The sequence below is a fragment of the Lolium rigidum genome, chromosome 1, assembly GCF_022539505.1.
Source record: "Lolium rigidum isolate FL_2022 chromosome 1, APGP_CSIRO_Lrig_0.1, whole genome shotgun sequence".
Lineage (NCBI taxonomy): Eukaryota > Viridiplantae > Streptophyta > Magnoliopsida > Poales > Poaceae > Lolium > Lolium rigidum.
The window spans coordinates 34,844,398-34,907,104 of record NC_061508.1 but is presented as its reverse complement, the minus strand read 5'-3'; the positions used below and the strand labels follow the sequence as shown (position 1 = coordinate 34,907,104).

The 62,707-nt window shown below is 45.3% G+C and overlaps 2 protein-coding genes and 1 pseudogene across 3 annotated transcripts; all 3 read right to left on the bottom strand.

Moving 5' to 3' along the window:
• Nucleotides 1–2,040: 2,040 nt before the first annotated feature.
• LOC124706611 lies at nucleotides 2,041–17,490 on the bottom strand (annotated as a pseudogene).
• A 34,144-nt stretch (nucleotides 17,491–51,634) lies between these two features.
• LOC124685197 (20 kDa chaperonin, chloroplastic-like) lies at nucleotides 51,635–55,228 on the bottom strand. The gene is made up of 6 exons (XM_047219529.1): nucleotides 55,101–55,228; nucleotides 54,495–54,678; nucleotides 54,223–54,402; nucleotides 52,296–52,451; nucleotides 52,127–52,204; nucleotides 51,635–52,051 (listed from the first exon to the last, which is right to left on the bottom strand). The coding sequence occupies exons 2-6, from the start codon at nucleotides 54,651–54,653 to the stop codon at nucleotides 51,878–51,880; spliced, it is 747 nt and encodes a 248-aa protein (XP_047075485.1). The 5' UTR covers nucleotides 54,654–54,678; nucleotides 55,101–55,228; the 3' UTR covers nucleotides 51,635–51,877.
• A 721-nt stretch (nucleotides 55,229–55,949) lies between these two features.
• On the bottom strand, nucleotides 55,950–62,656 carry LOC124685195 (auxin response factor 16). 2 transcript variants are annotated; one of them, XM_047219527.1, is made up of 13 exons: nucleotides 62,412–62,656; nucleotides 62,079–62,191; nucleotides 61,880–61,975; nucleotides 61,710–61,766; nucleotides 61,476–61,631; nucleotides 61,291–61,375; nucleotides 60,484–60,574; nucleotides 60,235–60,399; nucleotides 59,953–60,148; nucleotides 59,571–59,709; nucleotides 57,402–59,167; nucleotides 56,646–56,836; nucleotides 55,950–56,538 (listed from the first exon to the last, which is right to left on the bottom strand). In XM_047219527.1, the coding sequence occupies exons 1-13, from the start codon at nucleotides 62,455–62,457 to the stop codon at nucleotides 56,394–56,396; spliced, it is 3,246 nt and encodes a 1,081-aa protein (XP_047075483.1). In that variant the 5' UTR covers nucleotides 62,458–62,656; the 3' UTR covers nucleotides 55,950–56,393. The 2 variants fall into 2 exon arrangements, with proteins under 2 accessions (XP_047075483.1, XP_047075481.1); XM_047219525.1 differs by having other exon boundaries at nucleotides 61,476–61,766.
• Nucleotides 62,657–62,707: the final 51 nt, after the last annotated feature.

Here is a 62,707-nt window from a genome sequence, read left to right as displayed (position 1 = left end):
GGCTACCGGCCGTTCCAGCACTTGTGCGTGTTTCAAACTAGAGGAGGGGAAAACTGAGGAAAAACTAAGGGACTGGGGAAAACTGAGTACAACTAACGAACCAGGGGCACGAAACTAGAAATCCCTATAAAAAATAGATGTTTACTTAGCAAGTGGCTATTTAAACTTCTTCCCAAGGAAGGAGTGTGGCATGAATTGTTACACAACAAGTACCTACGTTGAAAAACTCTCTCGCAAGTGCAAGACAAACCAACCGATTCTCCCTTATGGAAGGGGCTTATGGGGGTTAAATATTATTTCTTTTAGCGAGAATCGTTTGTTGTGGGCAATGACATGAAAACTGGTTCTTTAGAAGATACTTGGCTTGGTGATTCATCATTATCATCTCAATATCCCGCCCTCTATAATATCATTAGACATAAAGACATCTTAGTTGGAGCTGTCTTAAGTAACATGCCGTTGAATATAGGATTCACACATGTTCTAACAGATGATAAATGGAAAACATGGATAGACCTCGTACGAAGATTAATGGGAGTACCTCTTACAGATGAACTAGATAGTGTTAGTGGCGCTTGACTACAACTGGTGTTTTTTCGGTCAAGTCCATGTATGCTGATTATATGAATGGGCATAGTCTTTCTTAAAAAAATACCTGTGGAGAATTAAGGTTCCGCTGAAAGTAAAGATTTTTATGTGGTTCCTCATTATAAAAGTGCTTCTTATTAAATATAATCTTGCAAAATAATGTTGAAATGGGTGTACTAAATGTGTGTTTTGTGGTTCTTAGGAAACTATTGACCTCCTATTTATTTTATGCATTGCCCATCTAGTTTCTGAGAGTAGTTCACTTTACTTATAATATCCCTCCCCCAGCTAATGTAACAAATATGTTTGGGAATTAGCTTAATGTGGTTGATAAGAAAACGAAGGCTCAAATTCGCCTGGAAGTTATGCTTTAGTTTGAGCAATATGGAATTATCAAAACGATGTTGTGTTTAACAAAGTGCAAACCTAAATTTCTTACGGGGCAGCTTCATCAATCCACACGTAGTCTTACCTCCTTCATGTGGATCAGCGGGAACTTATGGATACTGGTTGCAATGGACAGATGGGCGGTCATTCATGCTATCTTCAACCATGGTGGTTGGCAACATTCCAAGCGCATACAAGATGCATAGAGACCATTTTTGTTCTTTGTTTAGGTGGCTGATGTTTGCTGCTACTTTGAGTGATCCTTGAATTGTAAAACTGATATTTTAAACATTGCAATCAGATAAAGGCTGTGTGCATCGTTTCGATGCAGAGGCATGGCGATTCACGTTGGGATATGCAATAGAGATAAGTTGCATCCATAAGAATTTACTTGTAACAAATCAAGATATTATTTGGTGTTTGATGGGTGTGCCCAACTGGTTAGGTCCACGCCATGGAAGATGACGTTCCCTTCAACTAACTCGGGACATGCAAACAGAGGAAAATGGAAGAAGAACTCCAAAGTTGCTAATCATTGGAAATAAATCCCATGTAAAAATTGGGAGCCATAGCACCAACTGAAGAAGGCTTTACGGAGAGCTTTCACTATTCAAAGAAACACCATCAAACAACAAAATAACAATAGAACAGTGTTACAAATCTACAAGCACTGGCTCGACCATCCAAAGACCTCACAACAAAGAAAAACTAAAACCTTTGGTATGTTACAATGAAGAATCACAATCTTGAATGATGTAACATGCACAATACGTTAAGATGTAAATAAGGATGTAAACAAAGATGACATAAGCATTTTTTTGCCCAGGCCTAGTAGCCAACAAAACAATGCATTATTCTTAGATTTGTATCTTTGTATTATCTTCTGAACTGGATGTTGTACAAATTACATTTTAGTTCTGAATTACAAGGTAAAAGAATGTCTGATATGTATTACTTACTAACTCCATTGTTTTTGCTGAGTGCATGTGCAAGACCTGGCCTCATTCAAGGAACCGGTTTATTCTTTTGTGGACATGTACGATATAATCATATCAGCCCTTTTAACTAACTAGCCATTTCATATATACTTTCCAACTGGGAACTCTTCGCTTGCAACGTTAGATTACAGACATACAAGGATTGCTGCTCACTCCAGCTCTGTACAGCTGCATAGATGCATGGACACAAGCAGAGAGCTTAACCTCAGTATTCGAGGGTACGAAGAAAACATCACCTTCCTTTGCCTTCTCTCCGTGTAACATTGAGTCTACCTGAATGTCACCCTCTCCAGTCAAGACAAGGAAGATGGACAAACTCGGTGCTGAGGATATAACAACGACTTCACCTGGAGGTACAAAGCAACAGTCAACCTCAAACTCATCAGACGGAGGGCTGTAGCGTCGCACGTATGGCTGCACGGGTACCCCTTGCAGTATTTCAGGGAAAATCTGCATACACAAGGCTCAATGATTACGGTAAGCTTGAGAATCAAAGCTCAAGCGATATATTAGACTGGTAAGTAGCATGGCTACACTGGGTTCTTAACTTCTTATATTTGGACATGCACCCTATGATCCAAATACAGATATTTAGAAGCTATAAAGGAGATCATTATTGTAGCTCATCTAGGCTCCAACGATCACAGTCAATGACCCACACAATTTTAAACCAAAAGTAAAGCCAAGGGGTAATTACTTGCTTTCTGGTAAATATGAAATATCAAAGTAAGGTACCAGTAACCGTGCAACTCACCTGTTTGTATGTTAGCATAGAGCAAAGTGTTTGCACATCTCTGTATTTAGGTGTCAAACCAGCACGGACAACATTGTCTGAAGTAGCCATACATTCGATGCATTCCCCAGACAAGTATGCATGTGGTTCATTGGCACCAATATAAATTGCTTCACCAGGACTGAGCTTCACATAGTTGAAGAAAAGTGCTGCTAGAACGCCGACATCTTCTGGATATTGTCTCTCCAGAGATAAAACCAGTTCTTCTTTCTTTGTTAAGGTTCGAATCTGAACATCATCATTAGTAAAAGCAGATTGTCAAGACTTGGCACATGCCAGGTGCCATTAATATAATTTTTGAAGTAAAAAAGTATATTAATAATAGTGATGCACCTATTCTTCGCGGGAAGAAAAGACCTTTTTTGGATAATTGATTATTTGTCAAGGATAATTTCATACAGTAAGGATAATACAACAAAGTGTGATATTTCTAGTTGCTTGCTACGCTTCCAGCTAACAGTTCTTAAAAAATTCATCCATAAATCTACTAATTCAATCACATATTGTACCATTATTGATTACTAGACATGATCCCGTATTCAGTAGCATTTGCCTCTACATATTAGCATTCACCGCTGGTATTTCCAAATATTTTGTAGTTGAAAGTAAGTTATGCCTGGCATGAATTAAGAGATTTCAGGTTCCGGGAGCAGCAACAACAATTTGTCATCTATGCTCACTATGTGTAGAGCATAGTAACACATTACCATCTTTTATACTATATAAACCATCTTAAATGCATGCTAGCATAGTTTTACTCTTGCGTTGGAGACAACAGTGCCACATAGAAGGTGTTTGTGTAGACCACATATAGTACCAAGTAGCCGTCGTTTTAGCTATATATCTCTTTAAAACTATTTTTACCTAGTAACGGTCGTTTTAACGTAATTTTTACGCGGATAAATAAATAGACACCATGCAAAAAGGAAAATTAAACAGTAGGCTTCGTTGTTGGGGATATGGAGAGGGGAAGCTTGTCACCATTGCCGCTAAATATCACCCAAGCACATCCCTCTCATTATCCTTATAAATACTAAAGCACCACATCAAAATGATGGAGAATGTGTGTGGCGAGGAAGGAAACCAGAGGTTGTCAAAGTTCACTAGCCTTAACTTTTGAGGCTCCGTCCACTACATCCAATAATGAAGATTCACTAGAGTTTTTAAGAAGATATATATGTTGTGTGGGATGCCGGAGTATCAACTTAGCTAGATGTAGATGCAATCCTTATCGGAAAAAAGATGTAGATGCAATGATTGAGCTAAGAGGAAGGAAGACCATTCTCATCTTCTTACAAAGTGATGGTGGAAAAGGAAGATATATTAGAACCACGAGTGGTCTGATCCTTATCACCTCCCTAATCTTGTTGTTCTTATTTCTCTCTTGAAGCCCATGGACGTCGATGTCATCAGTGCACCTCGCAGATGGCCACCAATGCCATCTTGCACGCCGATTGCCGCCGTCGCCATTGGCCTCACCGAGAGACGCACCTCCTACGCCTTCACCGCGAGCACACCGCCGTGACGCGCTCGCTGCTGCATGTTCGCCGCCGGTGCCGCAACTCGCCGGTGACTCGCGTCCAACTTCGCCACCGGTGGCGCAGCTCGCCGGTGACTCGCCTCCATGTTCTCCACCGGTGCCGCAACTTGCCGGTGTCTCTCTCCCCCATGTTGTCGGCGATGACGCACCTTGTCGACGACTCGTACATGGACGATGAACTCCTCATGGCAATGGCCTTCACGCCATGGCCATCACCTCCTTGCCGCCGGTGGCGCAACTTACCGGGCAACACATCTTCCTCCATCGCTCGCGACGCAGCTCGATGAAGATGAAGACTCGGACCTCGCCGCACGAGGCTCTGATACCAAATGATAGTTTTGCCCAAGGATCAACACACACATATATATAGGGAGAAGAAGAACACGCAGAGGATTTTTCCGGCACCGCACGCTTGTGCCTTTTTCCTCTTGTTCAACTTAGCAAACACGGATGATTACATTGGCTTGAATAGCCACACACGGCTGACACAACCACTCACCCATTAACTACATGCTCCACTAATGACTCCACTAACTAGCCACACGTTTAGCACTTGCAGACCGATCCTCACGGCTCACGCAACGGCCACACAGCTCGGCTATCTTGATCCATGCATGTAGCCTGCCACTAACTAAACACATGAATCTTGACTAAGTAAACTAGCAATGCATCATGCACTCATCTCCTGGCTTGCCGATCCACTCACGCGCACACACTAACTCTTTGTGCTGTTGTTCCGGCCGCTATACAGCTAGCTCTAACATCATAAACTACTAACTAACAAGATTAGTTCCAACATGGTCAAGGGAGTTACAGGCATCGTAAACGCTAGCATTTGTTATGACATGCTATGAATCCATCATATTATTAATTTTATTGTACATTACTTTATTCCATCGCAACATACGTGTATTTAGCTACTGATTTAAGTGTTCAATTTATCTATACAAGTATTTTTAAGGAGGATAACCCCGAGCATCTGCATCGAGTGATGCACACATCCATATAAATCCGGGAAAAACCAGATTTGCATCGGTAGGGATGGCACCGGTTTCCCACGACCCAGCACCTTAGGAAAGGGGTTGGGGAAATACTGAGTATGGAATTGGGGAAATTTTAAACCCATCATGTAGAGTTGGTACAGGTATGGAACCATAGAACCCATATCCGAGTAGAGGTTAGGATTGGGGAAATATTTTTAGCAATTGCCTAAATGGGGTAGAGGTCAGATTTAAAAATCTTATCAGAGTAGGAGCGATCACCGTTATTTGGTCGCTATGGCTATGTAGAAATGACAAGGTTTTTAATGACAAAAACTCTTCTCTTATGCATGTAATCTACCGGTCTACGGCTACGCTCCGTTCATGGTCGTCGCTTCAACGTGTGGAGAACCGCGACCTATTTACGGAGGTGTCTACACGATTGGAGAATTCGGCCAATGAGTTTGTTACCCAACATAGGTGGCTGCATAGTCTGCGGATTGTGGCTCCTATTCCATGATAGACTTCTGTTTCTCGTTACTTTCATTATGAACTAAAGTGTAAACTTGTCAAACGACTGTGTGCATCCTAGCTATGCAGAGACCGGGTGTGTTACGTCAAAACTTTTGAGTAATAAAGCGCCCTTTTTTGAAAATAGAACCCATATCCGCGTACCCATATGCTTGTAATCATTATAGTGCCAAACCTTTGTTATAATGCTTATTTTATGGTATCATGTCGATTGAATTACATCTATAGTTTTTGTGAGGTTGAGAACTTAAAGGGTATGACTATGTGTGTTGCTGTTCACGACCTTGTGTTGGTGTTTATGACTATATGTTGATGTTTATGAGAGTGCATGATTTTCATGATGTGTTGTTGTTTATAATATGATGTCGCCTATAAATTATAATTATATGTTGATGTTTTTGACTATTTTCTTCTCAAGTACATGTGTTGCAAATGTGAATGGATATTCTAACACGTGGTTACCCATTTACCCTAGACGGTGACGAGTATGGAAAAAAAGTTATACCCGTGGATATATATGGGTACGGTTCATGGGTAAGCTCGGGACCAACTGGTTAGGGTATGGGGTGTCTCCACCAGTAACCAAACCCTATGGGTGTCATCCCTACGAATCGGGAACATATTGGAGACAATTCCATATCACACTACCCGATATAGATACAATAGTCTAGAATTATCCGTGATTCATAGGTGCACATGATAATTAAAGAAAAGTTTTGAAAAGTTAATGCCACAAAAATATAAATGGCCCCCATAATTCTAAATTAATAAATAGTTTACCTTGCTTGAATCATTAAGGCGGGACTTCAATTTATTAATTGCTTCAGAAGCTGCTTCTTTACTTGATGCCATTAGCTTAGTGAACGCCGATCGCAGAAGGGATCTTACGTCATTACCCCCATGATATCCTTTAAAATTTGTAAGCTTCTTTGCATCTTCACGTCCAATAAGCCCTACAACTTCAGGTACAGTCCTTAGAACATCCTTGAGCTCCTTCACAATGGTATAAATAACATGTTACTTTACAAGTAAAGTATAATAAGATAACAAAAACAAAGAACTGCAAATAAAACCTCCATTCCTTTTCAAAAAAAACCCTCCATTATTTCAATTAAAGAGTAATCTCACCTTTTACCTCCTAGTTATGCATTTGTGATACTAAATTACCGCGTCAAGTAATCTCATCTTTTACCGCCATGTCACTCCTATGCCGACGGTTGCTGGGCCGTATGCATCAATTGATGCAAAGGTAGGGGCTTCCCCATTTTAGAAAAAAAAGTTGCAGAGAAAAAATAACTCTAACCCAAACTACAGCCTTGAGGAAATTCACGTTGAACAATGACCAAGAAAACCCCACATTTATTAGACTACAACTATGCCTGGGATGTCTCCTTCGATAACCACACTTTTTTAAACGTGAGGCGAAAGATCTGCCCGTTCCATTGATTAAGAAGATAGTTGCCTGGTTAATTACGGAAAAACCGAGCGAAAAATGGTACATCGGCGACACACATATGTTGGTCCCGAGAGAACGCAAGCGGCCATAGATGACACCCTACCACACTGGAACCGCCGCTCCAGCACCCACACCGGTCCCGAGACCACGCACCCACCGACTACTCTGTCATTATCTCCTTCGATAACCACACTATGAATCCTCTACCCTTTTATCTCTGTCAGACCATTGTGTGCTCTTGCACTCCAACCCAGTAGGCTCTCTAAATCCTAAGTATTTTATATTCGCGAACTTCTGGGTCGACATGCCTACTACTCATATTCATGTGGTTGCGAGCCTAGAGAAAAAAAACATTTTCTCTGTGGCAAAGTTCAATCTCACCTTGGGCCTCGAAATCATTTTGCAAATCGACATGGCTCAAGACCTTAGGGCTCTCTCCCCTGTTGTACCGAGCTTCATTTCAAATTCAAAAGAAGTGTTATTGCTCTGGCAGTTTTGCAAAGATCCAAGTAGTGCCAGGCCTCCAGAATCACTAATCTATGGGAAGCCACTTGCACCAAATACTTTCACCTCCGCGCTAATGCTATAAGGAGCTAGAACCACATGTCGAAGCTATTGGTTGCCGATGTTTGTGTCGCCTGCGATGCAACCAAAGAAACAATCATCGTCAATCAGTTCTCGAACTTCTTGGGACTTCCATTGAGAGGCTCTTTGTGTGTAGGGCCTCCAATATGGCCAACCTACATGATCATGCCACCAATGGAGAAACCTAAGGGGCGATTGGAAAATTAAAAAAACAAAAGGCTTTAGGCTCAGACGGCTTCACTAGTGTTTTCTTCTCATATTGTTTGGACATCATCTCCCATGACCTTATGTGTGGGGTGATTGCCTTCACGACAGGAAAACACACAACTTTCTCATCCTCAAAATTGCTCTCATCACCCTTAATTATCACACAAAAATATGGTGGCATCAAAGATTACAACCCCACCAACCTCATCCATGTTGTGACCAAGATCATCTGGAAAGCCTTAGCAATGAGGCTTCGCCCTAAAACGAATTAATGACCCTGTCTCTGAAAGCCAGAGTGCCTTCCTCAAAACTAGGAGCCTCCATGAAACTCCATATACATCATGTGTATGCATACGCCTTCATTCCAACAAGCCGCCCCTCGTGGTCAACCTTGATATTGCCAAATCAACTCCCTTAATGGCATCCCTAATCCCCTATTAATTATCCATGGCAGATGACTTCAACATAAGGATACTTGATGTCTCCCCTTGTCTTTGACTTGTCTATCGACCCCTTGCAGCGGCTCCTTCACCTAGCTACGGAGGCAAGCATCCTCATTCTACTACCGGCAAGGTACTACAACATCATAATATCCTTGTATGCTGGTGGCACAGTCATTTTCCTTTGGCCAATGAGGGAGGGCATCGAGAACCTAGCACACATCGTCCACCTTTGGTCAGGTTGGTGGATTATGCACCAATATTCCCAAGAGCTTCATCACACCTATCAGGTCTGAGAACCTTGACCTCGACTTTATTTTTTCATGATTTTCACGCTTCCAAAGTCGAGTTCCCAATCAAATAGTTGGGCCTAACGGTCTCCATTGGCCGCCTGAAAAGGGTGGGTATTCAAGATAATATGAATAAAAAACTTCTAACAAGGTAGCGGCTTGTAAAGGGAGATTCATCGTTGTGGCAGGAAGGTCTACTCTATCAAATTTACACTGCCATCATACCAAACCCACTTGTTTATGGCTCTCTAAATAAGTATAAATTCCATTTGCCCTTCAATGAAATGTGCAGAAGCTTCCTTTGGGGCAGGTAAAGAAGATGTTACGGGTGCGAAATGCAAGGCCAACTGGTCTCGCGTCCGTCTCTTCAAAAATCTGGGGATTCTATAAATTATGGACATTGCATTTTGTCGATGGAGGCTTTGGCTAAGGTGGCTTTGGCACCACCGGAAGTCGCTGCACAAGCCTCTAGTGGGACTCTCCACACCTTGTGACGACATGGACCATCAGCTCTTTGATGCTTGCACTACAATCACAATAAGATATGGATGCACTTCAAAATTTTAGAAGTCACCTTGGGTTAAGGAGACACCACTGTAGTTATTGGTGCCTCTGCTATACACTTCCTCCCTCCGCAAGAACAAGATATTAATGCTAGCGTAGACCATGACACTTGGATGATTGACCTTCACCTCGAGAAGATCTATGCTATCCAGCTTGATGAACTCAATCACCCTCTGTACGAAGGCATGATACATTGATCCTATACCCATAACCCCGACCGAGATATCCTAGAACCACAATTCCAGCGGCCTTTGCTCGACAGGCTCAGGTTCTACGACACAATTCATGGGATCGGCTACACGTGACTCTCATAATGAAAGTCTAAAAAAATTTGTTGGATTGCCACCCATAATAGACTCTGCACTATTTTGGGGCTCTCATAGCTTAGAACCCTATCTTAAAAGAATAACAAGTCTAAGGAAGGGTGACTATAATAAGTAATAAGTAGCAGGAATTTGAAAGTACGGTAGATCTCCAGCTATCTTTCTTATCCATCAATTAGTTAGCTACAGAATATCAAAATAAGAAGATCAGAGAGGAAGGTGTCACTCTAAGTCCGTCATTAAGTTGGGTGCTTCCTCGAACTAGGGCTCCTGGTTACACGAGCATGTGTGCCTACCACCGGACTTCTCAATTAGAGGATAACGATCAACATAGTGAGTACAATTAGGTATTTGATCAACTTGGTAAGGCAACCAATGCAGCACCGGAGGTTGCATTGATTTAGCAGTAGAATGAATGATTAGTGTCCAAAAAGCTATCACGGCTAGTCTTAGTAGTAACAAATAGAAGCTTCATTTAAGGAGAGAGTAGGCATGTTTTTTTTTGTTTTTAGATGGTTGATGCTTGATACATGTATCAATCCTTTGCGACTCATGTTGTAATCTTCTGTAAGACTTAAACTTTGAATGAGGTAATAAAAGGCCTCTTGCATCGATCGATGCAGAGGCTGGGGCATAGTCTCATTTTCGAAAAAACAACAACAAATGGGCAGGTATGCATGGGCAACATAATCTATGCTAGTCCTATCTTTAGACACAACCAATATCTGTATCTACTTGCAAACTTGATTAGCCCCACCACAGGTGCAACCTTTTCTCTTGCACTCGATCTGAAAGTACAAAGTGCAAATCACCACGGAGCTACAAAATTGCAGTGTCTGACTTTGTTTTTTGAAGAAAAAAAATCACTACATAATAGTTAACATACACGGAATAGATGCTCCAGGGGCCACAAACAATTTGCAGCAAATCTGATTTCTCCTTACGCCACCTTGTAATAGCATTCCGACAGTAGTTTAAGAGCAATTCAACTTATTATTGCTCAAAGTGCAATTTTTCTTCCAGAAAATGCTAAAACTTTCTGTCTCGATGCTTTGATGTAAAGGAGACTATTGAAACTTGGAACTTTAAACACGCAACTACTAGAGTAATGCTATACACACACGTTTTTCTTATGATCTCCATACGACATGGGCTCACACATGCATCACAGAAGCATCATTGCCTTTTTTTTTGTCTCAGTAGAACATGAATTAGGAATCAGATTTAGCCACGTCTGAGTCTACAGCAATCGGACAAAAAAAGGTCATATGTGAGGCACTTTTAAACTAATTTCTGACTTCCTATTTTGCCTTCTGCAAAGGTCATTAAATAGACCGTCAGTGTCTTAAACTGGTTTATCCATAAACCTCCGAAAGATGGGCCTTCATATTAATTAATTACTCCAGAAGAAAAAAACTAAGGTGTACATTATTATTGTATTAAATGGAGGTAGCATACAATTTCAACATACATTATACTACTTCCTGTTGAGATTCGAATGCACTTCAGCCTAAATTAGTCGACGGTTCAAGCACGCATGTTTTTGGCCAATTGTATATAAAATACGTAGCAGTGCAACAACAGGTGGGAACTATTTTCTTAATTAATACTGTAGAAGCCAAATCTTTTGCCTTCATTTTATAAAGAAAAACAGTGAAACAGGAAGAAAACAATCAGTGTTCGCCAATAAGAGGGCAAAGCAATGGCCAATGTGTATGAGTTGACATTTCGATGTGACTGTGTCCATGTTATGGTGCATGTGCGCACGTCTACATGCTCAAGAAAATATCCATAATATCTTACAATTATTTTGCGAATGCATAATATCTTCCAGTGATACGGGACTTCCATAATAAGAGTCTGAACCACTGTCCAGAGCATGGAGGGATAGAAAGAATCATGCTCACTCCAAAATAAATTAATCAAGGCACCCACTCTACAATGCCCCCCATTTTCTATCGAACACGAGTCTGAACGTGTGACACACGTGCTATTAGAAAAAGGTTTGCATATTTCAAGTTGACGACATCATGTACACTTGCTACTGAGATTCTGGTGGATTTCACTAAAGTAGTTGAGTTCATGCACACATAGGGGCCACTAGGGTTCTCTCGCGCCGCCCTCCTGCTCCCCTTTCCTTGCCGCCGCCCCTCCCACTCCTGCTCCCCTTCCCTCACCACCGCCTCAGAAGGGCTCCGGGCAAGCCCATGTGGCCTATTAGTGAAGGTGGCGGTGAGGATCTCCCGCTCCGCGTCCTACATGGAGGGTTTCGGATGACGAGGCGGCGGTCATGTGCGGAGAGGCAACATCGATCGTGCGGCCGGTGATGTTGCTGACCGGTGCCATGGTCGTGCGGGTGACAGGGCGACAGCGGATGCGGGTCGTGCGTAGGTGGCTTTGTTTGCCTGTGCCATATCCCGAAGGTCAAGTCTCGTCCTTGTCTTTTGGCTCTCTCCTCCCATGCCGGCACAAACCCTAGATAGGGAACCGGCGGGGCGAACCTGGCCCGGGAGAAATCCTTGGCCGCTGACCACAATGGGGGCGACCCTTTGGGAGATGTTTGCCTTCTTGGAGACGCTGCGAAGGTTCCATCTCCCCACCCCCTACCTTCGTCCGCGTGAAATCTCAAAATCCGTCGGATTGGAAGGCTTCGGCGCCATGGGTATCGTTCTCTCATTTGAAGCACGTCTCTGCTCGGCTGCCCTACAACTTCGTGTTCTGTGGCTGCTCCCAAGTTTTCCCTTTTTCCGTCTTGGGTGTCCTTGGTAGAAGTTGTAAGCTGCACTAGTGTGCTCGTCGCAGCTAGGAGATCTGTGCGGTCTAGTCTTCCATAGTGGTCTCTTAGACGGCACCTCTCCGTGTTCCACGGTGAACATCTCCTCGTCTCGTCTGGCGGTACAACGCCCTTCGATCTACGGCGAGAAGGCAGCGGGGGGGGGGGGGGGGAGGAGGTTGCTGACTTTCCTTAGTCACCGATTGAGCTGATCATATAGCGTTGCCCTCAATGTCGATTGGCTGATCTGCTACTGCTGTTTGCTTCTGTCTCAGGTTCGAGCGAGGAGGACTTCGTCTGCTTGAAGCTGAGCTGATTATATATTGATGCCCTCAATGTTTCCTGAAGTACTATATGAATGCTAATACAAAGTGACATAGGAAAGGAGAATGCAACTTTTTTTTAGTGTGTCATCTCAAAAAAGAAAACAATGTTAGTGTGAGTTCCGCTTGTTGATAGTATTAGAATACCATTGCACTACTAGGACAGCTCAAACTACTCCACAACCTGTTCACACTACGGGAGAGCTCCAGTATGCCGACGGCCGCCAGCCGTCGGCACAGCAAGGAAGGCCGTCGGCACAGGCTGTGCCGACGGTGACCGTCGGCGTAGCTTCGTCGGCATAGTTCCGGTCGGGGACTGCCCGATCACCGTCGGCACAGATTGTTGTGCCAACGGTATAACCGTCGGCATAGTATTTCAAAATTTTCAATTTTTTTTTAGAAAAAAGATTTAAAATATTTTTTTGAAAAAATATATTTTTTATTTTTTTTCAATTTTCTTCATATTCTTTTTTACTTGTTAATCTTTCACGATCACACTTACACTTAGTACATCTAATCTTAGGTCAAATTGCACTTGTATTCAAACTTCCCAGTTGGTCACCCATCCTCACACTACTCCTGCCCCAGCACGCTTAACTTCTTGGTTCTCTTCGGATGAGCTTCCATGAAAGAAATGACGCCCTTGTTGTTAATACTACCATATCAATCATATTAACCCTTTGACCGTGCTGCCACATCTCTATATTTTTGAATTCTAAACAATTACTTAAGTAAACAACAATGAATATATATAAAAAATAATAATATATAATTTGAAAACATTTAAATGATTTAATTTTTGTCTTTTTATTTAATATGGAATAATTAATATTAGTAAATACGAATTTGGCAAATAATATGTCTAAATTGATCAGAAAAATAAGAGGAATACAAATATGACATCCATATCATATTTTGAACCTACAATTTAATTTACCCAAAAATCATGAGCAATAGATCAAGTACCTCTACTTTAAATCTGGTTGACTTTATCGAAAATGAGGTGGGAAACGGCCTCGGCATGGCATAGTTTTCCGAAATGAGGTCATATTTGGCACGTGTGTGGGTCCTAGGATGGGAAGCAAGACCCCGGACGCGGATTTCTAATCCGACCCACGGGCGACCATATTTTCATTTTTAGCGTGCCCAAGCGGTTTTTATTTGTGAAGCAGCTACATGGGGCGCATTTTAGTATGACGTGAAACCTCCGTGCGATGATAGTAGACCACCTACGCACCACCTATCACATGGCATGTACACGCGTTAGCTATTTGAGAACCCATGCAGCTTCCGGCGGTGTCCCGCCGATTCCGCTGGAAACTGACCGGATTTGAACTAGGGCTCAACTATCCGTCACTCCAGAAATTCCGGAAAAAATGTTTTTAGTTCTAAGATGCATCATTATATGTGCTAATTTTTGTCCGTTTAGTTTGTTCGCGAATGGGTGCACCCGCACGCCCGGTACGGCGATACCGCATGTCCCGTGGTCCCTGTTTTGGCCAGATGGCAATTTGAAAATCCCACGGAGCCGCGTGGCGTCATTTCATATGTCATGGTAACTATTTCGTTTGTCAAAAGTGGGATACGGCAATTATTTTGAAAAACCCTTCACGAAAAGGGCTATCACGTCCGGAGTTCTATGGATTTCAGGGGAAATGAGGTGGGAAACGGCCTCGGCATGGCATAGTTTACCGAAACGAGGTCATATTTGGCACGTGTGTGGGCCCTAGGATGGGAAGCAAGACCCCGGGTGCGGATTTCTAATCTGACACACGGGCGACCATCGTTTCATTTTTAGCGTGCCCAAACAGTTTTTATTTGTGAAGCAGCTACATGGGGCACATTTTAATATGACGTGAAACCTCCGAGCGATCATAGTAGACCACCTACGCACCACCTATCACATGACATGTGCACGCATTAGCTTTTTGGGAACTCATGCGGCTTTCGGCGGTGTCCCACCGAATCCGCTGGAAACTGACCGGATTTGAACTAGGGCTCAACTATCCGTCGCTTCAGAAATTTCGGAAAAAATGTTTTTAGTTCTACGACGCATCATTATATGTGCTAATTTTTGTCCGTTTAGTTTTTCGCGAATGGGTGCACCCGCACGCCCGGTACGGCGATACCGCATGTCCTGGGGGGCTGTTTTGGCCAGATGGCAATTTGAACGAAGTCAAAAAATCTCACGGAGCCGCGTGGCGTCATTTTATATGGCATAGTAACTATTATGTTTGTCAAAACTGGGATGTGGCAATTATTTTGGAAAACCATTCACGAAAAGAGCTATCACATCCGGAGTTCTATGGATTTCAGGGGAAATGAGGTGGGAAACGGCCTCGGCATGGCATAGTTTCCCGAAACAAGGTCATATTTGGCACGTGTGTGGGCCCTAGGATGGAAAGCGAGACCCCGGGTGCGGATTTCTAATCCGACCCACGGGCGACCATCTTTTCATTTTTAGCGTGCCCAAACGGTTTTTATTTGTGAAGCAGCTACATGGGGCACATTTTAGCATGACATGAAACCTCCGTGCGATGATAGTAGACCACCTACGCACCACCTATCACATGACATGTGCACGCATTAGTTTTTGGGAACTCATGCGGCTTTCGGCGGTGTCCCGCCGAATCCGTTGGAAACTGACCGGATTTGAACTAGGGCTCAACTATCCGTCGCTCCAGAAATTTCGGAAAAAATGTTTTAGTTCTACGACGCATCATTATATGTGCTAATTTTTGTCCGTTTATTTTTTTTGCGAATGGGTGCACCCGCACGCCCGGTACGGCGATACCGCATGTCCTGGGGGGCTGTTTTGGCCAGATGGCAATTTGAACGAAGTCAAAAAATCTCACGGAGCCGCGTGGCATCATTTTATATGTCATAGTAACTATTCCGTTTGTCAAAACTGGGATGTGGCAATTATTTTGGAAAACCCTTCACGAAAAGAGCTATCACGTCCGGAGTTCTATGGATTTCAGGGGAAATGAGGTGGGAAACGGCCTCGACATGGCATAATTTTCCGAAACGAGGTCATATTTGGCACGTGTGTGGGCCCTAGGATGGTAAGCAATACCCTGGACGTGGATTTCTAATCCGACCCACGAGCGACCATTTTTTCATTTTTGGCTCGTGTGAAAGCCATGAAACCTCGAACATTATAGCTCATTTATAAGAAAATTTATTTAGGTATTTGAAATATTCCATTTTTGATATTTTTCTATGATAGATCTTGTTTTTCTGCAAAATTTGATATATTATAACTTATTTTTCTCAGTTAGAATGATTTAGTTATGCTTTTTTGAAGACTGCCGTTGAGAAATAGGAAAAAGCTATGCCGACGGTTTAACCGTCGGCACAGTTCTGTAGTGGAAAAAAAAGAAAAAAAAGGTTGTGCCGACGGCCAGACTGGTCCTGTGCCGACGGCCAGAGCTGTGCCGACGGTGACCGTCGGCACCTCCAGCCTGTACCGACGACCAATTTAACGCCGACGGTCATCCTCGTCGCCGCGCTCCGGAGGCTACTGTGCCGACGGCCCCGACATTTGGCCGTCGGCACATCACCTGGCCGTCGGCGTACGGCAATTCTCCCGTAGTGTCAGCAAGAACATTACATATGGTTACTTATTTATTTAACACTGCATATAATTTTGCAAAGGGCACTAATAAAATAACCTTATCCCTCCCTCGTGCTAACTAATTTATATCAATAAAAAACCTTCCAGTGATGGGCTTCCATCATCTTAGCTAGTGTATCATCCGATCCCTCCTGTTAACTAATTTATACATAGAACCTTGAAATGAATGATCGGACTTTCACTTCATCATGTTACTTTGTCTTAATTAACAGCTACCCGATTTGGGTAGAGGGAAAGAATAAGGAATCCAGCTGACTCCGAATGTAGAAGTTAAGAGGCTCATTCTTAGCATATCAGTAGCAGATCGGAGTACTCGTAGTAGTATTTGTTTTAGTAAGTAAACTGTACTTCCTACCGAGATTCCGGATCCCTCTCTTTTAATTCGTGGATAATACTCATATGTAAACGTGCAACAAGGAAAAAGAAAACCATGTGATAGGGGACAAGACGATGGGTGCGAGCCCGTGACATTGCGAACGTTAAGCAACACGGACCTCGATGCTGGCGAATCCGAAGAGCGCATGGAACTCGGTGACGGCGATGGCCATCTCCGGCTTATGGTTGCCGTCCTTATATGTGGCCGGGCGCAGCGCGTGCAGCAGCTCCGCCAGGCCCTTGTCCGGGTGCGCCTGGATGGACAGCGGCTTGGCCACCGACAGCACCTGCATCAGGGACACGTACGGCGTCTTGATCACAGTGTCCGGCGCGGGACGAAATGAGCAAGAGCACGAGCAGAGCTGACGGAGAGTACCTTGAAGAGGAACGGGAGGTCGCCGGCCCAGCGCGCTGGGACGTCGGGGCCGAGCGCGCCAGGATTCCGCGCGAGCCAGTCGCGGAGAAGCATCCCGCCGGGGAGCACCGTGGAGGGCGCGGACGGGTGGGTGCCTATCCAGAGCTCCGCGTAGGGGAGGGCCTGATCGACGCCGGCGCTAGAGAGCCGCGCGACGAGGGAGGCGTCGCCGCGGTGGCCCCACTCGTAATGCTGCACCCTTCCCAGCAGCCGTAGCAGCCGCGACGGCGGCGACGCCTCGGGCGCTGGCCCAACATTCGGGGACGAGAGTGGTGAGTTCTGCATTTCGGAGGGGGAGCGGTTGAGCGTTTTGAGTTGGCGTGAGGTTTTGGGAGGGATGGAACTGAGCGGGGAGACTGATCGGAATTTAAAGAGGTGGAGGGAAGAATTGGGGTGTAGGGAGACGAAGGCGTGGCCGCACTTGAGCGACTATTTTTTATGGAAAACGCTGTGTTTCCCCGGGGGAACACTCTCGCGTCCTCCGGCTAGAGCGCCGTTGGATGCATCTGCATCGGCGATCCACAGCGTTCCACGTCGCTCCCTACATCCCTCGTTGGAGATGTTTCCAGACACAGAACCCTCGCATTTATTTCAGGGTCTATCCTGTCCTGCTCGCTTGCCGAGCAACGCGTGGCGATGGCGAGGCGATTTCGGGGCGACGCCGACGCCGGAGAACGGCGCCGCCGCGCCGTACGCGCCACCGCCGGTTAGTCCCCCGTCGTTTGCCCAGTTTTCTACGCAGCTTTTAGTGGTTCCTCTTCCCGTTGTAAACCCCATCCGTTTGAAACCCTAGCTCACGCTGGACCTCCGCAGGCTTGCCGGAGTAAGTAGCAGGTCGACGAGATCCTCTCCAGGCGACGCTTATACCGGTGAGATTTCCTTCCTCACATCCCGTGCTCCCTTCCTGTGAGATTTTGCTCCCGTGCTCCCTTCTCGTGTAGACTTGACGATGTTCATCTGTGTTTCGTAGGATTTGGTCTCAAGCAGCTGTCTCCACCGTCCTGTAAGGTCGATCTCCGGTGGAATAAGTGCTTCCTCGCCTTCAACAAAATGGAGGTGAGATCGATTTGCTTGTCAGGTGCCTACTATGTGGACGTTTTGTACATTTTTGCTACACTGTGTGCTAATGGGTTTGCTAATTTCGACATATCTGCTACATTTCTTGGTTGCAATGTTCTCACCTGCTTTCAAATGCAGGATAATCTGCTTTCAGTTGCATGAATTTTGTGTTGTTTGTTTGTTCATGTTCTACTTATGCTTGTTGTGCTACAGTTTTGCAAAATATGCTTCTATTTTTGTTCAATTTATACTTATGCTGCTATGTATGCTGCTATATATGTTCATGTTGTTTCTGTCCAATACATCCCCATGTTTTTGATGCTTTTGTCTAGCACTATCTGCATTTTTTATTGTTTCTATGAATTTTTTTAACTATTATAGGTTTCCTTTGTATGCTGCATTTGTGTTTTTAAGATATATGTTTTACTTGTCTATGTTTTTTGGTTTGGTTTCTGCAGGGTGGTACCAAGGTACCGGGTATTATTTGCTCGAAGCAACCTTCGAAGTCCACTTCGAAGGATAGTTTTGCTGCGAAGCGTTTGCGTGATGTTGCTGACAAGATGGATTCAGACAAGAGAGAAATCATTGAACAGAAGAGTGCCTTTACATGTTGTTGAATGTGTCGCCTTTCAACATACCCAATGAGTTAATTGACTATGTTGCTCAGCATACATCCCCTGCTTTGCGTGAGTTCAAGGTTGGGAAAAATCGGACTGTGTTTACAAAAGATATGGTCACCAAGGTGTTTGGGATAGTTTTGGGATGCAAACCAGTTGTCCCTTTGAAGAGGAGTGAGCAAAGCAATCTTCGTGATGTCTACAGAGGTTCCAATCCCAGACCAGATATACCCACAACCATAAAGATCCTTAGAGAATGTGATGTAACAGATGAAGAAACTATAGTTAGGTCTTGGGACCTTCTCTGCATGGATAATGTTGTCGACCCAAGGAGCAGCAATCATGTCGGCATGGACTACTTGGGTAGCATGTCTGATCCATCCAAAACTCATGAGTATGCGTGGGACGAATACATCCTGGATTTGGCTATGAAAGAAGTGAATAAGATGCACAAGAAGCGGGTGAAGCCTTTGGTTTTCAAGGGAGAAGGGTCAAAGTTTGAGTAGTGGATTTCTGGACCGTTTGCTATTCTTGGGGTATGGTTCCTTTTTTGCAGTACTGGGTTTATGTACTTTTCTATTTAGTTATTTGTATTTGGTATCTAACTTTTACTTTTTCTTTGGTTTGTTGTTTTCTCGCAGATTGTGTACATGGATCATATCGAGTTCCCTCCAAATAATCATGTAATGGACTACTCCCTACCAAGAGTTTGTCATGTAAAATGCAGTGACTTTGAGTTTGCAGTTGTAAACGACCTTGATAGGTTGAGTCTGAATAACAAGAAAGTTTTTGGGAGGTGTTCGGTAAGATTTTTTTTACCACCATGCAGCATATATTTTCTTGTCTCTTTTTTGCAGTTCTTCTTTTGCTATCCAGTAGCACATATGAATAATTTTCTGATGCTATATGGATCTGTTTTTGTGGTTGCAGTTTCTTGATTTTGCGAAAACACCATACAATGTTGCTGCATCAGAACCTATCGATGTCCCTGAAGTTAACCCATCAGCTTCTCTGAATGAATGGATTGTTTTCCCTAGCAGTCAGGAACTTGAGGTATTTTTTGTGCTGCAATTGACTTTTGTTTTCCTGTTTTCATATATCTAGAATGCTACATTTTTCAGAACTTTATTTTTTGATTCAACATCCCATGCCATTTTTGCTCCTTTTTAGCATGTGTTGCTGCAATATTATTGTACATCTGCTACATTATATTATTCTTTGTTGCTACTTCAGTTATACATTTTTGGTCAACATGTCATTATATCTTAGCTTTTTCCAACTGTTTCTACTGCAACTCAATATACTTTTTTCAAATTTTTACTGCTGCATTGTTTATCCATATGAGCTACATTAGTTTCATGAAGTTGCTAATTTATTTTCATTTGGTCATTATCAGGTACCAGATCGCTACAAACATTTGCATGAGAAGCACAAGGCCATTTTTGCTGCTGATGCAGATGTAGCAACGAAGAACCTTGCTATAGGTTTGAAACAAATGCATTCTCAGCGAATGTCTGCTCTGCTAATTGACGTTGATGCTGCTATGAGAGAAGGAGATGGTCCTTCTATAACTTTTCCAAATGTTGGAGTTACTAGGAGCAACTAGGAGCCTGCAAAAACTAAAAATGATGATGTCCAGAAGGACCAGGAGCCTGTAACAAAACAGGGACACATGCACGAGGATAAGGATAAGGAAAATGATGTTCCTGAGGTTGAGTCAGATGATTATGATTCAGAAGATGATGAGGTACCTGAAGCCGAATCAGAAGGTGATTTACTAGGAGATGCTGCAGATTTTATTTGTGCAGCAAAAGTTGGCAATCTGCCATCACACAGAGCTACACCGGATGTTCCACAGACTGCTGTCATGACCGATGCATCTTGCTTTTGAGGCGATACTGGTGAGCAGCATACTGTTGATAGTCCCTTGAGATCACCATCCCGAATGTCGCCGTACTCATATATACCAGCGGGAATATCATAAGAAGCTTGGAATAGAGCTCCTGACCCTCCTTCATTTGAGTTACTTTCCCAGGATCATTTTGAAAAAATTCCTCATGTTCAGCACCTGCAGGTAATATAGTTGTTGCATGTACGACTTGCTTTTTATAATTTTCTGAACTTAATTGTAGCATCTTTTTATGTTCCTTTGTTGTTTGCTAACTTTTTAATTTTTGCATTGCTTGTGTGTTTCCCCGTAGCCTCTGATAAGATGGATGAAATAGGAGCAGAACTCAGCTTGAGGAACTAGTGCCTCTAAACATTGTCAAGGAAGTTGTAGTGAACGGTGATAATACGGCTGATGCTGATCTGAACACTGTTGCACCAATGGCTGAAGGTGGAGAGCCTGTCACACCAATTGTACCCAAGTCTCAGGTTTCTATGCCATTTCTTTTTTATTTTTTGTTTAATGTTCCACACTTCTACAGCTGTTGGTAACACTGGTCCCTGTTTTTTGTGTTTCTGTTTGTTATGCAGTTGATGTGATCATTGTATCGGGTAGCAAAGATGCTACAATAGGTCCTGATACTCTTGCCAAGAAGAATAGGTACAAAAGGGCAGCCAAGGCGGACCGTACCCATCCGAAGTTGAAAAGATTAAGGTCTCTCAAGATACTGCTGGAATTTATGACAAGTTTGTTCTACATGGTCAGAAATTCAAGAGGCAGCCAAAAAATCGCATGACATGAGTTCTTTGTTCTTTTTTTTTCTTCTTATGTTGCAACTGTTGTTCCATGAAGCTGCAATTCATGTTCCATGTTGCTACTTTTAACACAAATTTTGCTACTAATTTATGCATTATATCTTTTCTCCCTGTTTATGTTACATATGCAACCTACTCATGCTACACTAAACTCAAATTTATTTTTGCTAATAAACTATGCACATTTAGTAGCCCTACTTTTCCTTAACAGTAGCACAACCCAGGTTGTTTTTGCTCTTCCCAGCTCCATTACATTTGTTGCTATACAGCATTCAGCATGGTCTAATCCATATGATTTTTTCCTTCCGTATGTTCCCGCATTAAAGAGTTTGTTAGGATTGGCCGGTATTTCTGCTCTTACAAGAGCTTCCAGGATTCCCTGAAGCCGCGACAATATCTCAGCAGTGAGGTCATGAATGTTTGGATCGAGAAGTTCAATCGTGAAGCAAAGATTGTTTCTCAAAAAAAAAAAAACAGGTTCAAGAAGAAGTATGCCTTCACCCAACACCTAGTGGTGCGTGATGTCCCTACCATGATTTAAGTTATTTTTTTACTTCCCCCTGCTACACATGAATATTTCACTAATATGTTCCTTTTTAAAATCTAGGACAAGCTTATTGTTGATCCTGCTGCATTTGATTTGGATGCTTGCATGAAGGACTTGCTAAAGTACAAAGTCTTGAAAGATGATCTTGTAAGTTAACATTATGTGTTATGTCCTACTTTTTTTTGCTGCCTCAACAATATGCTATGACTGACTTTTTTTTTTACTAATCAGTTGTTTCTGCTACATTTTCTCTATGTAGTTGTACTTTCCAAATGTCAAGGAGGGACACTGGATTACTTGCTGCATCAACATTTGCTTTGAGGAATTTCACATCTTCGATTCAATGAAGATAGCCAAGGATAGTAGCTTTCTAGAACAGTATGCCTTGAACCTGGTAAGTTATGCTACTGAGAACTGTCTTTTTGTCTTTTTTTTCTACTTACTTTTATTTTTTGGATAACCATTTACTCACTAGCTTTGTTACACTTTTTTTCTTGATTGTGCAGTTTGCAAACTTCAACAGGCTTGTGAAGGAGTCTGGTCTATCAAAAATTAACTTTGATGAGTACACACTTACCAGCCCAGACCATCCTCAGCAAAGAACCTTGTAAGCTTACATGTTCCTACTTTTTTGCTCCAACGCATTTATTTTGCTACATATTTGCTCATTTTCATGCTGCTATTACAGCTTGTTCTTTTTTCAGATGTTTCATCCAAGCTTTTTCCTGGTTGTTTGAAATGCTACTTTCTCTCTCTTTTTTCCATGTATGATTGTGGATTCTTCACTCAGATTTTCATGGAGAACTTTGATGGCAGGCTAATGGTGCATTTCGACAACAACTCTATCCCAGACCATCGGAAACTGGTCGCGGCAAGCCTAGTTGAAAACAGGGACAATGGGGATGACGCTGTCGAGGCAGTCATGAAAGAGGATCTGGTCAAGACAAAGAAGAAATGATCAGCTACCAAGACCAAGAATAAATTATCAGCTAGCCTTTGTAGTTTACTAGTACTTTTCCGTTTTCTAAATGTGTCTGTATGGGATATGAACAATCTGTACGCTATACAATGTTGGATGTGTAATGCGTGTTGTCCTTTTGCTACAGTTCATCCATGTTTTGTGTAACAAGGCAGAACAATACGGTCATGTTCTACTCTGCAAACATTGATATAAATGTGGTTTTTTCGGTTTATTTTAGGATGTCTATATGTTTCAACAATTTATGTGGATAATCTTCTTTATGTTCTGCACCATTTACTGGTTTCGTTGCACCACTTCCTTTTCTTCAATCTTTTTTACTGATCAAACTACCACAATATACCAATTATTGAAATAAGTTTGCTACTATACTTGTACCAGGTTGCTACCTTAATACATGTAGTTTGCTACATCTCACCCAACCCTATACTAAGACATTCCTGTTAATCCTAGAGAGTTGCTGCCTTAGTTAAACATCACAGCTGCACAATAGCATATTTTCTGCTACAAATCAAATAACAAATACCAACCATATCATATCACACCTACTGCATCAGAAACTTAAAAAATTGTTGCTGCAAATGCAGAACTCAGGCACTGTTCACTTAACATAGTATTTTTCACAGTATGTAGCAATATTTTTATGTATTACACTCTATGATATAACAGTATGTCTTACACTCTGTGATCTAACAATAGAATATACACTTATTTTTGCAACTACAATGTCAAATTCACTACTGCATCCCTCTTTTCCTTAACCTCCTTTGCAATTTTCATCAGCTCGCACTCTTTCAAGGGGTGACCTTCTTCACTGCAAAATGGGCATTTCTTTATCCTAGCTTGCCTCTTTGGCTTTGGCTCTTTTTTCTTCTTCGGTTCTTCAGCTTTCTTCCTCCTTTTCTTATTCGCTTCATCTCTTAGTTCAATTAATGGTTTCCTTCTCTGCTCCTTCTCTGATGGGCGCCCTTTAGGTTTTATTCTTATAGGGTTTCGCAAGTCGTTGGTAGAAGGTGTGTCATGTGTTGCTTGTTGTTGATGTTAATTATCCCTATTCCGCTCATTTTATCTTGTTCCTGTTGTTGTTGGTGCATACCATGCGGTGCTTCAGGTGGGTCAGTAGCATTCTCTCCGTCTTTTTCTTCATGTGTAGCATTTCGTGCTATGTGCATTGCAACCACAATTTTTCTTGCTTCAGCAATCATGTCCGTCACTACTGCATATGTGTCGTCAGCAACACAAGCATCTGCTGCAAGCCTATTCATTTTCCGGCACAACGAGTTATATTTGAGTGTGTTGGTCCCAGGAGTAGCAACCTTGGCTCCACTTATTCCTGGGTCAGGTGCAAGTGTTATTGCTGCAACGGAACATCGGTGCATCATGTAGCGGTCTAGAATTCTCTGCAAGTTCATGTGAACCATGACTCTAATGATATGGTGGCACAATAATCCACACATCTCAAACTGGTTGCATCCACACGTGTATGACTTATCCTCAAAACCAACTTCTACCCTATATGTTTTCAGGTCAAGTCCAGGGTTTGGCACAAGATGCAAACTCAGTACATCCACTTCTACCCGTAGCGGAAAAAATCCCGTTGACCTCTGAAGGATCTTCTGGAATCTATTGAACACCTCTCTGGCGTAAAAGTTAGCACCTTGCACTTCAATGCTCCAACTGCAATTATGTGTGGACAATTTCATTAGTCAACAATAGGTTAAAAGGCAAAAGGTTGCTGCAATGCTACACTACATTTCCCATTTTAACAGGTGACTCATCAAATTAGCAGCAACAAGCTAACAATTTTAAAATGCTCACTTTTTGATGTTGCATACTTTTTTGTAGATGTGTGTTGTTGTGGGTATACTTTATGGGTATATCAACGGCATGGCTTAGATCCGGCAAGCCCGGGTGGCTCACAGATGGTGATGTGGCATGTGGCCCATCGGGCGGCCCAGTTGCTGTAGATCCTGAAGGATGAAGTCTGGCCCAGGAACGAGGAGCCGGATCCCAACCGACCTACGAAGGAGGCAGGACCCGTGAAGGCCCATGAAGTATCCGGATCCAGCGCGGCCTTGATGGGAGGCGGATCCTTGACGTACACGGCAAGATATTGTACCGTAGTTAGGCAACTTGTATTCCGGCTAGGACTCTCCATGTAAACCCTAGATTCGTGCGCCTTTATAAGCCGGATCCCGGGAGCCCTAGAGGCACAACCACAACTCATTGTAACAACGCGAAAGCGCCCCGGATAATTCCAGACAAGCAGCAGTAGGCCTTGCCATCGTGCAGGTGATCCGAAGCTGGGTAAATCGCGTACCACCATCCCGAGGACTCTCCGCCCAATGGCCCCTACTTCTTCTCCCCTCCATGAGGATCCCTCCTCTGGAGTACCGTCGAATAGGCAACGACATGTGTCATACTCATTTTTTAGTTGGGTTTAAATTACAATGCTATGCTTCAACATGACCATGTACATTTAGGGAGCAACAGAAACAAATAACATTTTTTTACTGCTACTTGACCAGTAGGAGTAGCATTTTTTTTTATTTGACACAATGAGATTGTCAGCAAGAATACCTTCACCACATTGTTGCGGTTGTTGTTTCCATTGTGAACCCTGAGTTGTCCTCACTATCAAGCATTAGGTTTTGGCATAACTCATACTGCTGCACAAAATTGAATACATATTCAACTGGTCGTACTAGTGTCTTGAAGTATGAGTTCAGCCCTTCAGATCGCTTTGTTGTACTTGTGACTGGGAAGAAATTATGCCGGAAATACACTGGAGCCCAAGTTTTCCTGTTTGTCCACATGTTCTGTAGGTGTGTGTTCTCAACCATGTCATGTACTTGCAGCATGTTCTGCCAACAAAACTCAAATTCCTCGGCCGTGTCTGTGCCATAGATGCATGCGAAGAAGGCATCTGCAAAAGGATGTCCATCTACCATCTTTGGATCAAGCTTCTTTCTTGCAAGGCTAACTACATGATAGAAGCAGCATATGTGGATGGCGTTAGGAAACACCTTGTCTATAGCAGTCACCATTGCTTGATCGTGATCCGTCATAATGTGATCAGGTGTCAAGTTGTCCATGGCCATCATCCATCTTTCAAATGCCCACCTGAATGTTTCCATTTTTTCATCAGGGAGCAGAGCACGACCAAGCACAATGGTGTGTGTGTGTGCTAATTTATTCCCACAATAGGAGCAAACAACATATTATTTATGTTTGTGCAGAAAGTAGTATAAAAAACACGCAGTCCTTGTACTTGTGGTACAAGGATTTGATTCTTCCATCTACCCAAAAGAGTGGCCTCGCTGCATTATCATCATCTGGCTGTGTAGCATAGAAGAAATTTGGGTTCTCTGCTCTTCTTTTCTCAAAGTACTCGATGGTTATGCTCATGTCTCGCAGCGACACTTCGTCACGCAGCATTGTCCTTATGTTTGAGACATCCCTCTTGACATAAATAAGGCTTCGAACATCACCACCATGTATATCTGTGTTATCACCAGAATTTGATCGGATCAAAGGTGGGCCGCGATTAAGATGGGCTTGAAGAATATACGCGGAAGAAATACATGAATCGGCCTAGTATACAAAGTTTGGGCTAGTTTGCCCGTGTATCTGTAAATATAGTAGGATACGTGTCGGTTAGATAGAATTTGGCTCGTGCACGGTTGGGATTATTCCCACGTTAGAAAGTCTACGGACTATAAATATGTATCTAGGGTTATTGAGAAAGACAACAATCACGTTCATCACAAACCAATCTAGGCGCATCGCCAACTCCCTTGTTTCGAGGGTTTCTTCCGGGTAAGCCTCATGCTGCCTAGATCGCATCTTGCGATCTAGGCAGTACACGTTTATTCGATGTTCATGCGTTGCTCGTGCTGAAGCCTTGTTGATGGCGAGCAACGTAGTTATCATAGATGTGTTAGGGTTAGCATTGTTTCATCGTATCACATGCTTTCGTCCATGCAACCCTTAGACGTCTAGCCGCCCTTACACCTATCTTAGGTGTAAGGGCGGCACCTCGCTTGATCATTATTTAGTAGATCCGATCCGTTATGATTGCTCCTTGTTCTTCAAGGATTAGTTTAATATCTCGCATAGTTAGACCTTGCAAACGGGTTGAAGGATCCAGTAGCACGTAGGGTGTAGTTTGCTAGCCCTAGATGAGATGTTCCGGGATCAACTTCATGTTGGTTTTTAGGCCTTGTCTAGGGTCGGTTTATTATCACCGTGCGTGGCTGCCAGGCTCAATCACGCGTAGGATATTCCGATTATGTGGTGAAAACCCTAAATCGTTGTAGGTCGTTTTAGCTTTATTTTGATCAAGCAGGACCACCATGTGATCGTATACCTCATACGGATCATTGGGTGGATCGGCTCCTTGAGCCGATTCACAGGACAACCTGAGAGCCGATCGAGGCTCGTATTTAATGTTTACGTGTATGCCATGCAGGAAACTAAGAGAAGCAAATCCATCACCTTCCCGACCGAGGTATAGGTCGGGTGGCACGCCCTTGCACCGGCATCGGACGTGCGTGCCGAGGCTTTGCGGGCCGTCGCTCGAGGGACCAGGGCCAGCCGCGAGTCCCGGGAGCCTCCCGGCTCTACTGTGTTGCCCGTCGCTGCTCGCCGGTGGGTTTCTGACCGCAACACATTCTGGCACGCCCGGTGGGACAGTCTTCGACATCAACTGCATCGCCATCTACATCTGAGATGGCGGAAGGTACTCCAGTCACGTACGAGGATATGACTGAGGAGCTCAAGAAGAAGTATGACGAGGTCAAAGCGATCCTCGAAGCCGACCTCATCGGCTCTTTCCAGAGAACCCGCTCACACGGCATCAGGTGGAAAGGGTTCTCACCCGAAGGCGCGCTCGATGGAGTGGACCTGTCCGCCCCTTCGAGAAGAACGCACCGGGTCTCGCGTCGGAGATTAATTTCATGGTGGCTCATTCGCCGCACCGCCATTCCGAGAGCCTGGTGAACACTTTGGAGCGTGTCGCCCTTCGGGTGATCCAGGAAATCATGAGGCATCAGCACTCTCCGTCAGGACCTGCTCTAGGGACTCACCAAAGTGAGATACCACTCCAGTCCCGGCCACCGCTGCCGTTCGCGTTGGCAGCACCAGAAGTGCCGAGTTCACCGGCATTCGTCGTCTACAAGATCGGTGGTGACCCTAGTGATTACCAGTTCTTGTATGAGGCGCCTAAGGAGATCCCTCACGGGTACACGTGCACATACGTGCCGGACTGCATGAATCGGGCACTCACGAACCGGACCGCAACAGCGAGGGACTTCGGAACAGCGAGGAGGAACTTCGGGAACGGATCTTGAGAAGCAAACGTGGCTAGCTAAGTATGCCACTCCAACGAACCTCCGCAGCTCAACTCCTGTGGTTGGCTCGGAGCTTGAGAAGCAAGCGTGGCTGGCTAAGTATGCCACTCCGGCGAATCTTCGAGTTCGACTCCGCAGCCAGCACCGCGGATCAGATCGGTACAATCTTGAGAGACCGGTTCGGCATGGTGTCGAAAAGGAGGGCAATCGGCTATTCCAAGCCGTACCCCAACGAGTACGATTTGATCCCACTACCACCCAAATATCGGCTCCCTGAATTCTCCAAGTTTAGTGGATCGGATGGCTCCGGCTCAATCGAGCATGTGAGCCGATATTTGGCACAGTCGGGCACGATCTCGGCATCGGATGAGCTACGTGTGAGGTTCTTCGCACGGTCCCTCACAGGATCGGCTTTCGGGTGGTACACATCGCTGCCACCGGACTCAATCCGGACTTGGAAGCAGTTGGAAGAACAGTTCCACATGCGGTATCACTCGGAGGCTTCCGAGGCTGGCATTGCCGATCTAGCACAAGTACGACGAAGCGCGGAGAAACAGGTGTCGAATACATCCAGCGCTTCAGGACCGTTAGGAACCGATGCTATTCGGCTCGTGTGACCGAAAAGAAGCGGTCGAGTTGGCGGTGGTGGGTCTCGCATCACCGATCAAGGATGTGGCCTCCCAAGCGGACTACCCTTCACCGGCGCATATGGTGCGAGAAGCTGTCGTTATATGAACAGCGCCACCCGGAGGTGTACCAGGATAAATTCAAGCGTGCGGTGGTCCTGGTTGAGGCAGATGAAGATGAAGGCTCTGCGGGAGATCAAGAGGTAGCAGTGGCTGAATGGACTCGGGGGGCAAGCCCCGTGTCCTGCAAATGGGTTAAGCCACAAGGTCCCCCAAGAGGGTTCGACTTTGACGTGACCAAGGCTGAGCAAATTTTCGACCTCCTACTTAAGGAGAAGCAGCTAAAGGTACCCGAAGGCCACAAAATCCCCACGAGCGCAGAGCTGAACGGAAAGCCATACCGCAAGTGGCATAACACGTTCACTCATACCACCAACGACCGCAGGGTGTGGCGTCGGCAGATCCAAATGGCGATAGAACAAGGGCGTCTAATTTTCAGCCGGTACGCCATGAAAGTCGACACACACCCCTTCCCCGCCGTTAACATGGTGGAGTGCACTTACCCCGGGAGGTGCCAGCCAGGTTTCTCGTTCAACATCAACATGGTAGGACCTGGGCACCACCCCGGTAAGGACAGAGACGAGGGCAGCTGCTCTCATAACAAGGACAAAGAGGAAGCCGTTCCACGCGATCGGCTACGGCACGATGGCAAGCGCTACATCACAGAGGGAGAAGTGAAGAATGTGAGATATCAGCGACCTCTCTCTGATCACCTCCTCAACAAATACGTGAGTCAATACGACCAGCGCCGACGATACGACAACGATGGCGAAAGAGATCGTCTGGCTAACAGGGACGCTAGGAGACATCGTCGGCATGATCGTGACGAGGAGAGATATGAGCGCCAGGCCAAGGAAAAATCAAGAGGGCAGGACGACGTGGATAGGCACTGGGACTGTCCCTTCTTCAGACACTGCTGGGATTCAGGAATGAGCCGATTGCCTACAATCGGCAACTGCCCAGAATGTAGACAGAAGAAGAAGGATGCAGGTGACGTGTCTGTGTTCAGACGTCTAGGGCCTCTCCCGCCTCGGAACAAGCACGCTGAGTCCTCTCGGGTGGAAGATCTCGAGGAGTTAGAAGACGATGAAGAAGAAGAAGATAAGTACCACCGGCCAAGGTGGTGCCCTGATGGACTCAGCCGTTCCCAAAAGCGTAGGGTTCAGCGACTACGTGGTTTGGAGGAAGCCGAAAGGTTATACCTGCACACGTTAAGGAAGGCGCGGCTTGATCTGGCCGCGAAAATTCAGCGAACTCTGGACGAAGAAGGTCGGCCACAAAAGAAAGAGTGGCGCCCTAGACAAAGGAAAGCCGATGATGAGACATCGGCTGGCACAAACATGGTGTTCATCCTTCCGACGGAGTTTAGTGCTCCAGGATTAGACGAAGCACCTGTGGCACAACTTGACTGCGGCCCACGGCCGGTTATCTTTGAGAAGCCACGAGAAAGAAGCTACGGGCACCCGAAGGCCCTGTACTTGCGAGATTATATCAATGGGCAGCCTGTCAACAAGATGCTGGTGGACACCGGAGCGGCGAGTCAACATTATGCCATACTCCATGCTACGTCGGTTGGGACGCTCTAGCTCGGATCCGATCAAGACCAATGTTACACCGAGCGATTTCAACGGCCAAGCATCCGAAGCACAAGGTGTTCGAACGTGGATCTGACCATAGGAAGAAAAACCATCCCTACGACGTTCTTTATTGTCGATAGCAAGAGCACCTATGCTGTCTCGCTAGGGAGAGATTGGATCCATGCCAACTGTTGCATTCCATCCACGATGCACCAATGTTTAATACAGTGGGATGGAGATGAAGTAGAGGTCGTCCAAGCAGACGACTCAGCCGAGATTTCAACGGCTAGCATGAACGTTTGGGAGACGACAGGCCAAGAGCCACTCTCAGGCATCAGTTTGGATGACTGCGAGCGCATCGACGTGACGAAGGACAGGGTGAGGCTGGTCTTATCCATCGGCCTGACCGTGTAACAAGAGCAAAATCTATGGACGTACGTGGCAAGGCCGATCCTTGTGATCGGCCCCAAAAAATAAAAAGGGATAATCTTGTCTCAAGCATGTCACGTGGTTATAGTAAAGCAAGACCAAGATGTAAACCTTCATTGAGCGATTCAATCAACATGGAGGCCGATTCCAGCAATCGGCCAAAATTATCCTCACCATACGTTCTGCCCGTGTTCAACGTCGATCTAATAATCAGATGAACATGTGCGAAACATGGGCGATACATGTGCAGTGAAATATTGGGGGCCGATAGAAAAATCGGCCAGTAAAAAAAATGTACACGCAAGTCACAGCCGATGCACAGACATTGACTTGAGAAAATATGCGAAGACAACAGCATACAAGTAAAGCCGATGCACAGCCATCGACTCTAGTACAAATTACAGGATCTACCAGCTGCGTGTTCAAGGCGCGGATTGCGGCCAAGTCGGTCTTCAGTTCAGCTTTGAGGCCTTCTGCTTCCTCGAGGGAGTGAACGATGAGAGCTTCCTTAGCTTCAATGAACTGTTTTGGTGCCCGAACTTTCTCTGCGAGGACCTCCAACCCTTTGCGCAAGGTCGCCAGTTCAGCAGTGCTGTCAGATGTGTCAGTTTTTGCGTACAAAGCAGCCTTTTGCTCATTAAGCCGTTGGCATGTTGTCTGCAATATCGGCTTTCAACGGGAAAAGAGGTGATCGGCTCTGGTGTTTCTGCTGTTGGTTTGGCCAAGTTGGCCACCTTCTCAACTACACTCGTAGAAGTTGCTAGGGCCAGAGTGGCGGATGGCATGGTACCTTCTCGACTTCCCCATTGGAGGTGGCATCAGTCTGCAAAGGGAGAGGTTAGCCGACGAGAACGACAAGGGGTCAACATGCGAAATGAGCCGAGGAGAGGACGGAGTTACATTTGATATCTCCTGGTTTAATGGAGAGGCTTGCGGTTCCTTGCGAGCTCTCTTGATACATCGGCTCTCTGTGCGTATGCTGCCCTGCCCCGCTTTGATGAGAGTTTTGGAAACGGCATGTTCAGGGGCTGACCTTTTCTTAGAAGCCGACGGTGGTAAGTCTGGTTGGCTCTGCGTGGTGGTTGTCTCAGAATTTCCCGAGCTCGAGTCCCTTCAACTGGACTGTTCTCGCCTTGATTGAGGCTCGGGGGGCAGCTGACCTGGTAGACACTCTGCTTTTTGAAGCCGATTTAGGTGTCATCGGCTGGCTCTGCATCGCAACCTTCTTCAAAGGTGGTGAGATTTTGCAAAAGAGGACCACCGGAGCTGTTGGGAGGAATCTAAAAGGGGAGCCGTCGTCATCTACAGGGTCTGGACCATCCTGTTGCTGCAAGGAGATGAAAGAGACTGGATTTTCAAAATCGGCCGATGAACAGCCATCGGCTTTAGGGTTGCAAAGTATTATGGTCAGACATTAAATTACAGTCTGAATTTGAGGAGTGCTTGGATAACTGTCTAAACTATTTGAGTCTGGCTTCATGGGCGTTTGAGGCGAAAAGTCCGATACGTTGCTATTGGTTCTTGGTGCGGCAAATGGAGGACTTGAAATTGGATCAATGGAGAGTCAAAATTGGAAGACAGTTCTTATTGATTCAAAGGAACGACTTTACAAGAAAGAGCCGATGGCTCTCAAAAGGATCATCCGATGCCTAAAGCACTACTACTACGATCATACTAGTCATGTGCTACTAGTCCTGGTCTAAGGGCCGTTGCTGCCCTCGTCGGTGCTGTCGTGGCTGCCGTCGGCGCTGCTGCCGGCGGGCTCCTCGTCACTACTGCCGTAACCTTCGGCAGGGGCCCCGTACTCCTCCTCGTCATCATCGTCGTCGTCATCATCATCCGACCCAGCGCGGAAGCGTTTCATCGGCGGGTACTCGTCGGAGGAGGTGTCCTCCTCCACTTCCTCATCCTCCTCATCGGAAGAGATGTCTTCGCCCCACAGAGCATCGTCATCGGACGAATCCCCATCAATGAGGAAATGAAGGTTGTCCTCCCCATCGGTCAGGGATTCATCATCCTCTGACCAGACGGAGAAGTCCCAGTCTGCCTCGTCCCATCGCTCCGGGGCGCGTATGTCCTCCGGCGTCGGCTCGCGGGAGGAAGAAGACCGGTAGGAAAGACCGGAGGAGGAAGAGGGGGAGGAGTCCATGGTGGAAGAAGGGTTTTTCGAGTACTACAGAGGAACAGAGGATGAGGAGGGGATGAAGAAGCAAACTGCTCGATGCGGTTAAATAATGGGATATTGGGGAGAGTTAATATTACAGCAGTTTCCGAGGAAGTGGTGCCAAAGAATTGTCAAATCGCGCAGAGAAGTTGAGAAGGCAAGGCATCATGATGAAGGATACTGCAGTGGTTCTGCTCTGGCACGACATGACCCGACGAAGAAAAAACAGAGTGATTTTGGAATTAGCATTTCCAAAACCAGGGGGCATGTGTTATCACCAGAATTTGACCGGATCAGAGTTGGGCCGCGATTAAGATGGGCTTGAAGAATATACGCGGAAGAAATACATGAATCGGCCTAGTATACAAAGTTTGGGCTATTTTGCCCGTGTATCTGTAAATATAGTAGGATACGTGTTGGTTAGATAGAATTTGGCTCGTGCACGGTTGGGATTATTCCCACGTTAGAAAGTCTACGGACTATAAATATGTATCTAGGGTTATTGAGAAAGACAACAATCACGTTCATCACAAACCAATCTAGGCGCATCGCCAACTCCCTTGTTTCGAGGGTTTCTTCCGGGTAAGCATCATGCTGCCTAGATCGCATCTTGCGATCTAGGCAGGACACGTTTATTCGCTGTTCATGCGTTGCTCGTGCTGAAGCCTTGTTGATGGCGAGCAACGTAGTTATCATAGATGTGTTAGGGTTAGAATTGTTTCATCGTATCACATGCTTTCGTCCATGCAACCCTTAGACGTCTAGCCGCCCTTACACCTATCTTAGGTGTAAGGGCGGCACTCGCTTGATCATTATTTAGTAGATCCGATCCGTTATGATTGCTCCTTGTTCTTCAAGGATTAGTTTAATATCCGCATAGTTAGGCCTTGCAAACGGGTTGAAGGATCCAGAGTAGCACGTAGGGTGTAGTTTGCTAGCCCTAGATGAGATGTTCCGGGGATCAACTTCATGTTGGTTTTTAGGCCTTGTCTAGGGTCGGTTTATTATCACCGTGCGTGGCTGCCAGGCTCAATCACGCGTAGGATGTTCCGATTATGTGGTGAAAACCCTAAATCGTTGTAGGTCGTTTTAGCTTTATTTTGATCAAGAAAGACCACCATGTGATCGTATACCTCATACGGATCATTGGGTGGATCGGCTCCTTGAGCCGATTCACAGGACAACCTGAGAGCCGATCGAGGCTCGTATTTAATGTTTACGTGTATGCCATGAAGGAAACTAAGCGAAGCAAATCCATCACCTTCCTGACCAGGTATAGGTCAGGTGGCACGCCCTTGCACCAGCATCGGACGTGCGTGCCGAGGCTTTGCGGGCCGTCGCTCGAGGGACCAGGGTCAGCCGCAGTCCTGGGAGCCTCCCGGCTCTACTGTGTTGCCCATCGCTGCTCGCCGGTGGGTTTCTGACCGCAACAATCTGCTAGGGAACCCATTATTTTGATGTACTGATGTTTTGGTTATGCAATGTCCGAAGAAACTGGAAATCTAGGCACCCTCCTGTGGGAATGATAGTAGCGTCTTCTACGTACCAACTTGCGAAACAATGGGGACGTGTGTGTTCAGCATTCAAAATAGTGACTACCCAAGATTGACCGCGCTTTCCAACTAACATGTGAGCTTTGCAGTCATGTCGCAGCACCTTGTTTCGCTGCCTTGTGTCCTTAACATCCATCATCATTGCATCATGTTTGCCTTTAGATTTCTATGCACTGAAAATGCTCATATCAGACTCTACTGGAACATCTCCCTTACTTGTTGATTTCTTGGCTGCATTTATAGGTTTCCCAGCATGAACACACTCAAACACCCTGCTAAGTATACCTTCCTTCGTAGCACCTCTTGCTTGGCTGTACTTTGTGTTTCCAATATGTATTCCAAATCCTAGCTTGAATGCAAAATCATCCCTACAAATGGCACCACCAGCTGCGAAGAAATTTCCTCGCCATTTTCTTTACATGCATCTGCAACATTGCCGCTCGCTGCGCTTTGCGGTCCAGGTCTGAATTGAGGTGCAGCATTTTCTTCATGGGTAGCATAGTTGGACGACGCAAATGTAGCATTTTCATCGACCATTTGATTGAGATCAAACCTCCTGAGAATGTTGTCTGCCACAAACCCCTGGATTTGTATTTTTTTGTGGTCTGTCAGATTCAACTGTGGCAGCAAGAAACATATATATATATATATACATGGGAAGGGAATTTAGGTACAGGGAACAAAATGCGGGAATTATAGAGTAATTTTTTCAGACCTATATCATTGCATTGATGCTTCAAATAAACATTGAACTAAATCATGATGCCAGTTTTTCATGTTTTTTACCACCATGCAGCATAGATGTTTGGACCACCATATATGCTGCATTTTAGATAGTATTACCATTTTTCATGTTTTTTTAGATTGATGGTATGCTGCAATAGATGTTGGATCATGAAAAAAAAATGCTACAACCAAAATGCAGCACCTAATTTGTACTGAAAACAAGTTTGTAGAAGCACCTACTTTTGTATCATTTTGCTACACCAATTTCCAGCTACTCATGATTTTTCTAGGGGCAAAGTAGCATCATGATTTTTTTCTAGGGAGCCATGATTTTGTAGCAGCATCAAAGTGAAGCAAATCAGCATCATCAATTGCAGCAAAGCAGCATCGTGTCAGATCTAGATTCACCGAAGGTGCTGGGTCATCATCCTCCTGGTTCTGAGTGAAAAATGGCGGGGGGTTGTTGTAGCGCGCCTCATTGTGTTGCATAGAAGATCCTTCCGCGACGCCGCTCGTAAATCCAACGGTTTCGGATTGGAGCTGGAGCTCGACACTATGTCCGCACGAGCTTTCTCCCGATTGATCCCACCGATAGGGAAGATAATGGAGCGGAGTATGTGCGCCATCCTCGGCCGCCGGAGCTCGCTGCAGCAAGCGCCGTCATCAGGCGCGCCGTCGCCGCCCTTGCCGGAGTCACGGCCAAGTGCGTCATGAGAGCTAACAAACGTGGGGATGAGGTTTTCAATTTTTGCTACAATGTTCCGTTGTTTCCGCTGCAAGTCACCATTATGGTAGCAGACGTGGGTTCGACATTTCGGGTGGGTTGATCCGACGATCCTAAACGACTCCATCCGACGGCTCACGACCCGGGGGATCGGTGACATAGGCATCCCAGATGGGCCTGCCGAATAAGGTACCCGGGGATAACTGAAGGCCCACGACCCGAAGTTTATGAAGATCGGAAGCCCAATAAGCGTTGAAATGGAAAATAGATATATTAGGAAGTCTTGATGTAATACGAGGAAGACTCGTGTAAACCTTCCGAACATTGTAAACTTGTATGATACGAAAGCCTCGGCTCCACCTCCTATATAAAGGGGAGCCGAGGAAGAAAGAAAGGATCGAATCATTGTCAACACAAACCCTAGTTTTTAACAGTCGAGCACCTTTTCGGCTGAAACCTTCGAGATCTACTTGCCCTCTACTTTCCGCAAAACCCTAGTCTACAACTTGTAGGCATTGACAAGTTAATACCTTGTCAATTGGCGCCATCTGTGGGAATTGGATGCGACAGGGAGCTGATCTGATGGCATGTTTAACATCATCAACATCATCAGTAGCAAGCAACGCGATGGACGGAGGTAAACAGGTCAAACTTGATCTCGTCGATTTTGTTCCTCACCCTCCCGCCCGTTTGCATGCATATGCCGATCTGGAGGAGTCGATGGAGATGACGTTTGGGAGCTTCCAATTCCGTGTCGGGAAAGAAGGATCGCATCGCCTGGCGACACCGATTTTTTCGGGACCGTTAGTGACCGATTCCGATTTTTTGGGATCCACAGCATCAATCGAGTCAAGCGGCGAGGAGACTTCGTCGACAAGTTACGTCAAACCCGCCGCCAGCGGATAACTCGCCGATCTGCTCGGGATGTCTTTTGGGTCGTTCACGGATTCCGATCTGGACAGCGACTCGGAGAGCATCGACAGTTTCGACTTCATCGATAGATCTACTTCTATTCGGGAGGTCTTTGCCGATCGTTACGATGGTGTCACCGACCCCGAAGATGAAAACACAATGACAAAATATCATCAAGTATGTGCAATCGGTGACTCAAGTCGCTAGGAGGATGAAACATCAGAGGCTTTCGATGATTTAGGAAATCCATACATCGATCCCGCTGATCTCACGCGAGGATTGGGAAATAAATACGTCGGGCCCACACCACGGGAGAAATTACAACTTCCGCAGGTAGCCTGTGACAGAGCAGCAAGAGCCATGAATGGCACAGAGACGATGACCTCTACAGCTACATTACAAGAGCTGCAAGCGTATCAATATAGACTCGCTCATGCCAGACGGGAGATAGAAAAAGAGAAAGTTGTACTCGAGCAGAGAAAATCTGCAGCCTCAGCGTCGAGTAGGCGCAGAGCCAACCTGAGCCAACACTCAGGAACCTCGGGAGATTGTCACCGAGCTGTACGTGCGAGGGGAAGATCTCGGCTAGCTAATGTGCATGAGCACGAAAGAGAGAACCTGATACATAACCTCGACATGTCCTTTATGTCTATAGATACAAGAGGGCACATCATCCCCAAAACACCGGAAGCAGGATATATGGAGACACATGCTTTCATATTAGCATCTAAGCCACCTGCAAGAGATCCCAGGGAAGCATTGTATAACATGGCCATGGCAGGAGTTGGAGTCATGGGGATAGCGATACAAGGAGCGAATGCACCGCAACCCGAGAGCGCACCAAGGCAAAATAATCCTCAACCTACTTCGGCAGCGCGAGATCCTCCTCGAGCTGGGGACCCAAGAGACACGATGATACAAGCTCGAGTTGATAGAGCACGACATGAGAGAAGAGAACATCGGCAATCAACAGAAGTCGACGAAGAGGATATGTGCGGGCTCCCTTGTTTTAATAGAAGAGTCCGCAAAACTCGGGTTCCTTCTGGGTTTAAGTTACCCGATAATTACAAAAAGTTCGATGGCTTGCAAGATCCAGAGGATTGGCTGGTAAATTACCTAGAAACGGTGAAGTTAATAGGCGGAACTCGAGCAACTGCCATGCAGAGCATCCAGGCCACCTTAGCGGAGCCGCAAGATCGTGGATAAAGAAGTTACCGGAAGGATCCATCGACAGCTGGGAGACCTTCGAGGACTTGTTCGTGAAAAACTTCCGATTAACGTGCAAACAACCTGCATCAATAGAGGTGCTAGGGCATGTAAACAGAGGTATGATGAACCAATGAGGAAGTACATCCAGCGATGGAACATCATAAAAAATTCGGCAGAGAACATATCTGACGAAAGAGAAATCAACGGATTTGTTGCGGGAATCCGAAGAAGAGACCTAATCGAGGATTTTGGTAGATCCAGGCCAAGAAAAATAGCAGATCTCATGGAGATAGCGAATCGCTGGGCGAATGGTGAAGATCTTGTTCATAATAAACGACACAGATCACCCGAGGAAGATCGCAATAGGAACAATAATTTAAATGGAACTTTCTAGTGACACCCAAATAAAAAGTGTTGGTGCGATCTGTGCATGAAGTTGCTAGGTGATGTTGGTTCTACTTGGTTTTGACGTAGAATGTTAAAATTCGGGCTTTATTTCTCATGATTTTATATTGATATATTTATTGTTTCTCACGACTTTATAATGATATATTTAGTGTTAGCTAGGCGCACGATCTTTAATGTTGAGATATTGGAAGATCAATACAAAATTCATGTCTCAAAATGAAGAGACTAGAGGAAATTTGTGTTTGTCTAAAAAGTTGATAACGTTCTCATAGGAGATGACCTACCAGAGGAGAAATCTTATAATTAATGCATTCTTAACTATAACTTCATGACACTGTCTACCACACACTATATATTTTATAAGGGGCAAGTCTTTCGATAAGATGAATAGCTCATTTCTCATGTTACATCCTCTAGGAAAACACAAATACCTTTCATTTTACCTCCATCACACAGTCTGATTTATTCCAGTAATTCCACTACTGACTTGATTTTGATAGATATAGGCATAGAAGGCACCAGAAATTATTGATGAATGTCTAGAATTGCTACATGCGCTCTCTGGTATACAGTACCGTGATGATGCTGTTATTGTGGCTCCGACTTCTCCTCATGCTAAACATCACAGGAACATGCTCCTGCTGACCGCTTCAAGGCATACAGTGGGGTGGTCGATAGGCAACCAGTCTAGTATTTCCTGTTCACCTACAGTTCATGATTGGTGAATACTAGAGGACTCAGGATTTTCTTGCTTTTAGGTCGGGCTCGCAAGAAAGAGATTCATGTAAGCATACCCGGTTTTAATTACCCATCACAAAAGCAAACTTCTAGGTGCATGACCATAGATATACCTTTTCTGAAGTAATTTTGTTTGAAGTAAAACCCTTGATATACCTTGTCCTTCTATGGACCAAAACCTGCTTTGAGATCAGCTAAAGGCAGTGTGCGAGAAGTTGAGTACAATGTTTTTCTCCCATTTTGCAAAAGCTGTATTTCGAGGCGATGAGGCCGCAATGTTTTTCTCCCATGTTAATGTTGCTATCATGCTTGCTCCATTTTTGTGTGGAAGTCCAACTTAGTTGGATCATGTTTCTTTTAAGCGGAATCATTTGTTTGGTAATATCTGCATTCACTACACTATGAGGAAGCGTTCTTGTTAGCGTTCATGTGACTTGCAACGGCTTTGCTGAAGGAATTGCAGAGGCCACGATGAAAACCTAAGATCTTGGATCAGGTGACAATGACACTTGTACATTGTTCTCTTCTTGGAGGAGTCGCTTTTGGAGAACTTTTTTGTATTCGGATGTTGCCTTGATCAATGCGGCTAGACCCTTTTTCATTCTTCTTTTTTTTTTGTTTTCTTTTTGTAGTTTGTGTGTATCATGGATGTCTCCTGTGACATTGTGACATTTTGTTAGTACAAAGGCGATGAGTATATTCTTAGCATGTTTTTACACCGTTATTTCATTAAGTTATCATTGAGTAGTAGTAGGATTTTTGTATTTTACCGTGCTACCGCGCCCTTTTATGCTTGTCTACACAAGATCTTTAAGATAATAAGGCAATGATGAAATATATAAAAACTGCCATTTTATGGTATTTTGACGTGATAAAAAACATTTAAGCATTTAATTATGCACCTGGGCGAAAGGAGGATGCGAGACAAGCTCCGGAAGGTTTAGCGGACGTTGGTACGGGGAGGTTCGCCCGTACCGTCTGCCCGTACGGTATGTCAAGATGACCGCCTCATCAAATACTCTCGCCTCCCGCAGAAGGATCAGAGATCAGAGACACACAACTCCACAGAATAGAGAAACACCGCCCCTAATCATATCTAGAGAAGAAATCTTGGAGAAAGCATCATCCGGACTGCCACGCGGATCCTCGGAGGACAAGGCATCATCCCCTTCATCATCAACTGCGGCATCACTAGTCCCATTCTCCTCCAACCATATTTATTACTATTGTGGATTTGTGTTCGAATTCATTCCACTCCTTTCATCCCCTCCATAAGATTATGATGATGTTATTGATTGCTTCCATGTGTGAGTAGTTCTATTAGTTCTTGGGGAGATGGACAAACTCTAGCATGAATATGAGATGAATCTAAGATGATTTATGATTTTAAGTATTAATGTGTGTCAGTTCTCTCTCTCTTGATATCATATGTTGTGCACCATGGCTTGCTGATGGCGCTCTTCCTCGTCGCGGCCCTCCAATGGGTGGAGCCAGATGCGGCGTTGACAATTGTTGTCTGGTTTTCTAGGGTTTCGCTTTTGGCTCCGGCGATTGCGGAAACCAGATCACAGACCATGTTTGGTGAAGGTGTTTCCATCGCCGCCGCCCCACCTCTCCCCGGCGCTTTCCCTCCTCCCTCGCACCGGACTGCTCTGCTCGGGCCCATGGACGGGAAGGCGGTTGCTCTGAAGGAGACTTCCACTGGCCGATCTCCATCGGGCCAAAACCTGGCGATCGCGACGGGCGATCTGTCGAAGCACACGGCGTCCTCAAGCTCGGCTCCACCGGAACCGGCAACGGGCGATGGCGTGGCAGAGATGCTGGGGAGGCTGTGGCTTACCTCGCAGGAGTCGGAGGCCTTCGTCCTCAAGGATGGAGGTGATGAAGATCTAGGCTGCCCTGAGTGGGCTCTCGTCGGGAAGGTTCTGGCACCCAATGTTCTCCATATCAATACGATCAAAGCCGCACTCCGAGCAGCGTGGGGCAATCTGAAAGGTCTGGATGTGCGCTCTATGGGACCGAACCAGTTCATGGCCAAATTTGCAACCAAGGCAGACAAATCTCGGGTACAAGAAGGTTCACCAAGGCATGTGGGCAGGCATGTTGTTCTCCTTAATGAATTCGATCCCAGCTTACGGCCTACCGAGTACTGCTTTGAGGAGCTTGATGTGTGGGTTCGCATTCTGAATCTCCCTTATGGTCTCATGAACAATCAGTGGGGGAAAGATCTGGCTGGTCGCATTGGCAAAGTGGGGAAGATGGACGTTGATGACAAGGGTCGTGCATGGGGTGATTATCTGCGGTTCCGGGCAGCTATAAAAATCAAGGAGCCCCTCATGCGGTGCGTCTCTGTTTTCTCCTAGAAGAGACAAGCGACGGAGCATTATACTGTCATGTATGAGTGTCTTCCGACGTTCTGCCTCTCATGTGGCTTGTTGGGACATGCCTCAACCCTGTGTCCGAACCCAGCTGAGAGGGATGACGAGGGTTTTCTGCCATACCACGGGCCACGTCTTTGTGTGCCGGATGATCGTAAGAAGAAAGCTCCTGGTGTGAACTCGGGCCAGAGTTCCTTTTCCAGTGACCAAGGTTCGTGGCAAGGAAGTGGACGTAATAGCCCCAATATGCAGACGGCCAAAAACCAGAAGGACAAAGAAGGCACCGGTGAGGCTACCTCACCAGCCAAACCGAAGAAACCTAGGCAAAGGAAACCTTCGGCAGGTGATGTCAATGCAAGGAAAACGGCTGCTGTGATAAAAGGAGAGGCTCGGAGAGGTTTGGAACGGAAGGTGTATAAACGCAAGGCGCCAGCTGCGGTGCCGCCATGCACCGATCTGGTGGTGGTTGTTCCTACTGACGGGTCTAATGGAGCCCTGCCCCTGGTGCCCACCACCCATCTAGCCACTGAGGATGGTGGAGAAGAGCTGGTGGCGGACTCGAACAAGAAACATAAACCAGATGCTCTCGCAGCATCTCCTCGATCGGTGGATCTGGCGGCGACTGCAGAGCAGTCCCGCCCGACGCAATGAGTATCATATGCTGGAACTGCCGAGGTCTGGGGTCGGACTCGGTGGTTGGCGAGCTCCGCTGGCTTGTGCGGACTTTTCGACCCTCCTTCCTCTTCTTGTCAGAGACGAAGATGAAGGACACTAGAGCCCAGAATTTCATGTGGTCTCTAGGTTTCTCTGGCAGTTTTGCGGTCAGTAGTGTGGGTCAAAGTGGTGGCCTCGCACTTTTCTGGTTGCCGCAGTACACAGTATCGCTCAAAGGTTTCAATTCACATTTTATCGATGTGGTTGTTTCGTCGGAGAAAGAGACTGCATGGCGGGCAACATTCGTATATGGCGAGCCTCGGCGAGATCAACGTCACGAATTCTGGGACTTACTGCGGCGGCTACGGCCGGCACGGGAGGGACCTTGGATTTGCTACGGTGATTTCAACGAAGCCCTTAGCCAAGATGAGCACATTGGTGTGCGGGACAGATCAGAGGCACATATGTCATTGTTCCGTGAGTGTCTGGATGATTGTGGTCTAGTGGACTTGGGCTACTCGGGTCCCAAATTTACATGGAATAACAGACAATCTTCCGATGATCATGTCAAAGTTCGTCTTGATCGAGCTGTCGCAAATGGGGATTTTATGGCTCTCTTTGATGATTGTAACGTGGAGAACCTCATTACAACAACATCTGATCATTTAGCCATCCTTATTAACCTCACTAATCTGAATGATATTTCCACAAAGTCTCCAGTTCAGCAAGGTTTTCGGTTGAATGATATTTCCACAAAGTCTCCAGTTCAGAAAGGTTTTCGGTTTGAAGCCACATGGCTGAGAGCGCCAGACTACTGAGAGGTTATGGAGAGGGCGTGGACCGAGAAGGCAGGGGGTGATAAATCGCTGCAAGCGACCTGGTCTACTCTTCATCAAGTTGCTGGCTCCCTGAACACTGGAGTCGAGAGGCGTTTGGTGCTATACGCCGGAAAATTCAGAAAATTGAAAGGCGTCTGAAGTACCTGCGGATGGAGGCGTCGGATGATTCTGTGTCCGTGATCCGCCAGCTAGAGAAGGATCTTTGCGAACTATTCGAACGCGAAGAGATCATGGCGCGCCAGCGTTCTCGCGTCGAGTGGCTCCGTGAAGGGGACCGGAACACGACATTCTTGCATGCACGAGCCACTGCACGCAAGCGAGCCAACAAGATCAAGTCTCTGAACCGAGATGATGGTTCTATTTGCGATGATCAGGCAGGCATCAAAGGTATGGTACAGAAGTTTTATGGGAACTTATTTACCTCTGAACCAACCTTAGCAATCGATGTTGTTATTGATGCTATCCCTTGCAAAGTATCCTCTGAGATGAACGTAGATTTGACCAAGGCATATACTAATGAAGAGATCAAGACTGCTTTATTTCAGATGGGTCCAACTAAAGCGCCCGGCCCGGATGGATTTCCGGTCCTGTTCTATCAAACCCACTGGGATTTTCTCCAAGAGGAGATTTGTCTGGCTGTTAGGAGCTTCTTGGATGGGAGTCCATTACCGGATGGGCTTTGTGATTCCGTCATTGTTTTGATTCCAAAGGTGACTAATCCTGAACATCTAAAGAATTTTCGTCCGATCAGCCTCTGTAATGTGCTTTACAAGATTTCCTCAAAGGTTTTGGCAAGATTATCGATGGTCATTTCTGAAAATCAAAGCGCCTTTGTTCCTGGCTGTTTAATTACGGATAATGCCCTGATTGCTTATGAGAGTCTTCACACTATCAGGAAACAAAGATCCAAGCAGCCCTTTTTTGCTCTCAAAGTGGATATGATGAAGGCTTATGATAGGGTTGAGTGGAATTATCTTTTGGGTTGCCTCCAAAAACTTGGTTTTGCTCAGTCATGGATTGATACTGTCATGAGGTGCGTCACGACGGTGAGATATGCAGTCCGAGTAAATGGAGAGCTCACGGATCCTGTTATCCCCTCGAGGGGAATTCGACAAGGGGATCCTATAAGCCCCTACCTCTTTCTTTTATGCACGGAAGGATTATCTTGTCTTCTGCAACAACGGGAGGCCCGAGGAGAACTACAAGGTTTATGTAATGGTAGACTCGGATCCCCTATATCTCACTTACTGTTCGCAGATGACAACATGTTCTTTGCCCGTTCTGATAGAAGGAGTGTAGATTCTTTGCACAGTACTCTGGAGACATACTATGAGGGGTCGGGCCAGAAGGTCAACCTCGATAAATCGTCGGTTTTCTTTGGAGATCATTGCCCTGTGACTGTCAAAGGGGCTGTAATGCAGAAGTTAGGGGTACATTCAGAAGCCTTGCAAGAACGGTATCTGGGCATGCCAACAGAAGTGGGACGCTCTCCCACTCGTACATTCAACTTTCTGCATGGTTGCATGTGGAAGCATTTGAATGAGTGGTCTGATAGGCCGGCGTCCAGGGCCGGCAAGGAGACCCTCGTCAAATCGGTTATCTAGGCCATTCCAACCTTTGTGATGAGTTGCTTCGAGATCCCCGTTGAAAACTGTGATTCGGTGCTTAAAACAATTGTCAACCATTGGTGGGGGATGGAAAATGGAAAGAGGAAGCTTCACTGGCGATCTTGGGAGTGGCTGTCTACTCCTAAAGCCCTTGGAGGAATGAGTTTTCGGGATTTATCTCTGTTTAATCAGGCAATGTTGGGGCGACAGTGTTGGCGCCTCCTAACAGATCAAACTTCTCTATGTGCTAGGGTATTAAAAGCAAGATACTACCCAGATTGTGACTTCTAGGATGCTCCAAAACCCCGTTCCTCGTCATACACGTGGCGCAGCATACAATTTGGCATGGAGCTTCTGAAGAAAGGAGTCCGTTGGGGTATTGGCGATGGGAAGAAGACAAGGATCCTCTCTGATAATTGGATTCCTGGAATTCCTCCTCGGACTGTTCGGACTCTAGTTCCTCTAGATGATGATCTGACGGTGAAATCCCTCTTTCAAGAAGGCTCGGCCTCTTTGTTTGGGCTTTTAGCTGCTTTCCACGAAAAAAGTAGGACAAACGAAACAAACGGGTTAGCTGCGCGGTAGGCTTTTCCGAAAGCAGGTCCTCTTCCCACACATAAGAAAAAACATGGGTTGGAGGTGCTTCCCGAGCTTTTTTTATAGCCTGCCGAAGCGTTAAATTTATTTGTCCCAGAAATTACCACAAAACTGCCACCGCTAAGCTAACATCTTCTGGTTTTTTTCCCTACCTTTTCTCCCCAACCGTTCCTTCTTACAAGAAACAGATCGATTCCCGTGTGCGCTGCCCCTCGCCTACCCTGCAGCTCCGGCTGCCCCTTCCGGAGAAGGGCCATCTCCGCCGCCGGACCTCGCCCCGTCGCCGGCGGACGTTCCCGTCGCCCTACCTCTCCCGTCTCTCGCCGTCATTTGTCCCGCCGCCCTCCTCCACGCCGACGAACTTCTCCCTTTCCCCTCCCGCTGGTGAGCCTCCCGTCCCTTGTCTCTTCCCCTTGCTTGATGAGCAGTATCAGAACTTCTTGCTGTGATTTGGTACACGGTGGTGATGGTAGATGATTTCTTGATGGTAATTTTGATTACAAACTACATGGTGTTGTGATCTGTGGCGGAAAGAAAAAGTATAAACATGTTAGTGCGTGTATAAACATGTTAGTGCGTTGTCTATTCTGCAATTGAAGGGAAACTGGACGTGAGTTGCTCCATTAATTCGTGAGTTTGCTGCTGCAACGCCATAGATGCTAACAGGCAGCTAGACGTCAGGCTAGTGTCTCGATTGATCTTGTGCTGCTACTCCGTCGTTCTGCTAGTATCAGTGAACTGCGTTTTTGCTGTTGAACTATCTATGGAATAGATAATACCAGTACTCGTTTTGCCAAAATCGTGGGCGGGCCATGGCCTGGGTTTGCCCCAAGGTAGCTCCTCCAGTGGTTGTGATGGTAGATGAATTCATTGATACTCTATGTTTTTCATGGTGCTGTGATGGTAGATGATTTCATGGTGCTGTAATTTTGATTAGAAACAAACTCTGCTACTCACTGCTGATTGCCTCACGCGCAGGTAATATGCGTGGATAAAAGATGTTTATTTGTTTCATGGTGCTGTAATTTTAGTTTGTGGAGCATCAATCTAGAATTGCTGTATATTTTTGATGCCACTAATATATGTACTATGTTATTTTTTGCAGTATCGTCCTGAACATGCAAAGTTCAGAAATGGGCCACCGGCCAACTTGGAACAACAAGATGTCATGTTCAAGAAGGCTCATGTCACCGGAGAATCAGCGGCTATTCCTAGCTCCTTACAAAAACAACACGTATCGTTTACCAGACTTTCGCCGAGAAGGGCTACCAACAAAGAAGGAAGAAATTTTCAACTATGCGCATGCTCAGATCCGAAATGCTATCGAGCGTAATTTTGGTATCTTGAAAAATAAGTGGCGCATGTTGAAAGGTATCCCTTCTTACGGGTTGGTTACGCAGAAGAAAATTATCCTAGCTTGCATCGCGCTTCACAATTTCATTAGAGACTCTCACTTACGTGATAAGCAGTTTGATCGTTGCGATTCGGATGAGAATTACATCCCTAAGGTACAAAGGCAATCAATAACGACGCCAGGTGATAGTGCTCCGGGTGGACAACACACAAGTAGCATGAACTCGACACGTGATGATATAGCCAACGCATTATTCAATGCTAGAGCCACCTAGAACTGTTTGTGCTAGCTAGGAAAATAATATTGATATGTACTTTGGATAAATCTATATTTGTAACGGATTTGCCTTTTGGCTAAAACTACCTTCACCTATGCATTTCATGGATCCATATAAGGATGGCAATGGACCGGGTTTGGACGGATATAGGAAAACTAGATCCATGCCCAAATCCATCAGGCTCGCTCTGCCCCGTCCACGAAAGTATCCATGGGCATGGATGTCGCCCCAAATCCAAATCCGATGGATACCTGGATATCCATGCCCATAAAATTTGAGTACCATTTCAGCAATATTTCACTTGCATTTCATCAATAATAAACTAACATGAATATTTTGGCAGCATTTCGACATTATTTCAGTAGCATTTCAGCCGTAATTATGTTGACAATACATAGGAATATCAAAGCAACAATATATCACATTACCGAGGAGGCAGAGCAATCACGAAGATCCACAGTCAATGCGGCCGGCGGAAACCCTACCAGCACAAGGCGGTTCCGTGATTATATAGAGTATAAAATCATTAAGGCTTAAATTAAGGGTTTGGTGATTTGGGCCTAAAAAGGACAGCCAATTGTAGGTAAAATCGCATGTGTCACTGGCATGTGGGTCCCACATGTTAGTTGGATATCCATCGAATATCCATGGAGCAAAAGCTCTGCCCGTGCCCGCTCCATGAATTATTGGATATCCGCCCCATGAAATCCGTGGACACAACCAACCCTCCATACCCGTGTCCGGCGGGTCGAATATCCGTGGATACCCGGATCCGTGGATAAAATTGCCATCGTGAGATCCATATGTTATATATTACACCTAAATCAGCAATAACACAGGATCTCATGACTGTTAGGGTATTTCATTCACAGATTAACAGCCAGCTAAGTTGCCAAAGGCTAAAACTCAGAACAGCAGCTTCTCCTGCACAGCAGCTTCCCCTGCACAGCAGCACAGCCAGCTACAGCCAGCCACAGCCAGCCCAAACAAAGAGGCCTCAAGGTCGTGGGATGCTGAGTTGATCCGTAGGTTGTTCCCAGACAATATATGCCCCAATATTCTTCAGGTTCCGATCAGCCGACATGGCGGCGAGGACTTTGTTTCGTGGCCTTTTTCACGGTTTGGCACATACACTGTTCGGTCTGCCTATCACCTTGCTCGGGGAGAAGGGTTTGCCACTGATCGCAGCCGTGCGGGTCGTGGTTCATCGTCTGCTGTGGGGGATAACTCAAAGCTATGGAAGAAATTATGGCAAAGTAAAGCTCCTGGGAAGATGAAAATCACATTATGGAGATTTGCTCACGATTGTTTACCATGTGGCCATCAACTCCAGAAGCGTCATATTCCGGCCTCCTCCCTATGCATTTTCTGCAGACAACATGAGACCGTCGAGCATGATCTCTTGTTCTGCCAATTTGCAAGTGAGGTGTGGAAGGAAATCAAAACCGAGTTCAATGTTCATGTACAGCGCAGAGGGTTTGTTTCAGCGCGGACATGGGTTCTTGATTTCTTCGAGCGTTGTTCGGATGTGGAAGCCTCAGTTATGATGGTTGTTCTGTGGCACATATGGGATGCACGGAACAAGGCCCGCGAGGGCGATACTCTGGTGCATCCACGAGCTACTGCGGCCAAGGCAAAAGCTTATATCGAGATGATTCTAAACAACTTATACAAGACAGTTCCTACCTACAGGTGTGAGTCCTCTTCGTCCAGGGCCAAATGGACTCCACCGCCAGAAGGTACTGTTCTTATCAATGTTGATGCAGCCATCTTCGCGACATCCAGGCGGATGGGAGCTGGCGTTGTCGCTCGTGACCATGATGGATCGGTCCTTGCCGCTTGTGGCGAGCGATACGATGAGGTCGTCGCGCCAGAGATTGCGGAAGCCATCGTCGTTCGGCGTGCGATCTCGTTTGCCCAGGAGGAGAACTTCCCCAAGATTATCATCGCTTCGGATTGCCTCTCGGTGATCCAACGCATTCGATCGGGGGAGGTTGATCGCTCCTTGTGCGGGCCGGTGATTGAGGATATCAAGCTGATGTCCAGAGGTTTTGTTTCCTGTGAGTTCTGCCATGTCTACCGTGTAATAAACGTCGTTGCTCACTTACTAGCCAAGGAGTGTGAGTCCTTAGAGAGTAGTGTGTGGCGCTCGGATGCTCCCGTGTGTATAAGGGATGCACTTTGTAATGACATTATGATGATTTGATCAATAAAGTGCATGGTTATCAAAAAAACTGCTTCATAAATAAGGCATGTGGTCTCCGGGAGCAGCGATTCCTGGACTCGCCTTTGTCTTCTTCTCTGGCCGTTCGTAGCGGTGAGGGGAGAAGAAACCGTGTGCGAGCTCCGGGAGTTCATGCTTGGCAGGGACGGAAGCTTCTGCTGCGACGGCGACAAGCTATACCACAGTGGTCCATAGCAGGCCACTGATCTTCGATGCCAAAGGAAGGCATCTACAGACTCCATGTGAGCGTCTTTTCAACCTCCAACAACGGTGGCCCCTACTCGATGGTGTGACGGCTTCGTCCTCTTCTTCCCAAGTGGTGTAGTCCCCGGTGAGGAGACGATTGTCGACGATGGCTGCCATCTCAGATCTTTGGTAGTGAGGCACAGGGACTTGATTGCTTTTTCAGGAATCTTTCTGAGGTCTCCTATGTGTGTTTTAAGGGCCTGTTTGTAATTTTTTACTTCTCTTGAGCCCCCTCTTGTAATTTGTACCACCTCCTGGAGTTAATGCAGCATCTCGGTCCTTCGGGACCTTTCCCGTTCAAAAAAAAGGCCAATGAAATCTACCATTTGTTTGCACAATCGGTAAATCTCTTGTAGCCTTTGACCTACTCCAGCACCAAGCGCACTAAATGGTTTGATCTACCACTGGACTAATGACTTCATGTCAGACTATCACCTAAGACTTCTTATAAGAGCAAGGCTTCCCCATACAAATGATGAATGGCTCGGTCCTCGTTTTACTTCCCTGTCTTCGAATTATGTACTCACATTTTGCACATTGTTTGCCATACACTAGTATTTGGATTTGATAGGTGTAGGCATAGAAGACACCAGGAATTACAAGAAAACCACTGAAATTACTACACGTGCTACGAAGATTGAACCAAGGCTATGCTCTCCCTCTAGCTCTGCTTTGATTAGACTGCTTCTGCGCCCTGCTTCTTGTCTTCCTTTGACCATCGTGCCCACAAGCCCAAGGAACAGCGGTGTTCTTTCCTTTCTTTTGGAGGGAATGGCCACTATTTTTCCTTTCTTGGCTAGGATGGAAAGGCAAGGACTGGAAGTTTGTGTGCATTAGCAATAACGTGGCAGCATAGTCGCTCTTTGACTCGGGAGAAACTGGTGTAGCAGCACAGGTGCCGCAGGTAGCCGTAGCCCGAGGTGAGCAAAGGTCTCTAAGGCTGACTTCTTTTTGGCTTAAGTTTATGGAGAAGCCGGCTTCTAGGAATCGGTGGGGAGAAGCTCCTAGAAGCCCCACTGGACACTTCTTTTGGGCTTCTACAATTTTGGAAGTAATATAGGATGTGCAACAGAGAACATCAGATCTTGGAAATAATATAGGATGTGCAACAGAGGACAAAATGGAAAGAAATCAGTTAGTACCTTCGGCTGGGACGTCGACATCAAGCGTCGGAGGCGAAGCTAGGCGCGGCGGAGGCGGAGGTACGAGCGGCGGAGGCGGACGGAACCGTCGTCTTCAGGCGGACAGGCAGGACCTCCAGGGGGGACTTCAGACGCCGAGCGGGATGGAGATGAGCCGCAGAAGCGGGGGGAGGCGCCGGCGGCGGGGGAGCAACGCCGGCGGCGGGGGTGGGAGGACAAGAAACCCTATCGCCCCTGTCGTCTGGGAATGATGCGGGGTGGTGCGGCCGGGCGTACCGATTCATTTTGCCTTTGTTTTTCATTTTCTTTTCTTTCCATCCCTGGTGGTACTCTGGGCGGTGGCACGAGCTGTAATTTGAAGAGAAAAAGATGGGCAATTTCATATACCACTTCAGGTTGTAAATGCAGAAGCTCGGGAAACTCTGGAGAAACACCTCCGCCCCAGATTCTCAAAATACACATGGAAGCTCGGGAAACTCTGGAGAAACACCTCCGCCCCAGATTCTCAAAATACACATGAAGGCAGCTTAACGGTGGAAATAAGCTCGGTTTAAGCCGGAGACTTCTTTCGGGCTTCGGCTGTCCCCGACCTCGAAGCCGAACTAGAAACCGAAAAGAAGTGTGCCTAATTCACTGAACGTTTTCCCCCTGGTTTGTGCAAGTGTAAGGAACCCTTCACAAAAACATGACCCTATGGAAAAAATCATATCATATGGCCACAACAATCAGTTAATCGGCAATCCACATGCGTGACTTTAAAAGGCTGGGGAAACAGGTATTCGTCCCTGAAACTGCCTTCGTAAACAAATTTAGTGAATGTCTTTAACCCCCGACAACGGTTTGCTCATATGATAATTCTATAATAATCCGAAGTAGCATCACCACAGATTGGTGATTGCCAGTTCCCACATAGCAACCTTACGACTCGTGCTGGCGTCTATTGCAAGCTCAAAACTGAAGTACACCACGCACTTAGGAGAGCTCAGCAATCACATCTGATGCTTTCAACACAATGTAGTTTGTCCCGTCTGCACCCTTGAACTCACCGCCTGCATACTTGGAGTACAGCACGGTGCTGCCCGCTGACACCAACAGTGGCTGCCTCGTGCCTTCATCGTCGAGACGACCCGGACCAACAGCTACGACCTGCAATTATAGGTGAAATTGCTTAAACACCTGCTAGTTCAGCCCACACTTTCTGCCTAATGACAATAAACTTACTGTTCCAATGGATGGCTTCTCCTTGGTTGTCTCGGTGAGGATAAGGCCACCATCAGTCTTATCTGAAGCCTCGGCAACCTAGCACAGACCGATAAGAATTGTTAACCAATGACCAAGGCTGACTTAAAATTCCTTAAATACACTATTGTTTGATGACAAATATAAATACCTTGATCAGAACCCGGTCGTTGAGAGGCTTCATGTCTTTGACGTCATCAGACTCAAGAATACCAATGATGTCATCCTCTTTCATAATGAGATGCTTGGAGTTATTATATTCAACCTCAGTCCCAGCATACTTGGAATATACAACTTGAGATCCAGTCTACATCAAAATATACAGATTAGTATACTTTCTCCCCAACCACAGGAAACAGCATGCTTGCATTGATAATGATCATTAACACCTTCATCATTCTGAATCCCAAAATCAAAAGCAGCAGAATTCATAAAAAAGTAATTGGTTCAACGAGCAAGGCTGTAGTTATTAATATTTCAGATGGTTCAACGAGCTGAAGCTGTATTCCTACATCAAGCTTGGGCTCTGCTACGACAATTTTAATTTATTACTTGATTAGAGCTAGGTTAAAATCGCTAGGTTGAAACCAAACTGGAACTCAAACACGAGCTACAACTTAGTAACCATATACAAGAATGAAAATACTGTCAAGAAATAACCAAATACTAATAGATCCTCATGCGGGAATTCAAATCGAGTCGAAACCAGTACTACGATTAACAGAAAAACATGGTTATGTATACATCACTATCAATATCACCAACCTGGCCGTCCATTACACACATTCCAAGCAGAGAAGCTGATGGGAGAGAACAGATACCACTACTCAGGATTGTACATTCTAAGACATTTATTACCCTTCAGTTAGAACAAATACTAGTGTTTTGTGCATCTCACCCAGTTCTACAAGATTACAGACTAAGGCAGACACGACGGAAGGTTCCATAATCCACGCATAATCATAGCATACAGCAATATTACTAACCAGCAACAGCATTACGATTGCAATAGTTAACTCACAGTGCAATATGAACTTGATTTTTTCCATAAACATTGTTCAAATTTTTATTAGCGAGTTATAGGATAAACTAGCTGGTGTCAACTGAACAGGCACTGTATGGTATCAAAGCAAAAGGTCCTGAACTCCTGATATAAAGACCTGGCTTTTAGACCAAAAAATTGCAGTCCAGCTATAGTCCATTTCATAGGCTTGATGCAATCTGGAAGTAAGGGATGCATAATGTGCACCTCTAAACTTCTTGCTTTTCCATCTGGTCTGTTATCGTTGGTTTCTTGAACCTTAAGAGCATCTCCAACAGAGGCTCTAAAATTTGTACAGCGCGACCTACTTTGCAGCGTCTGTTGGAGGACGCAAAAACGCGTCGGGCGCTGTATATTGACAGTTTTTTTAGCGCACGCCCAGTTTACAGCCTCTGTTGGAGATGCTCTAACTACACCTATAGAGTAAAGTAACACATTTCTTCACCTAGTCACCATGAAGTGGCAGCATCTTAATTTCTTCGATAAGTTAGATAAATGTCATTAGCCATCATAAACAAATAAATATGCTTTGAAATTGCAGAACAATAGAACCTGCCCTCTTGTTACCTTATAGGATTTTTTTTTTCGAGAATACACCCTGGAAGGTGTATCAATCACATAGAAGAAGAGGCCAAGACGTGCCGGTACAACGCCCAAAGGGTACCACGATACAACAGAACGCCACACAAGCACCACGATACAAACGCAACGCCACACGGTTAACAACACTATCCTTGTTACCTTATAGGATAGTGTGTGAATATAAATAGACTCATTGTGCAGACTCACATTTTCAATTCAACCAAATCAGCAAGCCACGTCCTAATGGGGCGGGCATGTTAGTGCAAGTGTCAACTACATAACAATTGATTATGGTCTTGTTGGCCACGCAATACACCTTGCTTTTAACTTAGTTGGCTACAAGCCCGTGGCACCTATGTCACCATATCCACTTGTACTAACAACACACACCAGAGTAAGAAATTTGTTATGAATTACAAATAATACCACCATCCAAAGCGACGAGAAGACTTACCGGTATGCTGACCTCCACCTTCTTGTCCCCAATGGTTCTGCCCCCTCCAACAGCAACAATCTCGCCTCCCTGAGGCTTAGACTGCGCAGACGATGGAAGCAAGATCCCACCCATGGTCTTCTCCTCAGCTACACCGAGCTTTACGAGCACTCTGTCTCCCAGAGGCTTGAGTGAGGTATACTGCAGTTGTGGCCACAAATCGTAACTAACTGTTGCAAACCGTAAATAAGCGCTCCGTGAGCGTACTACATTGCATTGCCACAGTTATTAACCTTCGGTGTGACGACGGTGGCAGCCTTGACGACAAGGCTACCAGACAAGCGCCTTGACGAGCCCACCCTGAGTGCCGATGTCTGAGACAGGCGCAGACTGTTGTTGTTGTTGAAGGCCACCGCGGCGACCCCGGCACCGGACAGCTGCACGGACGTCATTCTCGACTGTTTGCTGACCAACTACCTGTTGAATTGATAGAGATGACAAAATTTAGTGAACAGGCACATCCAACTGAATTAATCCATCCCATTTCATAGTCTGTTCAAATCTGAACACAAACACACATAAACAAAAAAGTATGGAGGGTGGAAACTGCAGAAAGATTCAGGGTGGTAAAAAAGGACAGGTCAACCACTCCACCAAGCATCGGTAGAACAAGGCTATAATACTTCACTGTGTTCCCGCACAGCCGCAATCCCTTAATTGAGCCCTGGAAGAGCACTAAATCCCACCCAAATCCAGAAACCTAGCACCTAAACAGCCTAGACATGGACCAAATCGGAGATACAGCTAACCAGATTAGCCCCAAAATTACTCCAAACTTCCCGGTCCACCAAATCCAACGCCTAGCGAGCGAGAATCGAATACTACGAAGCAGTGACTACCTTCTCTTCAAAGCTCGCCTCCGGTAGGGAATCCGGTTGCCGTGCGCGAGAGGGGAGGAGGAAGAGATAAACCCTATGAAAGCGGAGAGCAGCGGCGAAAGTGCTAGACCTACAGCCAAAGCCCACACCGCTTTATCCCCACCCTAATCCTTCTCCGATTTTACGAAAAGGACCCGCCGGTCCTGGGATATTGTGGGTAATGCTCCCCTGTTCGAGAATGTTGCAGGGGTCGGGCTGTCTAGAAATAGGTTGGAGACCACAAATAAATGCAATTTTTAGTCTTGGGAAAACGCAATTTTGAGAGCGTGTACGAGTGATAATCATTTTTGTTTGAGATATGGTATACAATATGAAGCACTGATATCTATGGCACGAGCCCCGTATAGTTAAGTGCATACGTGAGTATGAATGTATGATGAATGATCGTTTATGATCGACAGTCCATTAGATGATAAGTCCCCCGTATAGCTATCCGAATGATGAATGTGAGGGAGATTATCGAGTTTCATGTAACTAGTACTAATCAGTTCATCACTGTATACAAACATCTCTTTCAGTAGACATGTGCATCCTGTTCTAAGAAGGTGTTCATGTGAAACAAAGTAAGAATGCAGATACATACTTAGTCCAAATTATTAAAATGAGTAGCTGATCAACGTCGTTTCTTTATCGAAAAAAAAGCTGATCAACGTCCTATGCCATGAGACCGGAAGCATAACTAGCAAATGATAATCCTGCATTTGCGAGTTGCATAAAACATAGAAATAAAATATGAAACAGCATGAGAAGCAATTAAAACTAAGCAAATATTTATTGTAAGTTACTACAGGCTCATGTACACCATGGAGAGAACAAAAAAACATGCAGAATATCTTTGAGCACTGGAACAAGTTTCTGCTGCCAATACAACTTTTTACTTCAGTACTGGCACTATTACATTGGGATGTACAAAAAAAACACATATTTACGGTCAGATAGTTCAACAACTTGTAAGATCCACAATGACTGGAAATCCCAGGTAAACAAAGGTAGCTTGAGAAAATTTTGAAGCATTTCCGAATTAATCTGGTCATTGTTGATAAGTCAGCCAAATTTTAGTGGGAATAGGATGTCCAGACTCCAGAGCTCCCAAATAAGACGGTTCATCTTCCGCTAGAAGCATTCTGATCAATTTGTCAGTGAGTTGACTCTAGGTCTAACCTTAGAATAACACTAGTTGTATTAGATCCTTAAATCTCTATGTATCCTTTAAACAATCAATGGTAAGAAGCATATTCATTTGTATTCACATGATTAGCCTCTCCAAGCATTTGCATCATCAGATGCACTACAGGCTTGTGTCTGTGGAGGGATGCCACCAAGGTCACCATCCAAACTCATTTGTTGTACTTCAACAGATGATAGTATTTTGATGCTCTTCACACAGCTCACAAACTCCCTGCAGACAAAAGTTTTGGAATTATGAGGGTTGAGGGGGAAGGGGACAGGTTAGGAGAACAAGTTGCAGCTAACAGTGGATCGAGATAATGGAAAAGAAAAACTTACTCCCAGGGGTCATCACCAACAAGGAGGATGTCATTCTCATGATCAACATAGACTAGCTTCCAGTCCATTCTGTAGGGATCTTCAAGCTGCCCTTGAATACCAAACATGCATGCAAGATCATGCCGAAGTTCATCATAATTTGTATACCGTGTGATATCAATTGATCTCCCCACAGATCCACGCTTTTGAACCTTCAAAATAAGATAGTATGGCACATGACAAAATTAGTGCTGATTGGGGGTAAATAGTGATCACATGATACTTGGATTGTTAGGTTCAGAGTTTGGCGCATCCAAAAACTGGAACAAGACAATGATGCTCCAGGAATAAGGATTAAGCTCATGACCAAAATAGACATATATGTGAAGAAAATAAAACAAATCCTACTTGGATGGAACACTTAAAATTTCCATTATCAGTCTATAAACCATTGGCTAGTGAGTCTTTTTGCCCATATCCCTAAATGATACCTCCCTTGGTCCTATTTAAAGAACCTTTTATTAACCCAATGGGTTGACAAAACAGAATAGTATATCCAAATTAAATATTACTTAAAACAAAACTTCAGGTATTTCTACCATAAACCTCTATCTGGAATCAAGTAAACTTCTTCAAGTTAAAGAGGCATGTAAGATGAATTGTGGTGTGCCCAGGGTGCACAAAATATATATTTCTCAGAAGTGGTATCTTACATTTCGAGATTGTGCATGTGTAGATATTCGTAACAAAGAAATTATCAAAGTAAACAGTACCAACCTTAGTGAAAGTTCTCATCCTCTGTGTTTGATTATTCCACAATCCTTGGCTTGGTATTCCACCATCATTAACAGCAATATCACCTGAACATCCAGGCTTGAAGGACATGTCAGGAACACCAAATGACTGGGAACTGAATGCAGCAGAGGATAGCTCATTCTCAACCTCCCTGTGATCCCTTTGTTCAGAAGGCAAATTGCAAATACCTTTTCCTGAAGCCATCCCTCTTGATAATAGGGCATCTGGCATCAACGAGTCCTCGTTTTCCGCAATAAGGAAGTTATCTCTTGGATCAACTTGAGCATTGCTATCCAAACAAACTGGGGGAAAAGAAAAGCCTTCTCGTGGGCTCTCATCTAAACAAAAGGAGGTGGCAGACGATGCATCAAGTTGATCTGAAACTGGGTATCGATTGGGTACAGGGGTTGATTCTTTGCTACCCTGCATATCATTCTTGTTTCGATTGTCTGACTTGCTTTGGATTTCCTGAAGTAAGTTCTCAATATGTGGTGATGTTGTCATGTCAGTTAAATTTCTGCTCCCTTGGTGTGCTCTGCTCAACGAATTCATTGGAGAAATACGGCTGGCTGAAGGAGCAGTTGAGCTTGATGGATCCTCACTCTCGGCAAGCGCCGAGTGAGACCTTACAAGCTGCTGGGGCGTCAAAGATCCTGTGATATGGTTTGAAGGTGTTTGTTGTGATTGTTTGAACTGACCCATAGCATCAGAGCCACCTAACTGATGTTGCAATATTTGTTGTTGGAGAAATTCCTGATTTTTCTGAGACAACTGCTGAATCAACTGGGACTGTTGCTGCGGGTTCAGCTGAGATAACATATTTTGCTGTTGGATCTTTTGGAGCAGCTGGAGCTGCATTTCTGGTTGTGATAGTTGTTGTAATTGCTGTTGCTGACTCTGTAGGAGGGCTTGCTGATATTCTGCTGCTTGCTGGACCTGTGGAGTCTGGGTTAAAGCTTGCTGCTGCATAGAACCTGGAGTTGGTAAACCTGGAAATCCTGGGCGCTGGGTAGGTGACCGGGGTAACCCCAACTGCTGCAGCTGAGATGAAGATGGTTGGAAAATCTGGCTCAACAGTTGTGCTTGTGAAATAGCCTGTCCACCTTGGGGCTGTTGTTCTCTCAGCTTATGTTGCTCCATTGACTGCATACTTGCAGCAGTATTCAACTGCTGCTGTCGTTGGAGTTGTTCTTGCTGCTGCTGCTGCTGCTGCTGCTGTGGCTGTGAGTGTTGCCGTTGTAGATGTTCTTGCTGCTGCTGCTGCTGCGGCAGCGGCACAGACTGTTGTCGTTGGAGATGTTCTTGCTGCTGCTGGAGGTGAATAGCATTCTGCTGCAACAGCTGGGCTTGCTGTTGCTGAACCACAGAACTTTGCTGTGATTGCTGGACCTGCTGCTGTGATAGTTGGTGAGACTGCTGTTGATGTTGAGCCATTACAGAGTGATCCATTTTTGAACCAACCTGTAAGTTTGGCAAACCAATATTTTGGCCTTGTATATTAAATCTTCTTGTTGGGTCTTCATTGCCGGTGCCCATCCCATCCTGCATAGCCATCCCACTGGAGGTCAAGTACGGGGATTGCACAGCTGAAGCACCAGCTGGTAGCATCTGCGGATTCTGCTGCATAGCCATCCATTGGACTAGGTTCAAGCCAGGAAATAATTGACTTTGGACATCTTTTAGGGCGAAGTCATCAGCAAGCCAAGGCATGGCTCTTTTGAATGCACTCTCAACCTCGCTTTCATCATCTGCATGTTTTATTAAGTTTATAAGTTATACAATGACTAAAGAAACCTTCCTAAAAATGCTTGAAACAAGCAAGTGCTTCACAGTTTTTATATATCACTTTTTTTTTGCGGGTAATACTTATCACATGTTTATATGCAAGTAAAGGGCAACCATATATTAAAAATACTATTAATAATAGTTCTTAGGCTGACATTACAATCAAGTAAATAATCTACAGTTGTTGCTGTTAATTGATGAGCGAAATTATAGACATTTACATTTCTATGAAACTTGCGTTTGGAATGTCCTTAATACCAGTATAATGAATGCAACAAAAATCGACAACAGGATTAAAGTCCAACATGCCAAAATCATGAGACTACCCACTTATTGCACTATTTCAATAAGAAGAAGTATCTGCACCTGGCATTCCTGGCTGCTTAGGAAGTTTTGGCCTGTAAAAAGGTGGTGGACAGATATAAAAAGGCGTGGCAACTGGTTCAATCTCCCATATTGAAACACGGGTGCGCCTCTCTGATGCAGTTGATTCATCCCAGCCAACCTATCTTGGAAAAAGGAGATCAAGTCAGGTGGAAAAAAACCATCTGATATCTGGAACATAATCTTACAAATATCATTTACACTTGGTGTCAGGTTGATCTCATCTATAATATTTGTTCAGTGTCTGAATTGACTTGTGTAAATGCAAACTGACTAACAGATAGAGATATTTTCTTACTAAACACGGCTGAATGAAATGAATGTGACAACACTGTGGAATCAGAAAATGAAACCAATAGCACACCTGAAGGTTTCGCCAATGAGAATTCTTCCACCGAACTTGATCCAAGTCACCAATACCTGTGATTGTTCCCATATACCTTCGGACCCCTGAATCCTCAGTCTCAAACAGCATTCTGAACCGCATCCCAAGAGAAACTTGTGTATACAAAGCCTTGTTATATTTTGCTAAAGGAATGACAAATTCCGATGGGCTCGCCCTATTCAAAAGAGAATGTTATGAGTTTGCTGCGCTGAATGCCACAAAAAAGAGTGCATGCGGGATGTCAAGTAACAACAAAACTACCTTGGATTGTAGAAAATCGTAAAGGGACTGCTGTTTGCGGCGGCGTGGGCTGCTGCAGCTAGAATACCAATGTGCATACTGTCACTTGATAAAACTGATGATGATAGAGCTGGTTGGGGTCTGATAGAACGGCGTATGCCTAAGAGAAGCTGAGATTTTTCGTCCCTGTAGAAGAAGTTTAGGACCCATGTTTTGTGTAATTACTCACAGAAATCCTGGGAGTGTAATTTCTAAATTTGATGATACTACCTTATAAACAGAACTGAGTCACCAGCTGAAAGCCTTTTTGTACTGACAAAGACACTCCAACCAGTTGTCAAAAGGTGCCTCTTTGGTTGACCTGCATGTGCAGGAAAGTAGGAGGGATAAGTACTTCTTGATTGGTCAGACACCATGTCCCAGTACAAAGACTTCATTAAGAGTTCCAAGAAAGAAATAAAATGCTAATATAGCGTGTCTAGTGAAAATGTAAATAAATAAAAACAATACCGTGGAAATCAACTACTCCCTCCGTCTCATAAAACTTGTCTGAGATTTATCAAAATTTAGATGTATCTAGTTGCTATTTAGTGTCTAGATACATCCGAATTCAGATAAAACTCAGACAACTTTCATGAGATGGAGGGAGTACAAAGTTTGACAGATAAAACTTGAAAAAATATCAGGATAAGTAGTAGAGAGCATATTTTTCCTCTACAAAATAAAATAAAATTTGATCGCATTTCGTGATAAAAAAGGCAAATACTTGACACCATTTCAGCAAATATTTGTCTTTTTCGGATCCAGGAAGTGCAATTAAATTTAATCTGGAAATGTTTGGAGATATAGAAATATTCCCCTACATGTGGTAAAATTTGAGTATGTTTAGACTCTTATAAGTTGTGTGAAAACTTCACCAAATCAACCTTTCCACCGGATATTCTACCCACTAAAGAGTTAAGCACAAATAATGGGTCCACAGAAAAACTGTGGCAGTGAACCATCCTTGCATATCAATTTATATTGCTGTATCACGCTAAGTGTGTGTAAAGATATTCGCTGAGTAATTGGCATTACCTCGAAAAATGTGTCGAAATTTCCATGAGATGTCATGAAGATCCTTGGCCATGATCTCTTGGGCTGGTGGTTGCATCGAAAAGTCCTATCGAACATGTTACCCTGGTAAGGCAGGTATTTACTGAATCTGATAAATTCATAATTCCATGCAAATTATTTCAAGGTCATGAAGGAACTCTGCATACTAGTGGAGGAAATATCTTTTCCGCTGCACGACGTGGCACCGAGAACCCGCCATGAGTGCTTGTGTCGCTCGCCGTCAGCGTCTTGCAAAAGAATTCCACTGGCTGCTTGTTTTGCTTGAGACCCAGTTCTGATGCCAGCATTGCGTCTCGATCATACTGAAATTGAATGCAGAGACTTTTTAAAAAAAAAAAAAGGTGTATACAGGACGGAAACCACAAAGGCCTGTTACATACTTTGCTAACAGGTTGAAGTGTCATCTGAGCGTAAACTTCATCAGTTTCAGAATCTGCCTGCGCAAAAAGTAAATTTTCCAATCATCAGTAAATCAGGAAAAGAGAAAGAACACAAAAAGGGAAGGCTACAACTACAGTAAAGAAGGGGAAAAAAACAAAAATCCACATACAAGTAAGGTGAGGCTCAGAAGCTTGCAGATGAGCTTAGATGGAAGAGACGGGTAATTGGGGATGATGTCCACCTCCTTGTGCATCGAAGCGGCAACCTGCCCAAGAAGTAGCAGAAAAGAACAGGGAGATTTTCAGAAACTACTAGTCATGATTTGGCACAGTTCCTACGGTTATAGTAGTAACAGAGAAATGACGCACCTGTTCGCTGTGGCCCTGTGGAAAGTACACCACGAGGCTGCCCACCGGCGGCATGGCCGACAGCGGCCCAGCGCAAGCGTGCCATAGCTCCGAGTTGATTGCCTTCTTCTCCCCTGCATTGCAAACGCACGCCCGGTTATTGCAGCGCGTCCATCAGATGCTACAGAATATACTGTCATGGGAAGGTGATGTAGTACAACAGTAGAGGAATTCGCTGCAGTTAGTGGCAACCAACCGCCGCAACTAACTCGGAATGCACGCTACAGCAATGGCGATGGGCCACGGATGAACTTGGCAAACGCTTAAGCTGATTGGGCAAGAAAAGATCCTCACCCTCCGGCGGGCCGGGCGACGCGCCGGCCGATCCCTGGTCCTTCATCCCGGCGACGGCGAGATCCGGATCCGAATCTCAGCTCCGGATACGCGAATATCCACCTCCCGTTCCCCTTTTATCCACAAGGTAAGGAGCTGCTGCTGCTGCTAGCTCGGAAGAAGCCACGGCCTTTCCGGCTAAAGTGGGCAGCACGAGGCGGCGGCGGCGAGTATAAAATTCGCGATCAGTGGAGGAGCGAGGCGAGGCGAGGCGAGCGCCCCCCGCAAAGCGAGCGAGGCGGCGCGCGCGAATCCTC

Excerpts from the sequence above, each read along its gene's own strand:
- LOC124685197 (XM_047219529.1), bottom strand. The coding sequence starts at position 54,653 with ATGACGTCCGTGCAGCTGTCCGGTGCCGGGGTCGCCGCGGTGGCCTTC. Across the intron at positions 52,452-54,222 it reads AGGTGGAGGTCAGCATACCG|ACTGGATCTCAAGTTGTATA; the intron begins GTAAGTCTTCTC and ends ATTTTGATGTAG. Across the intron at positions 52,052-52,126 it reads AGAAGCCATCCATTGGAACA|GTCGTAGCTGTTGGTCCGGG; the intron begins GTAAGTTTATTG and ends CTATAATTGCAG.
- LOC124685195 (XM_047219525.1), bottom strand. The coding sequence starts at position 62,457 with ATGAAGGACCAGGGATCGGCCGGCGCGTCGCCCGGCCCGCCGGAGG. Across the intron at positions 61,767-61,879 it reads TTCTGAGCCTCACCTTACTT|GCAGATTCTGAAACTGATGA; the intron begins GTATGTGGATTT and ends CTTTTTGCGCAG. Across the intron at positions 56,837-57,401 it reads GGATGAGAACTTTCACTAAG|GTTCAAAAGCGTGGATCTGT; the intron begins GTTGGTACTGTT and ends CTTATTTTGAAG.